The sequence below is a fragment of the Rousettus aegyptiacus genome, unplaced genomic scaffold, assembly GCF_014176215.1.
Source record: "Rousettus aegyptiacus isolate mRouAeg1 unplaced genomic scaffold, mRouAeg1.p scaffold_m13_p_4, whole genome shotgun sequence".
Classification (NCBI taxonomy): domain Eukaryota; kingdom Metazoa; phylum Chordata; class Mammalia; order Chiroptera; family Pteropodidae; genus Rousettus; species Rousettus aegyptiacus.
This window is the reverse complement of record NW_023416307.1, coordinates 28,129,569-28,201,657: the sequence shown is the minus strand read 5'-3', so window position 1 is coordinate 28,201,657 and position 72,089 is coordinate 28,129,569.

Here is a 72,089-nt window from a genome sequence, read left to right as displayed (position 1 = left end):
CCACCCACTACAACTGTTAGGGACCAAATTCGACTGAGCAGGCACAGGTGCTTCATAAATCACAAATGTCAGTCATCACTATTACCTGGTGTACAGATGAGAAGTATATTGACCTTTCAAACAGATGATACATACTTGGTGCTCTACTTACACAAAGATGATGTATGGTATGAAAATGTTGTACGGCCTTCATAAAATATAGAGAACAAGAAATTTCCAAGTTAAAGACCTTAAGCATTTTCCATACCATCAAACACTTCTCAAAAAATTCATATATCTATGTGCGGAGTTGCATATTTTGTCTGTTTTGAGATTTTAAATATCTCTCTTTAACATATGGCTTAATATAAGATAGCTGCTATCGTATATCTGCTACTGTATTCAATTTTTTCTTAAAATTAAATTTATTGGGATGACATTGGTTAATAAAATTATATGGATTTCAAGTGTACGATTCAATAATATGTCATGTGTATATTGCACTGTGTGTTTACGACCCAAAGTTAAATTTCCTTCTGTCACCATATATTTGACCCTCTTTTTACCTTTTTGTGCTACCTCCCCTCTTTCCCTCTGATAATCACTATGCTGTTGTCCGTGTCTATGAGTTTTTGTTGTTTGACTTGTTGGTTTGTTGCTTTCAGTTTTATATCCTACATGTGGAATCATATGATTCTTGACTTTTTCTATCTGACTTATTTTGCTTAACAAGATATTCTCAAGATCCATTTACGATTGAATAAAGAAGATGTATATATATACAATGAAATATTACTCAGCCAGAAGATGAAATACTGCCATTTGTGAAAACATGGAGGAATAGATGTTTTTCTTCTAAACATTACTTAGAATGCAGAAATACAATAAGCAACGATTTGCATTTTGACTCCCACTATTGTTTTTATTTATTTAAACTTATTTTTAGACTTTTTTTGGAGGCTTAAAAAAAAGTTAGCCAGCTCCTCTATTTTAGCACAATTTACCTCATGTGCTCCTGATTCATTTATATCAGTAACCTATAATAAATGACTAATTGGCATAGTTTTATTTATGTTTTAGAACTGAGAACATTCAGTCTTCTTCATTTTGTGTTATTAGTTAAAAACCATCAGTAAAGAGGCCTTCATAAATTATTTTGAAATGGGAATTATTCTTTTACTTTTTAATCATTTAATAAGAAATGAGTAACAGGTTTTTTTTAAGTATTTGTGAAAAGAAGGAAAGAAAGAACTTGTATTAATGAAAAAACTTCTTGGCTATAAAATTATTAGATCATTGAGGAGATCTAAAAATAACTGATGTTATGGAAACATGAAATAGGTTTCCCCTCTCAATCTACACTTGCCAAACCCAACACTAGCCTACCACATAGACCTTGGACTGTTATGTGAACCAAATATAGACTTAGGTTGTGTTTCAGCTATTATAATTTTGATCTATATTGTACTTTGAAATTTCTTTTTTAAATGAACCAACCTGGACCTACTGAATCAGCACCATTGGAGATGAACTACAAAAATTTGGAGTTCAGGGAATTCTGATACACAACAAAATTCAAGAACTGCTTAATTAGGTGACTCATTTATCCTTAAGCAGGTGAACAACTCCCTATCTTTGGTCAAGTTTTTCTCTCTACTTAGAATATTCTCTCTCACTCAACTTAGCATTTCCATTCTATCCATTTTCTAAGGTTGAATTCCAAAGCTACCTCTCCATGAAGTCTGATCTGGACCTTCCAGAATGAATGAGATGTTAGTTGAGGTCCTTTACACTTTGCTTATACTTTGGTGGCATACACTCTGTCTTGTAGTAATTATTTGGGAGATGTATTCCTCGTCACTAGAACTAATTTGTAGGTTCTCTGGGAACAGAGTGCCCATAATCATTATTCCTATCTATTCTCAAATATTGTGCTCAATAAGTATTTAAAAATGGAATACATTAAGACTTCAGAATCTAAGAGACAATGACACAAAAGAGAAAGAAGATTGATGTATATACTTCTGCAATTAATTATTTAGAGAAAACGGATTTGAATTTAAGCCCAGAACACTTTTAGAATCTTTTACACTCTTCCTTAATTTCAAACTCCAGTTTCAAAAACTGAGTCTCCTCAAAAGGCATATAGAAATGGGGTGATGCTGAAGAGTCTGAATATTTTCTATGAGTAAGTTTTCCAGATAAAAATATAGTACATTCGATTAAATTTTAATCTCAAGTAAACAACAAATGATTTTTCATATAAGTATACCATAGGCATTATTTTGGGGAAATGTTTACTGTTTATCTAAAATTAAAATTTAACTGGGTATACTAGATCGAATTATGTCTTTCCAAAATTCATGCCACCTGGGTCTTGTGAATGTGATCTTATTTGGAAATAGGTTTTTGCAGATGTGATTAAGTTAAGGTGAGGTCATATTGGATGGTGGGCCTTAAGTGCAACCACTGGGTTACTATGAAAAGAAATATAGACACAGAGGGCAAAGTCCATGTGAAGATAGAGGCAGAGACTGGAGTGATGCATCTACAAGATAAGGAATACCAAGCATTGTGGGCAAACCACTAGAAGCTAAAAGAAACAAGTAAGGATTCTTTTCTAGAGTCTGCAGAGAGAGCATGACCCTGTTGAAATCTTGATTTTAGACTGTGAGTCTCCAGAACAATGAGGGAATAGGTTTCTGTTTTAAGGCACCAGTTTGTGTCATTTTGTTATAGGTTCCTAGAAAACTAATACACTGAGTGCCCTATATTTTTCTAAATTAATTTTTATTATGGTGACATTGGTTACCATTAGCCAAATGTGGAAATCCTGTGGAGGATCTCCAGTTTTTATCTGATCACATTATCAAGTATTTCATGGTAGTAGGATATGTTGTGATTATAGCTATGTATTTGTAAAACAAATTATTTAATAGACCATAATTTCAATAGAATTTTGAATTGATTGTAGGAAGAGATAGATTTTTGATAAACTCTTTTAACATTAAACAAAAATTTAACATAACCAGGTGCATGTCACAAATCTTTTATAAATTCTACTGCTAGTATTTCTCTACTCACTGTGTGAGAGAAGACAAAAGATTACATTTCTTCATGTGATTTCCTGAGTCAAAAGGCAAAAAGCAGAGGGCATCAGTGCCCCATTCATGTCCTCTTTGCTTAGTCAGAGGTCACATGCATACAATTCTCATACAACCTGATGGTTTATTGAGTCATTCTACTTGAGAGTATTTTCTGGATGGTGTAGCTGGTTATCTTGGAATCATTGGGCCAGATAAACTGGAAAGTTCATGCTCTTGGAGTGATCCTCAATCAATAAAGGGTGGTGTTGGCAGATAAATCTGCTAACTTCAACTCTCAGTGGTACAAATCTCAGGTACATTTCACAGTCTCTCATGGTCCCCAACGGCAGTGAGCCCCCGTTGCCCATAGACATTAGTGTTTCATTAACCCATCTCTCATTGGCTTTCCTGCTTCCCCTCCCACTTCCCCACTCTTTTATGTGCTTCCTGAAATCACATACCAAACCATTTGTGTTTAAACCTTTATCTTAGTGGGGTTTTTTTTTCTTTTCTTTTTTCTGATTTTGGGAAAATCCAAACAAAACCAAAGTGAATGCAAATTTAAAATTTTTATATTTTAAAAAATGTATTTTTAAATAGCTTTCCAAAAAAGATGAACTCTGCAAGCACTTCTACTACATAACATTTACTTTCCTTTTTTAAAATCTGAATTTAAGGCTTGCCCAAACTTCTGAATCTTGTGTAACAAAGATAACCCCTGTCTTCCTGGCAGTTATAGAGCACTTTTGAAGGTACATTATGTCATTAACAATTTTAGCAACTGAAGTTTTAATGAATTGATCAAAATGCCTAACTCAAAAACCGGTTATGCTTTTGCCCAGTGTTTTTTAAAGCTTGTGATTCCATTCAGATATGTGTTTTTATCTCTGACTGGAAACCTGACACAATTTTAAATGGGATCATTTAGACAAGACCCTTTCAACTTTATCTTTCAGTTCCTAAAAACAACTGCTATTATTTTATGAGTTTCATTTTTTTAACATTCCTCTTTTGAAACAGTCACAGGATCTATGTTAACAAATTTTAATTGACTTTTAAAAGAAGTACACCACCTTCAAATTTAATAGATTAAGTACTCTTGATTTTCTTTTCCATTGCACAAAATATGTTTCAAGAATATTATAAATAACTTTTTACATTATCACATTAGGAGATCCCTGTATCAGTGACAATAAGACAAGAAAACAGAGGCCTCTTTGGGTTTAATAAAGCTTTTATACTAACTCTACCCACATTCACTGAAGCATGTAAAAAATCCATCCAACTGAAAGAAGAATACATAGGGACAATTCTGATAAATTATTTTGATAGACCAGATGTAGCACTATCAAGATATTCCTCTTGAAGTAACTAAGATGTCTGGAGAAGGGTTATTATGTTTTTGTTTTTTTTTTTTTAATTTGAATCTTGGTGAATTTTCAAATATTATAGGAAAATCAATGTCAATCTTCTAGGGGAAAAAAATCCTTTAAATGGCTCTGTTTTTATCAAACAATGGATCCTGTGAATAATTTCTTCATTGTCAATCATCGAGATTTTTCTAAATCGCCCTTAAGAACCCTGGTACTTATATGGTACTTAATAGATTAAACTGCAAGACTTGCATCATAGACACAGATATTAAACTTGATCCAGCTTCATCAGTCCTAGAGATACAGAAAAAATTAATTCTTATGGCAAAATTAATTACGACAAAGAGGTAAGGACAGAGAAACATCTAGATTGTCTATGTGTGTGTGAGTGTGTGTGTGAATGTGTGTGAGGATGTTTATATGTGTGTGTGTGTGTGGATGTTTATATGTGTGTGTGTGTGTGTGTGTGTGTGTGTGTGTGTATCTTCTAAAGCCACTTCAGTCTGGGTAAAGATGATTTAGGCAAATATTGAGGTGTCACTTGATTAGTAATTCAGTAGGACTGATCAGAGTAATTGGAAAAAGAATAACATGTCGAGAGATAGAGAAACGGTAATTCTTACTACTTATTTAATCCAGCAATGTGCTTTGCCTTTGCAGAGTGCCTTAGGTAAATGAGTCTTGATGATGTTAGCCCAGGATAGATCTCTTATATTAGAAATGTTCTTATTTTAATTGTGGTAAAAGCAGTGTTATTAGAAATAATGGCGTGTAAAAAATCATAAAATATGTACAAGACTAAGGAAATTACTCTTAAAGAGATCAAGTTCCTGATTACCAGAGGTAGGAGGTCAGGTGGGATAATTAGATGCAAGTGGTCAATGGTAGAAACTTCTAGGTACAAGATAAATATGTACTAGGGATGTAATGCAAAGACGATGCTAGCTAACACTGCTCTATGGCGTATTTGAAAGTGGCCAAGAGAATTATATTAAAATGTCTCATCACAAGGAAAAGAACCATTTTTTTCTCTTTTTTTTCTATCTATATGAGATGATGGGTGTTAACTAAATTTATTGTACTAAGTCAAGACATTATGCTATCATTAAATTTTTGCAGTGCTGTATGTTGGTTATATCTCAATAAAACTAAAGGGAAATAGTTTTTTAAAGAGTGAAAAATAAATTAAAGACAGAAAACAGACTTTAGTGAGCTGGAATGATGGTCCAAAACCAATAAAGCAAAAGTAATCATGATTAACTGTATTTGCCTACACACACTTAAAAAAAAAAAAAAGATTAACCATTTCATAGCTAAGGCTAAGAGAAACCTGAAAATAGTGATTCATATAAAAACATAAAAATTCCAGTGATATTATTTGACTCCCTTTTTCCACATATGGCTGTCAAGGAAAATAATGGCATAAAAAGTTTTTCTTTGATAATGTTTTCCAAAATCAATATGGCTACATAACTGAGGCTTTTTATTTATTTCTTATGTAGAGACAAGGACTATATAACTTTTTATATCAAATGTCTAGAAACATACTGTAGTTTTTATATGCCAGTATTTTTTCTATAATTTACGTGCAGAAATATTAGAATGGAATTTCTATAATATATCAAGATCCAGTGATCATTATCTGTAATAACAGTTTAATTAAAAAATTTTAGAATATGATTCATTTTGATAACTTGTCAATAGCACATTAAAAAAAGTTTTCCATATTATATATACTATCAAGGATACCTGTCAATCCAGGATTCCATTAAGTTAACTATGAATTTAATAGGCTGAAAGACACAGCATAATCTGGAAACAGCCAGATGATAAGAATAAGTATTCAACATTAGAGACTGTTCTTTCGAGTACAAGGAAGAGCAAGTGGTAGTAAATGTGGGCAGTAAATTCTTGCAGTGTATATATGGTGACATAATTAAGTAATTAGAAAATAAATCACCAAGAGGCTCTCATTCTATACTAATTTTAAGGGTTGAATTGTGGTATGAACTGTGGAAATTCTTAACTCCTTAACAAGGAGAGCTCCTATTCATTTCATTTTTGTTTAATTCCATTCCGTAGATACATTTTTCAATTAGTAATGCACAACTAGTGCTATCAGGCAATCTTTGGTTGAATACTCTTCCTGCACCAAAATAAAAGTATCACTGGTATAAAATAGTGCATTGCATACATTTTAATATCAGCAGTTTCTGCTCTTATACTGTATATCAATACCTGCTTGATGTTTTGGCATTCTCTTATAATGTCAGTAGTCAATGATACAGCTATGCTGTGATTGTCTTCAAAGGGAGAGAATAATGATAGAAATTGTGTAACCTTAGGCAGGCTTGAAATGGCTCTTCTCATTTTGGAGCTATTTCATCAGCGATTCTTTTCCTTGGGTGAATCCAATGGCATTGATGCGTTAACCTCAAAAAGTTATACTGAAAGGTATAATTTCCCTTCTTTTTTTTAAACCCCGGTACTCAATCACAACTTCTTTAAGTTTTTAAATAAGTTGTAAATGTTTCCTCTTTGTTAAGCCAGTGATTAAAATATTCTAGCATATACCTTAAATCCTGATTCCTTACTGGCTTTTATAGTTAACAAAGTTAGCAAATAGGTGATATTGAAATTGAATTATTACTGAATGAATGAGAGTCATTTTACTGTCCTTGGTATTTTCACCTTAGTAATTATCAAGTATTGATAAGCTTGGCCTATAGATAAGGAAGGGACTGCCTAAGTTATGTATTTACTTCAGAATCCCCTGCTTTAATCATAAACACAGGGGATATAAATCTCAAGTATCTATTTTATTAAAAGCTTTATAAATGATTCAGCCAAGGTAGAATCATATCTAAGCAGTGTCCCTAATGCTAGTAAACTCGTGTATGTTGAACTATTTATGTAATAAATTGACTTCTTTTTATAAGATGATTAGACTTGTTTTAAATTTTCTACTGGCTCTAAAAATTACATTTATGACTTTCACAATTAGTGCAATATCTGAAACTTAATGAAAGAGAATTGAGTCCCTGTGTTAGTTTCCAGATTTTTATCTAGAACCTCAGGTAACTGGTTCCCAGTTTGCTCTAATGAGCAGTTTCATTTGTCACACCATAGACAAAAAGGGACATTTGCAATAGTTAAAAAACTGCCTATGGGAAGCCTACATTTATCATGATAGGTTTTAGAGACATCACTATGTGACTAATGTCGTGGAGAAAAATTTATAGTGGTCATAGTAACTTCAACAACAATGAGGTAAGAAAATATTCGGGAATGGCTTAATGACATACCAAGAGTGTTGCACTGTGTATGTATCATTTTTTTTTTTTTTTTCTGATTGCATACACTGTGGTCCCCAAATGAGTTAATATAGAAAGGGTAAAACTCCTGAACTTCAACATTAAGAGAAGACTTGAGTTTATATGATGCCAGATGGTGTAAAATCCCATGACAGCTCTTAATTAATTTATATTGGAAACCACTACTCTAGACTCTAGCATGTAGAGATGGCTTGTGGCTTTCTTTAGGCCATTATAAAAATCAGATTTGGTACGTTTAAAGGCTACCATTGTTGTTTCAATTTTAATAGCTTATACAGTGATTTCGTAAATATGTTATCTAAGAAATCCCCAAAATGTTACCGTCAAAACAGATGGTATGACTCTGCCATATAAGAATTACTGTATCTACCAGGGAGAAAATTAATTTTATTAAGTTTCTGTCTAATTAAGACGTTGATTAAATGTATACTATTTGGAAAATGGTTAGTTTGGCATGTCCTTTGTTTTCATGTTACTAAGAGCATTCATGTTTCTTCTGAAGATTCTTTATATTCTTTTATGAGATAAGAAGGAAGTCTCTCAGCTCAGTTACTTAAAAGCACATTGACTAACATCGGTTTCTTATTGCTTGGGTCAAAGTAAATTTGAATGATTAACCTAAGAGTTAAAAATGAATTTACACTCAATGATATTGATTAACTTTATTGTTAACAGATTTCTTTTCTCATTATGAATATAATGCTGTGTTAAACAGGAGAAATGGATCCTAAGAGTTATCAAATTGTCCTTTAGCACAAACAAATATACTCTGATTTAATCCACTCCCAAGCTTACACAATTTCAGGCAGAATTCAAAGGCAAATGTACCAAAACAAACAAACAAACAAACAAACAAACCCAAACCATAACAAACAAACAACAACAACAACAACAAAAACATTAACTCAAGAGTCATTGACTTTATATAACAACTGCTCTCTGGAACTTTAATGGTAAATTTTTGGGATCTGACTGTGTATCCTTGCATGGTGAATTAAAAATAGCTACATTTTTTTTCCATTGAGAGGTTGACTTAATTTCTCCATAGAAATCAGTTCTAAACCTAAACTTTATGAAGACCGAGTTTCTGCTTTCTTAATCTTGTAATGACACTCTTGGGATACTCAGACTCTGGACACCACCCAGAACAAAACCCAGAACAGATGGACAGCCCATGTAAAGGCACTCTGGTTGATAGGCCAGATGGACTCTTAGTTGATGCTGGAGTCCATGTGATAAGCCATCTCACATGGTCCAGCCTTATCAAACCCTCAGATGACTACAGCCCAGCCTACATTTCCTGGCACAGAAGAACCACTCAGTTGAGCACAGTAAACCCACAGAAATGTAAAAGATAAGATGGTTATCATTTTAAGATGCTAATCATTGAGGTAGTTGGTTACACAGAATAGATAACCAAAACTCTCATGTCTAAGAAGGAAGTCCTGATATTTGTGTCTAAATAAGATACAGGCGATAGGACCTAAAGTTAGATTTATCTCTAAGCTGGCTACAAGCGACAAACTCAGCAAGAGATGAAAAAAAAACTTCAACTTGCCAGGGCATAGTGTCTGAAGCACATGCTATAGTGATATAAGAATGATTAAAATGAAGTAATAGTTGCCCCAAATAGTTTACATTTATATCTACATTTATATAACATGCTATCCAGAGACAATTATGCTCCATGGCTCATGAGTATTTAAAAGAAGTTTTCAGTTTTTCAATGAGGATATAGAGAAATAAAAAAGAAGAGCAGATTACCAAGCTACGGAAAATTTAACATTAAAAGCAACTTTATGCTTACTTCTGAGCAGATGTAGAGGCAGATATTGTGGGTGTCAAAAGTTTATATAAGTTTTGAAACCCTTCTTAAAAATGTAAATTCGTAAATATAGAATTCGGTTGGCAAATGAAAATTAATTAGAATCAGAAATCAAAACCAACCACAAAATTTTAAAAGCTGACAAATATCACAACAGCCACAAATTCAGTGAAATGACATTTATTAACTACTTGGTACATATGTATCCAAGATATACATATATATATACATATATATGTATGTATATATATTTACACTATTTGGCATACTCTATAATTGCCTAGTCATATGACGATGATTTTTAAAAATATTGTTTTACAATATAGAGAAGAAAAAGAAAATTTATAATAGCTTGGTTAATCGGAATGTGTTTATTATAGTTTTCACATCTCATTATTGGTAATCCCACATCTGTAACTTCTATAGTTGATTGTTTTCAGGTTTCTTGTCCAGAACAAGCCCTCGAGGATCTCTAGGCCTATACCCTTCCTTGAAATGACTTCTGATGATATGGCTGATCCAGCTCAGCCAGGTCCTTGTTGTCACTGACAAGTCTCTCAACACCATCACCACCCCATCTTTACCTGTTTTTTTAGGGAGAAGGTTGCCATGAAGCAAGCAGCATCTAATTCCCATTCTTCTCCTTGGAGTCAAATATAGCATTTTGTTGCTCAAAGAGATCTGCAGGGGCAGGTTGTTGCTGGAGATTGACCCTTCCTGCTATCCAGGGCCTTAAAGAGTAATCCCCAGGAAGGCAAGAGTATCTCATACTTTGATGCTTGATCAAAGTCATTGCTTCCTCCCAGTGTTCCAGAAAGAGAATGCACTGAGCCTTGGGAAGTACCTATGCAAGGGAAGGGCCTGCACCTTGAGCTTCAATAACTCCATGGGGAACTTGCCTCGAGTTAAACTCAGGTTCCCTTAAATCTTTTCTACCTTAAGGAAGGATACGTCCTAGTGGCTCCACGAAGCCCAAGCCAGCAGTTGAAATTGTAAAAAAAGTTCAGATGAAAGAAATAAGTGCCAAAGGCTAGAGTGGAAACCAGTGAAGTCATTGTCTTTATTTCTGCGACAGCCCTGTAGTTGATTATTGCCATATCCTTTGTATTTGTTCAGTTTCACACATCTCTCACTTCTAAATTCCGAGCCAGCTGTGAAATACACCCAGGAATCTAATATCAAAATACCACATTTACTCTGCCAAATATTTTAGGGAAGCAACCATGAACTTGAGATCAAAATGGATCCTTTTCCATGAATTGATTCCCTACACATCATAGGCAGAGACCCAGAGAACTCAGGACTCTATTCCACTCCTGCAAAGGCTACTCATAGTGTGGAGGAGTGAGCAATACATGTGGCCTACAAACAGACCAGATTCCAAGAGGAGGCTCTTGTAGACTGGGCTTTTGTGGGTCTGTACTCCAAGCGCCAGTTTTGCTAGTTAGAAAATCACTCCTCCACTCCCGGGGAGAGGTAAATGAAGTCCTTCACAACAAGATCACATGATCTTTTCCTAATACTCCTGAAATGAGGGGAAGATATAGGAGTGTGGTGATGGAAAGGTTTCCCCTAGAGGGCAAAGCCCACAGCGGGTCATAATTTATGAATTTTCTCCCTCATCTGCAACAAACCACACATACTTACTCATTGCCTGAACTCAGGTTCTCTTAAATCCTTCCTACCTTAAGTAAGGATAATTCATTGCCTGAATTAGTATGTGTGTGCTTCTGTCAGCAAAGACAGCCCGTTTCTCTTGTTTTTTTTTTTTTTTTTCCAGAGACTGGATGTGACAAAGCCTGTTTGAGGCTTACTTAATCCTTACTTTTTAGAAGGGACACACCTAGGTTTCCAGAATGGGTTTTCTACTTTAACAAGGTAGTTGAAATAGAAAAAAGTCAGTAGGTCTCTGTAAGGCTCCTGCTCCTTCAGGGGTTGTCATGATGGAACCACTATACTTAACTTTGGCAGCCACTGCTTTGAGGGCAATGCTGGGAGCTGTTTAATGCCTCCTGTTGCCTACTCTGCTTTCAGACTGAGCCATGCTTTCATGAAGGAAAGCACAGGCCTTACTTAATTCCCATAACTAATTTAGAAAGCCCCAGTAGACTTTTCCCAGCAGCATGTTCTGAATATCACTTCAAAGGCTATCCAGCTCACTGGCATCTTCCTTTCCATGTTCAGTTTCCTGACCCTAACTTTTTCTGGTGTGAATTTCAATGAATGCCCCTGATTCAGAGAAGTGATAACAGCTGACCAAGTCGATAATCTCATAACTAACCTTTTGCAGTAAAACCATATACATTATTTTTAGTTTTAAGAATAAATTTGATCTGTTTTATCTCATTCCATCTCCACAATCCTGTGAAGGGCTTATTATTACCACAAATTTATTGATGATGAAACTATGGTTCTACTTGGTCAAAACTGCTTGAATTTCAAATTATGTTAACTGTAATTGAAAGAACAAATTTTATGGCTTCAAAAACCATGATCTTTTCCCAATACTACCTAGACTTTTTTTGCATGATGTTCAGAAATTTGTATATGAAATGGCAATATACATGAGTAAGACTATTTATTGTACACTTCTCTATGATAAAAAGTAGGTTAAAAAACTAAATGTTTAGGAATAAGCTATTTCTAAATGAATTAAAGTACATATACATATGAGATTCTATAACATTACCAAAAAGTAAGTAGGTCTATGTGGACCTAAACAGATAGATATTTAATAAAAAAGGAAATTACAGATCAGTATGTAAAATAATAAAATATCTATTGAAACCGTGTCTGCTATAACAAAGGACACATGTCATTATACATTTGTCCAAACTTGTAGAATGAGCAATACCATCCAACACCATCAGTGAACCCTGATGTAAATTATGGACCTTGGAATACATGGAAGTCTCTATACAAACTGTTCAATTTTTCTGTGAACCTAAAACTGCTCAAAAATATAAAGTCTATTTTTTTAAAAAAAAGTGTATGATTGTGTAAAGTGGACAATATTCTAAAAAAATTTGTACATGTGTATTTGTCATTATTACCCTGGGATGTGTTATTCAGAAGGATGTGTCGTCGTCTTGTGTGTGATTGGCATTCACTTATCAGTACACTTCAAAATAGTTGTGAAGTAATTGGTGATTTCTATTTTTTAGAAAGTTTTATTTTTGAAACCTTTGAAGAGTATGACATTCTCCTCTCGATCTTATTGGCATCCTTCAGTGTGGAAGGCATCTATTTTCATATTAACTGGGATGAGCATAGGGAAGAGTCTCTAGATGCCAAAATGGAGAGAGAAGTTTTCTCAAGTGGCTGCATTATGTTCAGGGCACAGGAAACTGTTTCTCATCTAAAATCTGAGGTCCTTATATAACTTTCAGTACTCTAGAATACTGTAATATGAGAATATGAAGAATAGGGTCTTTGCTCTGACAAAATTTCGCGCAATTTAATTGGACTCATAACATGATATTTGTATATCAGATAATATACAAACTTAAGATAAAACTTAATTCTGAGAAAGAGATGTTCTCACATATAATCTCCCAAATTATAGTAGTTTTCCAAGTTGATTCCCATTTCTTCAATGAATCTCTCAACCCCCAAAAAGTAACCATCACCTTCAAAAGATTGAGAGAGTAGTGTAAAAATCACTTTGTCCAGAAGATTACTTTGTCCTTTAAAATTTCAAAGGGTTTTTTCACAACCTCCTTTGGGGCCTTTTGCCCAAAATCAACAGCTCTGACCTTATATACCTCATAGCAAAATGCACACACAAATTTACTTTTCCCACCAGGGACCTGTTTCCCATTCACAGGCTATAACATGGTCTAGGGGCAATAATGAGACTGGTTTATTCAAATATTCCAACTCCAACAGCTGGGCAATAAATGAGCAAAGGAAAGTCATCATGTAAATAAAAGGTCAAAGTCATCAAGTCTTTGGAGTCAGAAAAAGGAAGAGGAAATAAGTTTGTGTTCTTAACACCCCTTATTATAAATATTAGATGTGTGTCTAACTCTCAGTATTATAACAAAGAAACTTAAATTACGTAGTGAACTTTTTCTTATGCTGATAATAAATTGGTCACATTTATAACATTTATTCATCTTTTAAGATCTAGCTTAGGCATCACAGCCAATGAATTTAGTGCCCCTCATAAAGCCTTGTAAATGTTTCCCTTGTACATAATTTCAGTACAGGATTTTTACACTGTTTTACACCATCTTTCTGCCATGCCACTTTTCCCACTGACTTGTGAAATATTTTTAAAATGCATATGTTACTATATTTATGTTTTTATCTCAAGATCTTATCAGATGGCTCAGAGGCATTGGATACCAAGTAAATGCATTGTTAAGTGAATCTGTGAATGAATGAATAAACTAAATTTCCCAATACCCCTTACTTTCATATGTCAAAAAATTCCTTGGTCTCTTCCTCCAAAAAATTGTTATGATAGTTCCACTGATCTCGCAGCATTTAACTGCATTCTCTTTAATCTCAGTCTTTTTTTTTTTTTTCTATTATGATTTTTTCCCCCCTACAATCCCAATTTGCCTCCTTTGTCCTTAAGGTGCAGTTTGGAAATTGTGACATTCTGGAGATCCCTGGGATCTAGAGTGCTAGTGTTTTATATTGAACCATTCCCCTAGTTATTATAACAATGAAATACATTGTCAATATTAATTGGTTTCTCTGGTAAGCCTCTGTTGTGTGATTCAATTCAGGAAAGTGAAATCATAAATCAATTGTAAATTTTCATAAATATTAATGAATGAAATACTGGGCAGTTTTATGCTGAACTCCCACATTTATTTATATCCCTTGCCACCTTGGATAGTAATAGCCTTTAGTGTGTATTTTTCACTATTAGTCTGCTACAGACTTGGTATTTGTTGGGCTCATTGCAATTTATTATTCAAATGCAAATTGGAGCTGCCGAATTTTGCATGACTTATAGCTAATGTTCCAAATAATGTTTGCTTTCATTTTACTAAACTACTGCACAAGGGGATTTTGTATGACAGTGGAATGCAGAGCTCTGTCATTCATAGTATAAAGAGTGATGTTTGATTCTGGCCTTTCTGAAAACCTTTAGTGTCAGTCACCAATGATCATTTCCCAACTTGCCAAGATTATTTCAGCTTTGCTTTGATGTTTGCATCATCCCCTTGCATTAACAGTGTTGGGCCCCCAATATTCCAAGAGCTATTCTTTTGGTGGCGGGGGAGGAGCAAAGTAATTTTATCATGCAGGGCAATATACGTCCACCAATCTGTAATTTTTCTCCTTCTTTTCAAAGATAGATTTTTCACTATTCCCACTATTCCACCAGAAATGTATTTGTATATTTGCCATTTTACTTAACAAACAAAAAATAAAATTGGTGCCATATGCAGTCTAATGACAGGAGACAAGAAGTTAAAGCAAAGTAAAGCAAAGCAAAGCAAAGCAAAACAAAACAAAACTGAGCAGTTTGGGTCCAGTAGCAAACCTCCCCTACTTTAGCACTTTTTCCTCTCTGCAAAATAACAATCAAAACTCAAAAAGCCAACTACAGTGAGAGTTGTCACTTTTTGTTATATAGAAATATCGTATTCTAGCCACAGATACTTTATCCTTGTCCTAGAAATAAAAAGTATGTTTTAAAGTCGAATAGGTAAAAATTTTAAAGGGGGGAAAATGTGACAAGCATCGTAATTTCTATAGCAAAAAGAGAGACAGATCAAATCAGAAAAATATGACAAGCTGGAGGAAGTTTTGTGAATATGGCAACATATTCAATGTGACTTTACTATTCTGTCTGTATCAGCAATATATTTGAAGATGAATGCTTGCTTTTCATTCTGCAGCTCAAAATCATCTACTTCTTTTATATTGGTATATAAAATATACCAGTGTGTTGATATGTGTGTGTGTGTGTGTGTGTATAGCTTTATTTATATTTAAGTATTATATTTATATTTCATAGGTATTCTTGACTGAAGAAACCCTTTATGTATATATTTGCAAATTCACTCAGGTCAGTAATTTATACTGAATTTGTGCTTCTCTTTGTAATTTTCTTCAGAAGCAAAAGAAGACCATGATGTAGTTGTAGCTACGTAACAGAAGTATTATGAGATTCAAGACAAGGGGATTCAAGAGAGAATAAGGACAACGTGACTTATCAATGTTAGGCGTTATCTTAGAAAGACTTCTCTAAGACTGCCCTGTTAAGATGATTACTCTTTGTTTAACATTGGTTTTCCTTTTGGGACCGAGCTCCTCTTCCTTCCTCTGACTCCTTCCCTCCCTCCCTCCCTCCCTCCCTCCCTCCCTCCATCCCTCCTTCCCTCCTTCCCTCCATCTCTCCTTCCCTCCTTCCTTCCTTCCTTCCTTCCTTCCTTCCTTCCTTCCTTCCTTCCTTCCTTCCTTCCTTCCTTCCTTCCTCCTTTACTTTCAGCAAATGTTTTTTTGAGCAGCTAGTACTAGTATATGGTAGCCACTGTGCAGGTTACTGATAAACACATGATTCCTAGCTTCATTTTAGTAGAATTTCCCAATGTGATTTATTATAAATCTGGAAGGGAACATTTAAAGAAAGGCTAAGTAGTCTTTTCATGGCACTATCCATGGCACAGTTGCTGTGCTTATATGTTAAAAATGTATATGGATAAAGGACATAGACAGACATACCTCAAATGGATATGAAATTCAAATCAAAACTCTTGAAATAATGTAATAAATAATATACAAAGAAAATGAAAAGGCAAAATACCCCATTTCACACATATGAAGTTAGCAATACTATAAAATATTTATATATTCCAGTGAATATGAGAAATTATAAAATTATTTAAGTTTTCATGGTGGGTAGGAAAATAAGCAAATATCTTTTTACTAAAAATAGGTAATGTTTATGAAAAACAGTTTCATTGTTATAATTCCATGCATTGAAATTTACCTTAAGTGGAAAAAGATCAAAAGAATTGGTTAGATCTATCAATAAATTCAATGAAATTTCATTTATAATCCTAAAAAATTTTAATGTAGATCAAATGTCCATTATGGAGGAAAGATTAGTCAATTATACTTTAACTCGATGGAATAACGTAGAGATGGAAAATGATGATTAGAAATATGTTTCTATTTAAAATGCTTATTTCTAAGTAAGAGAAAAACAGAATAAGTTACATTCACTTATAGAATTATAATATACATGGATGGTATGTGGAAAAATGAAAGAGCGACAACTTAGGATGGAAGGATTGTAGATAATTTTAAAGAATGCTATAATTGCAGTTTTAATGTTCTTGTAGGGTATATAATGGGACAACATTTATGATCACAATCAGTCTTGAGGATTTAAGGGTCAAACAAATGTGACTTATTTTTTTCCATTTCCTTCAAAGTAAAGTTCATATTATAACAAAATTCACCTTTTTATTGTACAGTTCTAAAAGTTTTAAATAAAGTAGACAGTGTTGTAACCACAACCACAATTAAGACATGGAATAAAATATAGAAAAAATTTTATCTCCCGAAATTCCACCATGCCCCTAATAGTCAACTACTACGAACCTCAACCTTGGTTTTTATTCCCCTATTGTTTTGTTATATGTGAAATTATAGAATATGTAGCTTTCTGAATCTGGCTTATTTCACACAGTAAAATACATTTGAGATTTAAAAATACTGTTGGATGCATCAGTAATTCTTTCCCTCTTATTGCTAATTGGTTTCCCATTTATAAATGCACCATCATTATTTTACCCATTGCCCAGGAGAGGTACACTTGGGTTCATTCTAGTTTGGCACAATTACAAAGAAAGTCACTTTATAAAATTTATGTACAGCTTTTCTTCTTTATATTTTAATTGATACTTTAACTGAGATAATATAGAATTTACATGTCTGTGTAAGGAATAATGCAGAGAGATCTTGAGTTTCCCCTAATGGAAGCTTTTTGCCAAACTATGGTATAATAGCACAACGAATGTGTTGGCAATGATTCTGAATCTTATTTAAATCTTTTATTTTAACAAGCAGTTACCCAGTTAGGTTTAGCTGGCAAGTGCGTGCCTATGGTGGGCTGTCTTTCCAAAGAGAGTGTAATCTGTAGAGCCTTTGCTATGTTGGTTTGATCTGCTTGGTTTATCTGTTGCCACTAGTTCTTGCTGGCTGCTTCCAGAGGTGGAAGGGCTTTCCCCAGGCCAGATCACTAGATGTCTTTGGATAGGCAAGAGGGACCTCTTGGACCTGGCTGCTTGATGTGACTGTGCCCTCTTGACTATTCCTACTCACCCTTTATGTATAGGTTTTGTGTGAAAATAGATTTTCATTTCACTTGGGTAAATACTAAGAAGTAAGATTGCTGTGTCATATGGTAAGTGCACAGTTAATTTTATAAAAAACTACCAAAATATTTTCTAAAGTGTTATACCATTATTGCATTTCTACCAGAAATATATGAGAGTTCTAGAGATTCTGCATCCTTACCAGCACTCGATCCATTTTAGTTCAGCAATTAGAATATAAAGATAGTGGTCTCTCATTTTGGTTTTCATTTGCATTTCCCTAGTTACTAATGATATTGAGCCTCATTTAAAGTGCTTTTTCACATCCTTCAATCTCCTTTGGTGAAATTTCCATCCAGGTCTTTTACCCAATTTATTTTCTTATTATTGACTTTTAAGAGTTCTTAACATATTTTGAATACAAGCCCTTTATTGGTTTTTATCAGTGGTTTGTAATTCTTTTCTCTAATTTATGGCATATTTTTTTTATTGTTTAATCTTGTGTTTTGAAGAGCAGATGTTTTAAATTTTGATGAAGTCTAATTATCAATTTGTTCTTTACTGGATCATTTCTATGATCAATTTTTATTTAATTTATATATAAGGTAAGATGCATTAAAAAAGGGTTTTTTTTTTTAAATCATTTTGCCTATGAACATGCAATTTTCCAGCACCATTTGTTGAAGAATTTACTCCTTCTCAATTGAATTTCCTTGCATGTTTATTGATAATCAATTGAACATACATGTGTAAGTTTATTTCTATTTTTGAACTCTCCGTTCTGTTCCATTGGTCCACAGCTCTACTGTAATTCCAACACAGAACTATGTCGGCTGTTTCAATACATCTAGAAATTAGTTACTCTAAACCTCAAACATTTTTTTTTTCTTTCAAAGTTATTCTGGCTAGTTCAGTTCACTTTTTTACACATAAATTTTAAAATTATCTTGTCAACATCTACAGAAAGAAGCCTGCCGAGATATATAATGGTATGGTCTCAGGACACAGCCCCAGTAGTCGAGGATTATTTTTCTGTTTCCTTCCCTCAGCTGTAGTGGTTCTTCATAATACTCTAAAGACAACAGGCTTTTGCTCTCCTAACACCAGATGCTTGTGCTTTTTTTCATAGGAGGGATAGAAAAGAAGAGTCTGAGTAACACTTTGTGCCTTTTCTACAGCACTGCTGCTTTTTACTTTCTAATACCTGCATGATGAAGATTTTCTCAGGTTTCATGTCTCTACCCAGTCTTTCTTGCGAGCATCATGTGAGGTCTTTGAAGAATCTATGAGTAGGTGTGAATTCAGCTTCTGTCCATGGCTTCCACTCCTGGAGACTCTATAGTTTCATTTCTGTCCACATTTGGCCTTTAGAAATGGGATAAAAATTTTTCCTGAATTATTTTTACTATTTTTTCTTTCCGGAAGCAGCTTTTCTCCTTAAATTTTAGGATAGTTGTTTTCTCTGAGACCTCGGCTCTCTGATAGATTAAAGAAAGTTTTAAATTTGTTGATTGTTGGGCATTTTTGGTTGTTTTTGTTATAATATTTGAAACAATGCTCTTTCCAGTTTTTTACATCTTATGCAGAAGTCATGAATCTTTCTGGTTTCTTCTAGAATATGGCAAAATGTTTGAGCACAATTCCAACTTCATTTGCATGTGACTTTTTGGATTAATCTGTCTAAACAAACTAATTTTAATCATGGAAAAAATTATAGCCACAAACACTGTATCCATAGCCCTATAAAAGTAATAGTAGAAGTGAGTCATATCTAGTGTTTTCAATTGCTTTGGTCAATTGTACATCACTATATGATTGCAGTTAAATTTCCTATAGACAGTGTTAGAGAATACTACTACTGAGATTTATAGTGTTGAAAACTACTATATACTGAATCTCTTACATGTTACACATTTGCATACATTATTTTTAATTATTAACAACATCACTTTAAGGTAAGGGTTATGGGGCCCAACTCATACAAATGAGCAAACTCAATCTAAATAAGATTAAATTATATCCTTAGGTAACAAAAAGTAAGAGGCAGTTTCATAATTTGACTATGGTCATGTGCTGCATAATGACATTTTGGTCAACTATGGACCACATCTATACATATACCACAGTATATGGTATATGATTATAATGGAAAATTCCTATCACCTATGATATTATAGCTTTCATAATATTATAGTACAACAAATTGCTTGTAGTGATGCTTGTGTAAACAAACCTACTATGCTGCCAGTCATATAAAAGTATAACACATATAATTATGCATAGTATATAGTACTTGATAATAATAATAAACAACCGTTACTGGTTTATGCATTTACTATACTATACTTTTTATTGTTATTTTAAAATATACTTTTTTTTACTTATTAAAAAAACAGTTGCTGCAAAACAGCATGCTATGTTACGCCAGCAGCAACCTCATATATCTTATGTTTACTGCATCTCTTGATTGCATCATTTTCTCTTGTGCTTAATTGAATCTTGTGGTACAGTAACATGCTGTGCAGGCTTGTAGCTTAGGGGCAATAGGTGTGTAGTAGTCATACCATCTAGGTTTGTATAAGCAAACTCAATGATGTCCACACAAGAATGAAATCTCCGAAAGACACATTTTTCAGAACATATCCCCATTGTTAAGTGGCACGTGACCGTTTAAGTTGAACTCCAAAACAAGTCCATTTTTGTTCTTTCAACTTCAAAGTTTGTGTAATCTCAGATTTCACTATATGATCATAGATTTATTGACCCTTGAAAGGGCCAGTAGATTTTAATTTGTGGGGCTAGATTTAAAACAAAACAAAACAACAAGATGAAGAAGGGTAGCCATTCCCTAATGTTAGGATTTCAAAGAGGGGAGCTGACAATTACAGTTCTGTAATAATCAGGTCTTATCTTAATGCTCGACAGTTTTTTGTTCGTAATAAAGCTTTATTTTTCAGCATGATATTTATCTCTGGCAGCACTTGGTCTATTTTCCATATTGGAATTGGTTTTAATTCTTAATTTTCAATCTGTTGAAATGTGAGAGATGATTCAATGTAGATTTGGTGATTTTACCAGTTTAAAAATAACTATGACTATAACTATATAATTATATAACTATCTATAACTATATATATAGTTATAGTTATATAGTCAGAATACATTTACCATGAAGCTAATGAATATTTAACTGTAGAGTTCTTCACTGACTCTTTCATTGGCTTAATTTTATATTTGTAATATTGCATTTTTAAATTCCCCCCCCCCCGCCCCCAACTGTATATATTTTAGGTTTCACAGAACTGGTTCCTTTACCCTTTGGCACAATCTTTAATCTACAGAGTTTTAGGTATTTTGCTACCAGTTTGTCTGGGAAAGGTTTGAAATATAGTCTCATTTTACTTCTGCTTGTCATAAAATCTCACAGGAATCAGACTGCTCTTTAATTAAAAAGAAATAGTATTCCAACAGGCTATCATTTGCAACAACAAAGCATTTCTGTAAAATGACTTTTGGCAAATAAATGCAATGATACCTTTTAGATAATTACTTATCTTTGTCCATTACCGAAAGCTTTGTGTTACAAAAATTAAGTAAAACATAAAGAAATATTTAGGTATATTGTTTTGGTCAAGAAAAGAGGTCAAAAAAATCATGTGAATATAGAGAAATGAAAAGTATCAATAAGCTTTTTTTTAGATTTCTGAATAAATGTGGATGCAATAAAATATTTTTAGGTTTCATCTTTGCTGAAGGCTTTTCTTTATGACTGGTAATTGTGGGAAAATATGCTGCTCAATTGATCAAAAGCTAACATAAAGGTATTTGTTACACATTACCTTGGGTAATTCTTCAGAAGTGCATTTCTGACAATTAAAAAGATAGTTATGATGTATGTACTAGACCTTAATATATTGTTTGCAAGTGCAGTTCATTTCTGAATACAAATTAAAATTTATCTAACTGTGTTAGATAAGAATCACCAACTTAAATTTCATATGCTGAATAAAAAGTGTCTGTTTTGAAAGTCAAAATCACTTTAGCTATTATGCATTTTGAATGATGAGTTTCCTCTACATGGAAGATAATTGGTTCTATAATTTTAATGATGTTGACCATTTTAATATGATTTTTGTGATTTGTTAAGCAAACATATTATTCTAGGTGTTTGTGTTTACAAATCATCATAATATTTATTACACTCTTGGACTTGAGAATGAAAATGCAAAAGAGTGAAATAGAGAGTTCATGAAACATTCCGAATCAGAAAAACATACTGTTACTTTCATTATGTACTAGCAATAGGTCTGTTTATGGTAGATAATGAGAGTAATGGTGCCTCAAAGGAGAGGTCAGAGGATTAGAGCAACTTGGGTATTTATATGACTTTATTTAGAATTTACTTTAATCAAAAAATTCAGTAAACAAGGTTACATCTTGCATTTTTAGTGACATTGCAGGTGGTAATGACTGATGAGTTTTTGGTGATAAATATGTTACAGCTAAAGGAACCATATTAATGCATTTGCATTTGCATGACAGGTATATGAGTGTGTGTGTGTGTGTGTGTGTGTGTGTGTGTGGTGTGCCTCTCAGTCACTCAAACAGGAGTCTTTGTCTTACTGACTTGAAAACTAGGTTTCAGTTTCTAAGAAAAAAGCACGTAAATTTGTGAATTATTTCCTTAATTAAGCGACTATATTTCAACAGAAAAGTTAGTTTAACATAACTATACTCAATCCTTTTTATGGGTGGTCTAATATTAGAGTAATATAAATCTTCAAATTCTTCAGCTGATTTCAAGGGTATTTCAATGAAAAAGCAAATCAATTATTTGTTGGCTTTCTCTTCTCTATCCCTGAAGTTTTCAAGAGTAACATTCTTGCTACTTCACCTAGTTCAGCTATCAAGAGTATCATCTAGCTAAATAAGTTAATATCCAGATTTTTGGCTTTCTAGGTCATAGATTTATCAAAAGCTCTCTCTAAAATGTATGATTACTTTTGGGGAACAACACATTGCATACAAAATCATAGCTTCATGGTGATTCTGAAAAAACAGTGATAGGCATACTTTCATGAAGCTATGTATTTTCTATTTAGAGAACTATTTTTTTCCTAGTTATTTTGATGGTGTTTTTTGGGACTATTGTGTCAGGAGAAAGGGGCTATTCTGTTAGGATAGACAGCTTCAAATGTTTACATAAAGTAACAAAATATATAGTAAATGAAAACCGAAACTTAAAAAAAAGTAGAAGACCCTTTCATAATAGGATAAAAACATAGTTTTTTGACATAATAAGAAAACTCGTCATGGTTTACAAAAGCACAAGTCCTGAAAAAAGCTACATTTGACAGTAAAAGGAAACTCTTTATAGGTCTATATATGGTTGCTAATGTTGTGCCCTGATGGTTTTTCAACTAACAGGTGCATGTTTGACAGGAGCTTTAACATTTATTTTTTCCACTGAAGCATTGGCTATTGGAGCAGAGGTGATGTAAGAAAACTGATCAGCGTTAAACATCAAGTCTGTGCTAGTGCTCTCAGTGTATACTAACAGATTTCTCTATAGATCAAAGAAATCTTAAATTTCATATGAAATAGGCAATTATAAATAACAAAATATTTCCCTACCACTCTCTTCTGCCTGCCCTTTGCAATACAAAATTTGGAAGCCTTGGTTCCTGTTTCCTGGGAAGTAACTTATAAACACCTCGGAATAAGGAATTTTGCTAGACTTTGTACCCAGTTCCTGAGAGGTAGCTTTTAAATCCTTGAAATTTCCTAAGTGCTTTGTTATCTATGGTGGGCTCCTTGGGCTACATCTGTTCATGTTAATGAGGTAATTCATGATGAACCTTTACATAGTCTATGCTAACACAATGACTCAGGATGAGAGCTGTCCAGGCTGGAAAGGCCAACCACGTGATTAGATAGTCCAGGCTTTGAACCATGTGCTATCAGCCTGACTTATCTGGGGAGGAGTCAGGGCCTGTAGATTGAGTTTAGTCATGTGGCCAATGATTTAATTAGTTCTGTCTACATAATAAAACGTTAATAAAATCCCTGGACACAGAAGCTCAGGTGATTTTCCCTGGTTAACATTACTGTCTGCATGGTGTCATAAATCAGTGTGCCAGTGGGTGATGTGTCTCTGCGGGCAATGGAACCTTCTTTTTTGAAACTTCTCAGACCTCATGCTATGCATTTTTCCTTTTGCTGGTTCTGATTTCTGTCCTTTTGCAGTAATAAAATTCTAATTGCGAGTAAAAGGCTTTGCTGAGTTCCGTAAATCCTTCTAGTAAATTATGAAACCTGAGCGGGTAATGAGAACACTGAATTTGCAGCCAACTGGTCAAAAGTGAAGATGTCCTGGGGACCCCCCAATTTGTATCTGGTGTCTAAAATAAGGGCAGTTTAATGGACGATTGTGCCCTTAATCTGTGAAGTTCGATCGAATTGTGGATGGCTGGTGTCAGAATTCACTGCATGCTCCAAACTCAATCTTGATGTAAGAATGCAAACTCATAAGCAAAGATACATTCAACAATATAGAGTTTAATATAGTTTATAAAACTTAATTAAATCAGTTAATTTTAAAAAATATATAAATTATAATATAAATCATACTTTGTTGGTATGCCTTAAATTAGATGTCAAAGGAATGGTTCTTATTCCAATATATTCTCCTCCATACAGCATTCAGAAATTTCATTTAAGTCAAGACTTTGTTATTGGCTAGTTGTTGATGACTGTTAATGTCTGAGGAACAAATGTGTTCTTTTTTAGCAGAAAGCTGGTCAAACTTCATAAAGAGTCTATTAGAAATTGAATGACAATTTAAAGTTGATAGATAAAATGTATATTAATTGAAAAGATAAGATATAAACAGCATTTTCTATTTAAGAGGTAGTGATAGTGCTGCATAAATCTAATGTTTGGATTTGAAGTTAATAAACAAATAATGAAAAAAACTATTAAATAGCCTTGGAAGTTTGGTAAGTGAAGGAAAGTAAGTCAATGTAATGGCCAATACTTACGGTTTAGTAAATAAAGTCGATGTTGAATTTTTATAAATAAGTACTTCCATCTGCCTTCTTATGGTTACTAAGGCTGAAATCCTATGAAGCATTTCCACAGCTTTAGTAGTAGTGGATAATGTAAAACTCAGTGGGCTGGTCATTAAGAGATATAAAATAGACATATTCTAAAAAGACCTTTATAAATTGCTATGGTATAATCACCATCAAGCTCCTAAGTCCATCTTCTCAGTGAATGTGAAATAAAAATAATGATGGATTTCACATAGTAAGGAGTCTTAGTAGAAAATGATGATAGAAAAGAATTGGCCAAGCACATTAAGAAAAACCAGAATCTGGGAATATGGTACTGAATTTTAGAGAAGAGATTCTAAAATAATAATTAAAAGTGTTTGTATGAGGACGTGCTTTATATCTCAGGGTATAATAATTGTACATTTAGATTGATTTATCAAAAATTTTACATGGCAAGACTAATAATTTTCTGATTTGCGAATGATATTTGTAACTATGCAAGATGATTATTTTTTCTCTCCCTTGAATGTGACATCACTACTATTACAGGTGGCTTAGTAAATAGGCATGATATTTTGGTTCCGTGACTGCATATTACCTGCTGTTTTTGTGTGTGTGTGTGTGTGTGTGTGGTTTTTTTTTTTGATTTTTTGTTTTTTTCCCCTAGCTAGATTAGCTGATTTCAGGTTTTGGATGGGAGCTCCTTAAAATTAAGGTTGTACTCTATTTCTATAACAGTACTGAAAGTTTTCTTCTCTTGCGTGGATTAGTAAATTTGTGGAGGTAATTAGAAAGTCCAGAACCTTAGAGTTGGAATAGATCTTAGAGATTTTTAGTTCATATGGTGCAACCATGTGGCCACTTTCTCTGCACATGGCTGACATGTGAACTGGGAGAGGTTCTGCTTGATGACACTTAACCAGTGATGCAGGAGAATGGACTGCTCCCTTCTTCTTCCTGACTTTTAATATTTTCATGAAAGTATACGATTCTTGGGGTCATTTACAATTATGAGTGAAAAACGTATGATAATCATAAAAATGGCCGAAGTAACCATTCCTGAAATTGCTTATCATAAGCTATCTTGTTATACAAGAAGCTTGTTTATGTAAGTAATCTGCTGCTTTCTAGCAAATGTCTTAAATGATATAATCTTCTCTTGTCCAGAGTAAATATCCTCAGCGTTTAAAGTTTTGATGCCACATGAATTCTGGATCCTGATAATATTAGTTAGGGTTCTCAGAGAAACAGACCAGAAGTCCCATCATCTGCTGTTTGTAAACTGGAAGTCCATGAAAGCCGGTGTTGGAATTCTAGCCTAAATCTGAGAGCCTGAGAACCTAGGAGGCCAATTTGTCATCTTGCTACAAAGGCCTGAGAGCAAGAGTGCTGATTCTGAGGGTAGGAGAAGATGAACATCTTAGCTCAAGAAGAGAGTAAATTTGCCCTTTCTCTTCCTTTTTGTTTTATTAAGACCCTCAACAGAGTAGATTAAGCTCAGACGCACTGGGGAAAGGGGATTTTCTTTACTTAGTCTGCCAATTCAAACATTAATGTCTTCTGGAAATACCCTCACAAACACATTCAGGAATAATATGCTACCACCTATCTGGGCAATCCTTAGCCCAGTCAAGTTGACACATAAAATGAACTATCACACTGATTATTCTACTCCAGAGTCACACTGGTTACTCATTTCCCTTATGAAATCTGGTACCCAAAATTGGAGATTATACATTAGACAGGACTTGGCCAGAGTGGCTTGATAAGATTTTTCTATTTTTGCCAGTGCTCCATAAAATTACATTAGCAGTCTAACTTACTCTAATAAGTTGCTTGCTGTATATGTGGTTGTGAAGTAAAAAATAAGCAAACAAACAATAACACATCAGGTCTCCAGTATGCAAGCAACCCACTGTGAAGCTAGATATTTGTCATTCTACACTTTGTTTAAAATTAAAATAATACAAAGTAAAACTGAATAAAAAAGAGAGGGTCTCTTTATCACCATCATTCAAATATACACTCTTGAGAAGTAACAATTTATGATTAATTGTTTCAGACTTTGTTCACTGCATTTGTTTTTATTAAGTGTTATATCAGTGGCAGGTATTTTTTGAAACTTGGTATATTTCACTTCCAATATATATTGACATTTTCCAATGTTGATTATTGCTTCTAACAGATCTAGACATATTTTCAGCTGCTCTATATTATCCCATGACATAAGAATGTTTCCTAATACATTTAACTACTTCATTATTGAAGGATATTTTAATGTTTTCTAATTAAAATGCTGAGGATATTTACACTGGACAAGTGAAACACTGAGCAATACTATCCATTTTATTTGTGTATATGGATGCATTTTTAAAATAATAAATAAAAGAGGAATAATTGGGTCAAGGAATCTGTTTTTAAACTTTGGATATTTTATTAGTAATAGTTCAGTAAGAAAAACATAGCCACCGCAAATGTTGCGGAAATAAGATGTTCCTTAGAATAATTACGGCCTACATGAATGTGAGTTGAAATTTTATTTTATAGCTAGTCAAGATTTGTCCTTAAGGAAGATAAATTTTGTTAGCAATTTGGTGGAGAATGTATATAGGAAATAATTTAAGGTGTTTTAAAAACAGAACTAGGACTTGATATATTAAAATTACTAAAATTATGAGGTTACATCAGACATATCACAATGGCTAGCTGTGACTAAAATATTGATTTTGAACAATAGACCATATAAAAATATATTGAGTAAATTAAGTATGAACAAAAGAGAGACTGGAACGCAGTGGTCATAATGAGGAAATGAAAGATATTCCAGTTTGGATGAAGCATTAATCAGTTAGAGGAAAATAATACAATATAAAGCTGAAGATGAGCTCATATTTTGAAGGATGTGGTAGAAAGCTAATTCTGTTTTCAGGCATAAGTAGTAGGGCTGCAGAATGGGTCATAGCTAGGGAAACGAAAGGGCTGAAACTAATTTGTTATTGCAGGGGTAGAATCTACAGTTTATTATGTGAAAGGAATTAGAGTGTGAAGGAAGAGTCATATTTTACTGTGCATCTACTGATGCGAATTTGCCACAGCCAATAGTAGTTAGCCTATAAATGAACATTTTAAAAAATAAACCATTGCCTTCTGTTTATAAGTCCATAGACGCTATTAAAATAGTCAAATGGAAACCAAATGAGAAATAAGGGTTAAGAACTTTATCTGTCATCCAAACATCTGTACCCTCAGCAAGCTGTCAAAAGAAATGCTGCCTTGGAAGCCAAAGTCACCCAGAGGGCTAATCAGCTTAAACACATGACAAAAGTCATAGACAATTCCAAAGTACTAACAATGTTAACTAATTGGTGCTGCCTGCCAAGGAGACAAACATCACTGCCAAAATCAAAACATGATTCCCTCTCTTGAGCTTTTTTTTTTTTTTTTCAAATATACTTAGAGAAGATACTAGAAACTTAAAAACACTCCATTGAGGGAAAGAGTCAAGGTTCACAAACTTTGGTTGTTTTGGGTGCCAAGGAAAAGGTAGTTAAAAAGCAAGTCGTGTGTTTGGAAATACAATGCTGCCTCAAAAGGCTTTTCTCAGCCTCAGAGCACTTTCTTGGTTTGCCTTCTTTTCCATTTCTGTCAGTGTGAGGAATTCATGACTATTCAAAAATTATTTAAGCATCACTCTACTTTCTGACTCCTGATCTCTCTGATGTTCATATTAAAAGCTCATGAAGATTTTGTGTGGCTGTATTTCACTGATATCTTTCTCTATCAGGTTTTAATGTGAAACTGGTAAAGAGCAAGGATGAATTAAAGTGTACTGAGTCATTACTCTGGAGCTGTTATTCCTCTGTCTTCTTGTCACTCTGTTCACTAGTGTCACTGGTTAAATTTCACTTCATTTCTTACACTTTTCAATTGACAGAAACAATGAAGTCATGACACTGTAATCTTGATTTTTCTGAACATGACACTTTGTGTTGGTAACTTTATTAGTTGCTTTATTTGCAACACTTCATCTTTGAGGTATCTGGGTAGTTCATCTTTATTCTTTTGTAAATTTTAAATTTGTCCATTTAATAAATAAAAATGTGGTTTTGAGAGAACTTTCTGTCTTTTTTTTTTATTTAAAAGTATCTTGAAGTTATTCTTTGTTCACTTTTACATAAGTTTGTGTTCTTATGAACACCATTCATTCATTAAGTATTTTCTATTTATTCAATGAGTATTTATTTAGCTCCTACTATGTGCCATGCACTATTCTAGGCACTAAGGGTTCTAAAGTAAACAAGACAGACAAAAAATAACCCCTTCTCCCTTGGAACTTAGTTCTTGCAGAGTGAGATAGATAAGTAAATTATACTATGTCAGATAAGTTGTAAGTGTTGTGAAAGGGGTGCAGTGAGTGCCCAGAAAAGTCAGAAAAAGGGTCAAGAGAAAGTTTAATTGGAAAAGTTAAATTTGAAAAAAAAACCCTCAAAGTTGAAAGATCAAGCCATGAGATCACAAGGTAGGAGCATTTCAGCCAGAGAGAACAGCAAATTTGAAGGCCCCTTCTTTATTCAGAAGAAAGCAAGGAGGCCTGTAGAGCTCCATGGAGTGAAGGCAGGAAGAGGTTGAAGGTGTGAGAGAGAGATAGGTAGAGGGCAGGGAACAGATTGGGTAGCGCTCTGTAGGACACTGTAATAATGTTGACTTTTATTCTGAAAGAGAAGACATTGGGAGTTAAGTGATAGACTTTTGTCTGAATGAATCTTTCATCTGGCTTCTGAGTTGACAATTTTCAACGGAGAAAGTAGAGAGATTAATTAGACCGATCTCTCTAATATGTGATCTCTCTGAGTTCACAAAATTAGTCTGGCTCTAATATTTTTGGAAATGTCTTGAAATTTGAATGTATATTTTATTCAAAAGGAGGGATAGCAGAACAACTTAGTTCTTAGAACTTGGACTCTTAAAGCCAATAATTAAATCGTAATTCCATACAAAAGCTATGTTTTTGACCTTTGGAAAGTTACCTAACTTATCTTAGTCTGGATTCCTCTGGTTAACATTTCCCATTTTAAGAATATATTATGGAGGTTAAATGAGATAACACATGTAAAATCTTTTGCATGGTATCTGCAAATAATAAGCACTCACTAATGTTGGCTTTTATTGCTAGTTACTTTATGATTAAGTTTTCAAATCATCATTTATGAAAGAATGTTCTATAGGGATTGTGAGCATACCATTACATCTTGTTAATTATTAAAGAGGAAATCATGGGCTTAAATTTTAGACAGTTATAGAAATAGTGCATTTTTTTTTCTTTAAAGGGTATTAAAAGACACAAAGGAATCTCCTTGGTTGGAAGTTTCAAGAGCAGAATAGATTTTTATCTGTCAATTGGCAGCCATTTACCATCCTTAAAGCTCCGATTCTACTTGGAAACAGACAAACATACTAATTTAGCCCTACAAAGCTATTTTACCTTTTATGCTGAGAGATAAGATAATAACCTGTGTCAAGGTCCACAAAATGTCAATTTCACTCATTTATACAATGGGATGTGTTAGTAAAAACATATGCTTAGTGATCACCACACAAAATCTAGTATTTGGAATACATAAATAGTTATTACCATATTACTGACTACATTCCTTATGCTATACCTTGCATTCCCATAACTGTTTTGTAAGTTATATAAATATCTGATCATTGTGTTGCACACCCGAAACCAACATAATATTATATGTCAACTGTAATTGAAAAATAATTTTTTAAAAAAACTTTAAAATAAAGAAAACTGACCCAACTTAATTTTAAAAAGCTTGCTTAGACACAAATTATTTTTGCATACATTAACATGGCTTAAACATATGACAGGTGAGGATCCCTTCCAACCTGTTAACATTTGAGAGAAATAAGATTTATATTCAAATGCTAAGTTCCCTAAGAAAGAGAGAAATAAATCTATTCGAATAATGAAGGCACAATTTTAAAAGTCTGAAACTATAAAGAAAATTAGACAATATTATTCTGTCACTCCAATATGTGGATTTAGAGAAGGTATAGATAATATATCTCTTGTAAGAAAAGAAGGCAGAAGTTCAGGACGTTTAAGTCTAGTGCCTACTTCTAGCCAGACAGAAGTACTTGCATGCTAAAGTAAGCTATAGAGAAATTTAGGACTTTAATGTTTTGTTTTGTTTTGTTTTTTGAGAATTATATTTGTGGGATCTTTTGAGCTGTTTCGATTAAGAGTAGTAATTTATGGGGTGCCAACTGGAGATGTAGGACCACGTTCTCTTTTAGAGTTGGGTTTGGCACTAGACAGTTAAGAAGCTATAATAAGTCCCGGAAGAAAAGCTGGGAACCATTGGTCTCTTTATAGTGCTTGTTGAGGTTAGAGGTTTCATGGGAGAAAGGTTAGAGCACAAAAATTTACATCTTAGATTATTCTGAAGAGTCGTAACTACAGATATTCCATCAAATTAGAACAGGTAGTTTAAGTTTAGAAAATATAGTCATGTTACATAGAATTCAATGAAGGTGTCAGATTAGGAGGGAAGGGTGCACACAGGCTGAAGCGATGTTTGGGTCTATACATGGCCATGGTGATGGCACAGAATAGAATTAAGAACATCGATTTTCGTGTCAACCATACAGGGCTCGGGTTCTGCTCAGCCACTTTCTGGATGGCATTGTCTTCCTTTTCCTAAGTTGCAGACATAAAGTACTTACTATTTTTTGTAGAAATTAAATTGGATAACACATTTTATAGATTTAGAACAGAGTCTGTCATGTGATAGGTAATGAATAAATGTTAGGTGATGGTGGCGTCATCATCATCATCACCACCATCGTCAGGGAATAAGGATTCATAAATCCTGTAAGAGCAATAGAATTTTATTGGGAGATTAATCTGAGAAGATTAAAAATCTGTTCTTTAACAATATGAAACCCACAAAATATTTTGGCATTTCACTTAGGATCTTTCAGTGACAAAAGTCATTTAGAGCTTTATTAGTTGTTCAATTAACTTTTATTTTCTACATGGATCAACCTACCAATTTGTGTTGCTATATTTAAATTTCATAAAAGGTGTACTCTGTTGTTTGAACTTGAAATATGTTTGCAAAATATCTGACTTGTAGTATTCCTTATATTGTATTGATTAGATATAAAGTACATTCCAAATTCATCACATATATTGCTATGACAATATAAAGAATAAGTTCGGCTCTCTGCTCTTAAGGGGCTTACCATCTAGAAGAGAGACAGATCTGAACCATGAATCCATTCAGAGTATTAGTGCTAAAATAGAGTTTGGGATCATGCAGAGGATATAATGAGTAACTCTGTTTGGGTGAGTCAGAAACAGAATTACAAAATTACTAACTTGTGCCATTCTGTGAGTTTTCACTTTATTCTTAAGGCAGGTAGAGCCAAGAGAAGAGTTTTTTGAAAGGAAATAAAAATGCTATTTGCCTTTAAAAATATTTACAATAATCAGAGGGGCAGTATAGGGAGTAAGAGGAGTTCTAACTGACACATTATTAGAGCAAAATGTAAGAAAAAACCCACTAGTTTTGTGATTAAATGTCCTGAATGTGCATAAAGTTTTGATATAACTTACTTTGTTATGAGCAAGTTATATCAAATGAGTCTATTCTCTTAGCTGCATTTGGGGAATGTCTTGCCTCATTTAAAGACTCTTGCTGTAAGGATCAAATTAAATACATGTTATATTAGTCATAATACAAAATCCCCTGAAATCTCAGTGGTGCATATCCAGCACAGATGGGTGGAGGCTCCATTCCATAGAGCCATTGCAGAATCAAGTTGTCAGTGGCTACTTTATTTTATAGGTGTGGAAGACAGCTTCTAAGAGCTTCTGATATTAATGTAATTCTCTCTCCTTGATTAACTTGCCTCTAACCAGTAGACTATAACAATGTGGAAGACATGATGCATTTATTATTGGGTTACAAAAATGTTGCAGCTTCTGTCTTCCTAGTAGACTTTGTTTCTTGCTTTGTCAAGCAAGCTACCACATTGAGAGATCCACAAGGTAACAAACTGTCAGTAGACTCTATCCCATGGCCAACAAAGAAATGGCTTCATTTTGAAAGAACTGAATCTTGCCAATATCTATGTAAGTGAGATTATCAGTGGATATGTTACCAGATGAGCTTTCAGTTCGGATCTAGCCCCAGCTGACATCTTTATTGCAGCCTTCCTTGTAAAACACTGAAACAAAGACCCAGCTTCAGGGGGAGTCTTGAACCCCAGAGACTGAGGGATAAATAAATGTGCATTGTCTAATGCCATTAAATTTGGGGTGGTTTGTTATGTAGCAGTAGATAAGTAATACAGTAAGGGAAGAGATTATTGAAACATTGAGTTCTAGGGTTTACATGTTTTCACCTGGACATGAGAATGATTAATCAGGTCTACTGAAAACCCTTTTCCAGAACTAGTCACAAAACCTACCTAACTACAAAAAGGCTGGGAAATGTAAGCAAGCTCATAGAATATCTGATATGCAATGCTTAGTCATAGCCAACAAGAAAACTCCACATACTTTAAATTTTAATGAATATATACTGGGCCTAATCTTAACCCCATATATAACCATTAAAGTAGAAACTTAATATAATCACTTTTATCTCCTCTATTTTCAGCAACATCATAATTTATTGTAATGATAACCATTATCTGCATATGCTATTTAAAGCATTTTTTTGTCTACTAACAAAATACTATTTAAATTTTATTCTCTCATAACACTATTTTGAATTACATAACACTATTTTAACTAATTTCATTGACATTGAACAGACCAGAGGGGTTAAAGATCTTACTCAGATTTCAGTCAGAACAGGGTCTTAAACTTAGGCTTTCATCCTCAAAACTCTGTACTTTCTTCATGAAAGATACATTTGGTAAGCATACATCCTGTTTGGAAGACCTTACTCTCTAATCTACATTTTTAAGTGGTAGATTAGAGAGTAAGGTCTTCCAAACAGGACGTATGCTTACCAAAGAAAGCCATGCTGCTGAATATTAAAACTGCTAACTTGGACATGTGGTGTGACAGATGCTGTAAAATGATGGCTATTATGATTGTAGTCTTTAGTCAAATAGGCATTTTAATAGTGGCAGGTCTGCAGTAGTCCATGCTTTAAAAATAGAATTAATAAAACAATATCTATATGTAAAGAATGCTCATGGCATACTGCTCACAGGGAGAATTCTTGGACTTTATTGCTGGACCAGATTATCTTGATGTGAGACCTCTGGCTCCACACTTGATTGACTTGTACCCCACTCAATGCAGATGGAAAAATGGGGAAAAAGCCAGAACTCACTGAAAACCAGATGCCGCATCTGAGCTGTGATTTCCTAAGTAAATGAATTACAAAACATTGTTGAAGAGAGTATGCTTTTGAAATATCCTGGCAAGACTCATTTTGTCCCATGTTAAAAAAAAATTAACATTAAAATCTCTCTCTCTCATCTATCTCTCATCTATCTATCTATCTATCTATCTATCTATCTATCTATCTATCTATCTATCATCATCCATCTATCATCATCATCTATCTAGAGAGAAATAGAGAGAGGAGGAGAGAAAAAATTTGTGAATTCTACATGGCAATAATTTAAATATAATGGCAATTGTAACTCATAGAAATGTGAGACAAAGGTTAACACTTACTTTTTAGAGGGAATGAGGGTAAGCTTGTACTGCTAGAAACTGCCTTTGTGGAGGTATTTAGCATGTGTTAACATACATAGAAAAATAACTACTAAGGCACTCAAAATGAATTATGAGTTATTAATAATGAAGAAATATATTTCCTAACAAGGAAAAAAAGAGAGCAAATAAACTTCAGAGAAGGAAGGAAACATATTATTTTCAGCAACACAACTTTAAGAGAATCTAGCACCCACATATCACAAAGATGTAAGGACAAACATAATTCTAGTGTAGAAAAGCCATCAACACTTGACATTAAAATCTAGCTGCTCTTATATTTCTCATACTTACACTAGAAACTCTGGAATATCTAGAAAATGGAATTAAAGAAAAATTGTTGATGGCATTGGAAATTCAAATCACCTGAGTTCCACACTTAGAGTTAGCCTGACGGTGAAATCCAGATTGGACACAAAAATAGTATTGGCACCCACATTTTGAATGGCATGATTCAAACCAGAAATTCTCTGAGGCAAATAGAAGGAGAGAATTCTGTCTTCAGGGCAGCCATCTTATGGGCTGAAAGTTCCAATGTAAACTGATGTGTAATGGGAAGCTGGTGGTGGCTCAAGAATATTTCAAGAGTTCCTGAAAGATTGCAATATTTCAGTTTAAAGTTACATGATATAGAAATGTTTAAATCACCAAAGCACAGTTCTGTTCAGTTTCTATTCTTTTATCATGGGAAGAACTTTGCATCTACTCTGCTTTCATCCAATTTATCCTTTACATGCCAATAATTTCGAAAATGAAAATCTAACTATGTAATTCCCTTGCTTCTCACAGGGTAGATGGGAGTCCGTTATCATGACTTACAAAGCACTGTCTTGTTTCCTCCTTCCTTCTCCATTCTCATCTGAGACTAAACTGTCCCTGCTTCTTCCTCTTCCCTTTCCTTCCACTCTGACTTCTTGATCTTAGCCTTCTCTTCTCCACTGGAAATATTTTATTCCCTGCTCTTGCCAAAGATAAGATGAAGGCTTCTAGCCTCCTTAAGAAGGATGATCTCTTTTCTCAAAATCTTTCATTTTTAACACTTGTAAATACTTTATCATAGATGTAATTTGAATTTTTTTGCATGATTATGCTTTTGAAATATCCTGGCAAGACAGTCTTGTTTCACATAAAAAGAAATAAAATTAAAAACCTATTAATTAATAATTAAATATCAATCAATTAAATTAACATTTCTACTTTTTTAGACGCTAAGCTCTTATGAAAACTGTTTCTACTGCCTATTTAGTTACTCAAATTTGATTGACAAATAAATGTATGAATAAATAGAACCATATGTAATATGGCATGCTTGAATACAAATAGAATCCTGGAATTAAATTATGTAGGTGATTTAATAACATAATTTTAATCCTCTTTAAAAAATAATTCTATTCTTTAGCTTATGTATGGTTAATTAGCTAGTACAAAAAAGTAAGCTAGACTATTTGCTTATCAGTTAAAATCTAAAGGCAGTGTTAAGGTACGTTGCTTACTTTACAAAAAAAGAAAAAATTTACAAAAATCCCTTCAAAAGCTTCATAGAGGTGTAATGACATGATTATGGTTCATTTTTTTCTTCTCTCTAGATTGTGTCATACAGTGGAAACAGAATTTGTTTTATGTTTGGTGTTTTGTCTTGTGGGAATTGTATTGCTGATTACATCTAAAACACACATGACAATTCAGACACCAAGTATACAATACGTATAAAATACCTTCCTTCAATGGAAGATGTGGTTTGTTGCTTGAATAAATACACCCTTACCTTCTTAGATCAAATGCAATGTGATGTCCCTTTGTTACAGAGACCAAATGGCACTGATTTTCTTCCTATCTCCTGCCTTATATTACAAAGCAAAAATGTGACCAGTGGAAATCAGAGTGCTGATCTCCTTGGAAAGAGGCAAGGCATTTGGAAGAATCAATTACCTTGGCTTGTGTGCTCCTAAATCTTTGTGGCCAACCTTGCATAGATGCTTAAATTTACTAAATAATTATTCAGTCTTGAACAATACTTTTTAATGTATTTTTTTTTAAATTCTATTTCTTGGGAAGGATCCTGGGATCCTGACAGCCATGGTGAAATTCAATTTTCTTTTTTCTAGGGCATGCGTTTCCTTTCTCTAACCTAGAAATTCTCTCTTTATTGATCCCAACCTTAGACCACAATAGCCAGTTGCCTTGCCTCAAACAGTGTTCTTCACTATTAAGCCTATACTTGTGTCCCTCTGCTTTATACTTGACATTCACAAAAGTGGGCCCTAAACAAGCCATAGGTGTTATACCTGTTTCTGCTCTATTAAATACTAAGAGTGAATCTCATGATGGTTTATGGTGCAGAGAGGAGCATGATGTAGTAGTAAGACTACCAAATCAACCATTAGAAAACCTGGGTTCTAGTTCTGGCTGTGGGAAGTTTACCTAGTAAAGTCCTTATTATAGTTCTTCACATAAAGTAAGAAAAAATTATCATTAGCGAATAAAATTATCATTTTACTTGTCTGTGAATGTTTAATTTTACTTCAATGACTAAAATGTTGTAAGTTTTGCCAATAAATCGAGTAAGCTGTGGCAAATAATGAATGGTACTGGATATTGACAGGAAGAGAACTTGTAGCTTACTATATCAAGAGGTAACCAAGTGAAACTTTCTTCAGTCGGTTCAAGGTGATTTTGAAAATGAATAACAAAGTGAACAAGAGATAATTATTTTTCTCACAGACAAATAGAATTAGATGCCATCATTTAACCTGGTGTACAACTAATGTTAGAATAAGGGTATTATCTAAAGAACTCGGTAACTATACACAGTCACCGGTGCATCTTTGATCACTGTCATTTTTACAACCATAGTGGCTGAGAGTTTGCATCCCTCATGAGACATTCTCTTTAACTTTGGTGTCCCACACACCCTGGACTTTTTTAGTTTTTCAGAGGTATGTTCCTCCTTAAGAGCCTTTCCACATGAAACACCCTCTGCCAAGAAAACATCTCTCCTACACTCAGTCATTCTTCCTACCTAATTAAATCCTACTCATCTTTCAAATCTCATAAAAAATGTCACTTTCCCTAGAAAGCCCTTCCCTTTCAAACGATCTCAGACAAGATCTTATTCTAGACTTATGGCTCCTTATTATCTTCCTTCATAGTAGTTATCTTTATTTTAAAGTATACACCTGATGATCATTTTACCACAGTCTATTTTCCTTCTCTGTGTGAAAGGCAGAAAGCTTCATTAAGGCAGGGCTCCTGTCTGTCTTGATCACCTTTTTATCTAAAGATGCCCAATACACAGGGCCTGACAGATAATTGGCACTGTTTAGGTGTTTACTGGATATGAATTCCAGAATCCAAACTAATAACGATATCTGAGTACTTTAATATGCTAGTATTTTGTATAACTGCACATTGTCAGAAAGTACTTATGTATTTTAACCCTTAAACTGAGAAATAACCAAGTGAAGTTGGAGGCCATATATTTTGAATATCTATGAAATAATAAGAAAATGGATTTTTTTTGGATCAGGGTTGAAAGTCTGATATTCAGAGGGATTTGCTGACTGCCAACAGTGTCCGGTGCAGATGAGAAGACCGCTCAGATCTCGTAGTATTTGTTCACATTACTGACTTGCATGGCCGCCAGTAGAGCCCTGCACTGTAGCCTGAGCCAGGGATGGGGCAGAGCCCAGAAAGCAAGGACTCACTCCACAGAGATGCAAGAGAAGGCAGTTCAGAAAAGAGAGCCTCAAGGACCCCTTGAGGAAGAGAAAATTCAAGTGAAGCAAGGATGAAGGACCAGTTCATAAACTAGAAATGAAATAGGGAGTCAAGAGTCAGAATAACTGTTCAGCCAGGATGCCTGAAGAAGCAAAAATGAAGAAAGAAGGAAATGAGGAGTCTAAATATAGTCAATGAGGGCAAGGCAAGCACAGCAGGTTTTGGAAAGTTTTTACATTTAAAATGTTGACTTTGTTTCTTGGTGTCCTATCTGTTGGATTATCCTAGTCCAGGCTCCAAGGTTCCTGATCATGTCCTAGAGCCTGTTTTCAAGGTTATATGGGATGGTCATTGGAAAAGAGAGAAGTTCAGTCACATAGATAATTCCTAATTTCTGTATGCTTTACCAGCTTCTCTCTCACAGGTGTAAACCTGACATAGAATATCAGATTGGATTTATTATCTAGTGATCTTTGAAAAAGAAATGATACAAATTCATCGTAAACAGGTCTTAAATTTGTAGTGAACAGTGCAGATCAACTGTCATAGTGTTAGAACCTTAGTTACTTTTATAAAATTAATATTCCTTTAAAAATATTTTAATAGTAAAATGAACATTTTAAACAATGGACCCCTCAGTATCCATTTTCGACTTCAACTTTCATCAACATTTTATAATTCTTGCTTTATTTAACATTTTTATTAGCATTTTCTTTGGGATTGCATTGGAATCTTTGCTGTGGCCAATGCAAAATATGAGAGGAGAACCACTGTGAAAGGGGGACTTCTTTGTATACAGTGCGGAGTTCTCCAGAAAGATTTACTGGAATGAGCATATTGCCTCTTAGATGAAGGCAGGATTAAGGGATTGTCTTCAAAAGAGAGTGTCTGACATATTGAATCATGTCCTTTTGAAATTTGTGCTGCCGGGGGCAGAAAAACAAGGGTGTTGCTTTTGGTGAACCAATATTCTCCCGAATAAATATCAATTCTATACATTTAAAATAATAAAACAGTATGAATCACACTTGCTTCTGAGAATTGAATCTGTTCCTGCAAAGCTAACAGAAAATACAAAATACAGAAATAATGCTTGTGTGTGTGTGTGTGTGTGTGTGTGTGTGTGTGTGTGTGTGTGAATAAAATGTTCTAGCATCTATATCTATCTATCTTTAAGGCAACTCTGTACAAAGTGCTCCCGGACATCACTGAGAAATAATTTCCATGTTTTCAAATATCTCATTTCTACTTTCTTTTGTTTTCGCCAGTGAACACAGAATCTAGTACATACATAGCAGATGTTTCATAAGTGTCAATCAAATTAATTTAATTTGTTTTCTTGAACTAAAATTCTTTTCTATCTCAACTGATTTTCCCCACACTTGATGGCCTTCTCACTACCTCATTCTGTTTTTAAAGGCATAAATCACTACCATAACATGAAGTTACAGTCTCTCCCATACATAACAACATAATGATGATGATAATGATGATGGTGATGATGATGATGATGATGATGATGATGATGATAGGATGATGTCATCATTCTTTTTCTTCTTAATTTGTTTTGTAAAGGAAATACAGTCAATGAGAAAGTATTCATGATGTGGAATCTTTGAAAGCTGTGCTTCACTAATACAGTAAGTAGCCTTTGATGTACTGCTTTGCATAACTTTACTACCTCTTAAAAGTCACTGTGGGACATATTGAAGCCCTATAGGAAAGGGAGAGGTTTCAACAGATTCATCTCAAAGTGACATTTTTTTTTTTTCCCCTTGAACATCACTGTTGTGGTAGTGACCCTGACAATAAGGGGTATTATTTCTATTCTTATTCTTTTAAATAAAGTACAGGTGAAAAAAAACTTGTGGACACTAGAACAAAAGAATTGAGATCTTTTTCCTTACAAATTAATCCTTGTAGTCAGGGGAGATAGATATTTGGTGAATTAGAAATAAAAGAAGGTCTTATTTATAATTTATTTGATGCAAAGATCCAAACTCATATAGTCTCTTCTCCTCTCTTTAAGCACAAGGCTTATTTAGTCAAATTATTTTAAAGTGGATAGAATTTTTTTAAAAATTGTAGTAATTTGTAGTAATGGATCACAAAATGCATGATGAAGCATTTTAAAAAGGAGCTGAGGAGATAAATGGTTATTTATACTTGACTACAAATGCTGATCTTCTAAAAATTCAAGCATTCACTGATCCTCATGAAGGAAATTATTTCTTTTTGGAATTATCATGACTAACTTTGCTTGAAAAATTGCTATGAACTAGATTTTTAGGAAGCATAAATTTATAAACTTCTATAAATTAGGCCCCTTGAGATTTTTAGGGTACTTATAAAAGATTCTGTGTTGGAAACATTAAACTTATTTCTTAAAGCTGGGAATTTTAATGTTCTTTATATTAGAGTGTTTTTTAAAAAGCAAGCAAGAGAACAAGCAAGCAAGAAAGCCCTTTTCTTTTCATTTTTCTTCATTCTTTTCTGTAGATGTCACTGTAGCATAGCAAAAAGAAAGAAGGCTTCTTTTCTTCTGAAAATATATGACATCTACATGCAAATGAAAGAAAGTGATGATTTGACTTATTATGCCAGGGTTGTCATATCAACAATAAGGTTTCCAAGCAACTAGCAGAATAAATTATTTTATAGATTTACTTGCTTAGCCTCATAAAATGGACCAAATGTAAGGAAGACATTTTTTTTCACCCGTGATTATGTGGTAATTAAAAAAAGTCATTACACAGAAATTATGCATTAAATTCACATTACAAAGAAGAGTTCAAAATGAACCGTGTGAATGTAATCAATGCCAAAAGACTTAATGAAGGTTTGCTACTTACAAGGAAGTATTTTTGTTTTATGTTTATATATTTTTGATAATTGATTTCTAGTTCCATACCACGATTTGTGTAAAGTTGTTCCAAGTTTACTCTTTAAAAGGTAACATATGCAGCCCTCAATACTATGCCCTTTAAACACTTCGGAATGACCTTTTCACAGAACTTTGGTGCTCATTCTATCAGAAAGAGTGCCTTAGAATCTTCTACATATGCAAATGGCCTGTGACAGTTTTTTTTTTTTTTAAAAGGCTTCCAAAAAGTTACTGAGCATATTAGAAAATGAAGCATTTTTTTTTTTTATACAGTTGCCCTGGGGATGCTCATGACTTGTTAGACATTCACAGTCCATATTCTCAAAACATTCTTGTGTAGCTTAAAACTTTTCATTACTACCTTTGAGCTACGTATGTCTCTATTTGAGAGAGCCTGACCTGAATGTAGCAGAATTAGTTGCTCCACTCCCACATTTTCTTTTATTAGAACTTTCCCTAAGATTTGTGATTTGCTCAAATTGCTGATGAAATGAAAAAATATATATATGTCAACCTTCTCAGCTTAAGCAGAGAAAATAAAAACCTACCATGCAGTCCTGGAACAAGGTTTTTGCATTCATTTACCAAAGAAACATGTATTGATGAAAAAACACCCCCTTTTCTTTTGCTTTGCAAAGGAAGATTTTTTTTTTTCTCTCACTTTGCTTTCTTTTGAAAATATTTTCTTCAAAAACGCATAGGCCGTACATAGCCAAAGAATCAGGAAAAAGCACTATATTAAAAAATTACTAAGCAAACCACAGCATTCAAATGGATTTTCCTAAATGAAATATTTGATGAAAATATAGGTACATTTTTTTGAGTTATGTGTGGTGGGACATTTTCTCTTACCGATTCAGATGCATTTGCTCCATTATTACCAACATCTTTTATGCCCTTATAGACATTTCAGAAAGTCAGCAAGTGGAAGGAAACTATTTCTCTCTTCAAATGACATTGTCCTAATATTATTATGCTTGCAACACAATTGGCAAGTAGTGTTGTTTCTGCATCTTAGTCCAACTTTAAACTATGGATTTTTTTTTTTCCTTTTTATTTTTGTTTTAATCAAGTCGCATTGCCTTGGAAAAAGGAAAATCAATTTTGAGATTCATGACAGTGCTACATATTCCCAGACATTACAATAAACATCTTTCCCATACTGTGCTTGTTTTCTTGTTACCTGTCGATGCTCTCCTTCATTGCTTCTCTACCTTATTTTCGGTAGTGTGCTCTTAGGCAAATTTTCCCTATTATCTTTCTGGAGAAGTCAATCTATTTTCATTGTCTCCTGTCACAGAAAACGAATGGGCAAATTTTCAAGGAACCTTACTCAGTCTGGTTCTTTTTTTCCCTTTACTTTTTTATATAACATTTTTGTTTGCAAAACCATATATTTGATTTCTTAATCGAACTTACAAGTGGCTACATGTGCTTTCCCATAAACAAACAACCTGAGTCTATAATTACTTCTGTGAAATAGGTGGGGGAATTTGAAAATATATGTGAAGAATTTCCTTTTTTTTTTTTCCCTCCAGTGTGATTTTCCTTAGGTCTTGGTGAGATAATCTTGATCAATGTTTGTCAAAACTGAATGTATATATCAATTACATGGAGATCTTGTTACAAGGCATATTCTGATTTTGGAGGTACTTGGAGGATTTTGGGCCTAAAAGTCCTTGTTTCTAACCATCTCCCTGTTGATGCCCATTTTTTAAAATTAACTGATCTATTCATTTATTTTAGTTACAGTGACATTAAAAATTATTTTATATTACTTTCAGGTGTATGGTATAATGATTAGTCATTTATCCTCCCCAATAAGTCTAGTACCCGCCTCACACCATACATAGTTATTACAATATTATTGACTATATTCCTTATGCTGTGCTTTACATCCTCAAGACTATTTTGTAACTACCAGTTGTACTCATTCCTCCCCTCACCTTTTTCACCCAGCATCTCCTCCACCAATGCGGCAACCATCAAAATGTTCTCTAAATCTATGAGTCTGTTCCTGTTTTGTTTGTTTGTTTATATTATTCTTTAGATTTGCATTACTTAGATGTGCATTCTTTACAACAGCCAAGATATAAAAGCAACCTAATTGCCTATCAATAAAGGACTGGATAAAGAAGATGTGGTATATATATACAATGGAATAACTCAGCCACAAAAAGAATAAAATCTTAACATTTGTGACAGCACAGTTGGACCTAGAGAGTCATGCTAAGTGAAATAAGTCAGACAAAGACAAAGATATCCATGATTTTGATTTGCAGGCTGCATATTGTATAGCAAAGCCTTGTAGATGAAAAAGCTAAAGCTTAAAGTTTTGAATAAAATGCCGAGTTTTTTTTTTTTTTCTAGCTTATTACTAAATCAACCTAGAACAGCAGTACCCCAAAGCAAGAAAGGATATGCATTTTTCTGTGCAGGTTACATGACGAGATGGATGAATGCCAATTTTCCTATACTTAGCACCAGTTCTTTTTTCCCTTCTCTGTAAAAGTGGTTTAAAATTATTTCCATATCATAAATGTTTCCATGTTTGTTCATCAATAAAACTGACATGCAAACAAATTGAAATATAATATTTTTGAAACTCAGAGCCATTATTTTTCTTTAATCTGAAAGACAAAGGCTTTGGAAAAATAAGGGAGTTTATCTTCAAGTAACTACAAATTACTTGATGACAAAAGCAGGATTATTTTAACACCAAAAATTTGTTGTTTTTTAATATGAGTTTTTTTATATATATATATGAGCTTTTCAATAGTAAAATAAGTGCAATAAAACAGATGGGATAAAACATTGATTGCGAAGCAATTAATTTTCTTTGATGATTCATTTTGCTGACAGAGGAAAAAATAGTAATTTAAAGGCATGAATGTTGTTCTCTGCATCACTTAAAGGAAACCCTGCCATTTTGAAAATAAAAAAGTTCTGAACTGAAGAGAATCTGCTGTTGACACCTTTTCCCATCTATAATATTTTCTTCTGTGGTTAGGCAAATGTCCTCTTGTTTTGATGTTTTTCAGTGTTCATCTGCTTCAGAACGTGTGGTTGGTTAATGAAGACCATTTTCTCAGACAAAGTAGAAATTCCAATTCTAGCAGTGCTACCTGGGGTGTATCAGAACTTTGCATCCAGAAAACTTGGTAGTTGACATGTACCAGTCACTGACACACAATCTTCAAAATAAAAATTAATAAAAGTTTAAAATTTCCAAAGTGAATAATTTGTTTTCCATGGTAAATAAAAAAAGTCATTCGCCTGGGTCATGTTGGAATATGAGCAAAGATGGAAGAAAAAGAATTTTGTTGAGTGGGAAACAAGGATACAGACAAATACTATGAATGAGGTGCAGTTCAGAGTTGAGAGCCTTGCAGCAATGCAAAATCAGGCTGTCCAGGTAGGAACAGGGAGCCATGGCAAGGACTAAATTAAAAATAGAGCTCAGTTGTCCTTCAGCAAAACATGTTAAATCACCCTTATTTAGCAATTATGAGTGAATGGCTTTCCTAAAGCAGATGGGAGTCTTAACTTGAGTGTCAAAGATATCAGAAAGTGTCCTCAAATTGTATTTTAAAAAATTTTGTATAGGTGTGGTTTGTCATGGAGAAATCTGTCATTGTCAATGGATTCTTTCAGGTGCTCTTGACTACAAAAAATTAATGCTCAGTGTCTTACAATGAAATGCATTAACTCACAGGGTATGGTGAATAAATAAATTCTCATTGGCCTCGACTGTATTTTAACTCAGTATTCTAGATTATGCTTATATGCAAGGAAATGCAGACAGTAGCATGTGTCTTCTTTTACAGAGATGAGTTTACTTTGTCCCTGAGGCATTGGGCCTTTTCTCTTTAACATAAGCCATTTCAGCTTTTAAGAAATGTTATTTAAAAATATGTTCTATGGAAATTGTGCAAGTATGAATTTTAGAAATATGGGGAGGATTATTATTATTACCAGGTTCTATGAATATGAATCATTCTGTATGTTGTCTCTGTAAATTTGCTACAGTCAAAATCAGAGCTTTTATTTATGCGGTATTAACCTAGAAAAATTGAAATGGAAAGTAAAATATAGTTTTGAGTAAAGTTTTTTCTGTCTAATTATAATTAATTATTCTGACTTAATTGCATAAATTAGCAGCAAAGAAATAGAGCTCCTCATTTTTAAGAGCTCTTTTTTCTGGACAATCTGCCTGCAGTTTGTATTTCATATTGCCTTGCTCAACCCAGTGCAGTCCATTTATTAATTCATTTTTCTCAACAAATAGTTCCTGAAAGCCAAGTACAAACAACATTGTTTCAAACTTTAGTAGGTAAGGAAATTAACATTCCAATAAGCAAAATAGACTGCTTCTTCCTTGAAACAGCTTATAGGTTATTTATGGAGAACACCATATGTTAAATAACAATATGTGGCAGGACGTATATGATTGTTGTATTGGCTTGAGAAAGAAAATGTGATGGGATTTCACAGCAGTGCTGGAACTCTGCAGAGTAGTTCCATGAATTAGTGAGTAGTTATGCTAGTGTTTAGAGAATGAATAGCATTTGATCACCATGTGAAATGTGTGTTCTTTATTTCTCTGTTGTTTGCTGATTATGTTTCTCTCATAAATTACCATATTTTCAGATTTCTGTTTCTGAATCTGTGAAAGGGGCAGCAAGGTCATCTTTCTTCCTGAAGTTATGAGCAATGATTAGGGAGCTGATTACATAATAGATCCTCAATGGGATGGTGCCCAGAAGGCTGCTGTCTTCACAGTACGAACTGGAAATTAGCCACACAAGCTTCTGTATTTTCTTTCTCATGCACAAAGTGACTATGTCATTTATAATTGGATACACACACACACACACACATACACATCTAGTTTAACTCCATTATAAAATGCATATTATTAGAGTGAATTTTTAGTTATGCTCAATGGATCTTTTTGTTTGTTTGTTTACTTATGCATTGATTCAATAAATAACTCAATTTTGAGTACCTACACTACTAGGGACTGGGGATATTGGGGATATAGGTGACTAACCAAGGCATATATATGCTTTCATGGAGCTTAGCTTTTAGTTAAAAAAGAGTTGCTTAGAATAATTGTTGGTGAGGGGAGGGAAATAAGAATACTGGGTTAGAAAGTTGTGGATGGGAATAGAGTTGGGAGATTGATTTAGATCGTTTTTTAAAATAAATGTCACTGAGGTCGTACAGTCCTAAAATAAAGAATTCTTTCTATATTTTCATAGGGAGATCTCTGAAATAAGTGTGCACAGGGCTTTAAGCTTCATGATACTTATACATTGTCTGATGAGCTATCTGAACATCTCCCTGGGTAAACTTCAAATCTCTGAGGATGAGGCCTAAGATTCTGCTTTTTTAAAAAAGCACATTAATAACTCTAAATGTAAGTGATTCATGGACCATAGTTTGAAAAACACTTGCTTAAAATTTTCATACATTTTGTTATTGCTGGTGATTTTTTGTTCTCCCATTCTACAAATCAGTGACCCTCCAAGTAACTGAGGAAGGATACAGCATAGCTTATTACTGCCTTTGCACAATAATTTTTAAGTTTAATTTACATGATTCATGGAATACAAAATTTCTTTAAATATCACTTTCATTTGCTTTTTAGTTTGTGGTTACCCATCTTTGCCTGTTTTAAGTGCCAAAATCTCAGCTTTTTAGGTGATATTCATTCATTCAGTCCTGATATCTATCAATGATGGCAATATGTCAAAGATTTGGGGAATATACAAAACAAAAGAATTATTTGAGCATGACCGAACCCATAATCAAATGATATGCATTTCATCAAATGCAGGTTTATATATATTTTGAAAAATTTAAATAAAACAAATTAAAAATGACAATTAGTAGGATTCTATTCCATTAAAGAACTGTTACATATTCTAGTCTTGGCTAAGAAACTAGCGATGTCACTAATTTATGAATAATTTTCTTTTCATTTTATCCTCAAATTTTCCTGTAGCATTCCAGTGCAATTTCCTCCATAGAGTTTATAATTTTCTAAGAGAAGCTATTCCCACTCAGGATGAATTTATGTATCCTCATCTCAGTGGATGGAGGTCTTTTATTGGGAATGGTTATGAAATATTATTAATTCAAATGTAATTGAGACATGAAGGAAAAGATGTCTTCTTACTTGAAAGTTATCTTGCCTTTCTCCAAATGTCAGGAGGGTTTTTCTCTGTACAAACCAATGAGTCTAGGAGGGGATCCCCCTTCTTTTCTCTAAACCACCTCCTTTATTCTCACCCTTCATTTGGGACCTAAGCATTTACAGATTTCAAGGAAACTAAGATAGATTTATTCTCAGAGTAATATGGGAGCAGGAAAGAGATGAATGTATTTTTAAAAAACCTTGTAAGTATGAAACAGAAGAAAGTAGAAGGGAAATGTGATAAACCCAAGGAAACTTAGCTTGATAGGTAATTGTGTTTCTCAGGAATAAAAGCATATGCATTTTGCTTTATTTTTTTATTCATTTTTACTTATTTTTAAGTTAATTAATTTATTTTTTATGGTGACATTGGTTAACAAAATCCGATGTTTTAGCTGTACATTTTAACAGTAAGGAACATGTTTATTTACACTGTGTGTTCATCTCTCATAGTTAGATTTCTTTCTGTCATGACATATTTGACACCTTTTAGCCTATCTACCTTTTCCCTCTCCCCTCTTCCCTCTTTTCTCTCCCCTACCCTCTCTGGTAACCACTAAGCTATTGTCCATGTCCATGAGTCTATGTTTGTTCTTTTCATTTGTTGCTTTTAGGCTTATATCCACATATAAGTGATATCATGTGATTTTCAACTTTTTCCATCTGACTTATTTCATTTAGGATAATTAGCTCAAGTTCCATCCATGTTGTCACAAATGACAGTATTTCATTTCTTCTTATGGCTGAGTTATATTCCATTGTATATATGTACCACAGGTTCTTTATCCAATCATTTATCATAGGAATATATGTATTTTAACACCTATGAATTTTTGCATCCATTTTTGTACTGAGAGGATTAAAACAATTACATCAGAGGAATCTGATTATTTTGATGTAGTTTGCAAATACTGAAAAATAAACTAAGGAAAGAAAGATATTGTAAATTTGATATTAATTCAGACTGTGATAGAATATAATCAGAAAGAAATATTAGACCAAGAAAAACTGTTTATCTGGCCTAGAAATTTTATTTTAATACACTAGTAAATCTATGTCAATATAAAATATATTTACTCTTTCTGAAAATGTCAGCATACATTATTATGTTAACTATCTTTAAGTTTGATTTGATTTTAAAATCTAAACTTTCTATAGGTTCAGAGTATGGTTATCTTGTGGCAGTCTGCCTACTAATAGAACACAGTTGCTGGTGCACATTGTTTCATGACAACAGACTTTATAGTGAATCATTGTTAAATCGGATTACGTAAGGCCTGACAGAGCAGACAATCTTCAAGACACTCAGGAGAAGACTATTTCCTCTTCTCATAATATGAGAAATTTTCCTTTTGTTGATCTTGGGCAGAACAATAAAGACAAGGCTCTGGAAAGTCACATATTATGATCTTTGTTATACTTATATTTATACAGATCAATGATAAGACAATGTCTGCTGAATTACCCAACATTTGAGGACAGCAATATTTCTAAGGGATTAGGAAATAAGTAATATATATATATAAAATATATATATATAAAATATATATAAAAAATATATATATAATATATATATAAAATATATATATATTTTTAAAAAACTGACTTTGTGTTATATAGTGAAATTGTGTTAGACTTTTTTGGCTGAAGAAGATTTATGAGACATAGTGATACAAGGAACTTAATTTTTTTATTTTGTGAAAGCAGCAGGGCAATTAATGGTTCTACATGATTATTTTACCTCTATTTATCCTTCTAAGACATTAATACTGGTCAGGTTGTAGTCGTTAATTAAAAATATAAGTATATTCTTGAAAAAATCGAACTAGCTATCAATCTTAGTATTTTGCTGCACATGAACACATTTAATGTTTGTATTAAATGCTTTTCCAAATGTGACAAAATAAAATACTGTAATTATTAACAGCTTTCAGGAAACAGATGAAATGGTATTGGTTACAAAAGTAGAGTGTTAGTGTAAAAGATTATCTGCCTACGTAAGATTGATGTGGGTGATATCTCTGTTCTCATAGATAATAATGGATGAGATTTATACCATTCACAGCGACAAAAGTGAAAAGATGACTTTAGAACATACCTGGTATGTTTGGTCAGATATAATACTAAATCATATATTTTAAATGAGAATCTCTATTGAATAGACAGATATGGTCACAAGAATAAGTCTATTTTAATAATTTCCACAAGACGATTTTTTTTTTTGAGGTAGTAAGAATTGAATATCTTTTTTTGAACATTTCTTTGGGACAAATAAGGATTTTTATTGTCCAATGAATTCTCTGTAGATTAGAACATCACAGGAAATTCTACGTTATAGCAGAGTATCTTTGATTTGTCATTTAACCCTTCTGGGATTCAGTTTTCTCACTACTTTAAAATAAGGTTAAAGAGTATGATCTCGAAAATAACTTACTGCCTAAAAATGCCATAAAATCTATGAATGTCAATAGAAAGTGTTTGCTAAACATGTGTGTGTGTTTTCTTGTTAGAATGATAATGTTTTGAAATATTACCAAGGAAAGACTGTACTTTCAGAGATCATTTCTATAGTTTGAGATATTACCAAGGAGAATTTCTAAATTAATATTTTTAAAATGCATGTATTCCCCAGGTAACTTCATTGAAAGATCCATAAAAATTAACATTAAGAGAAACTGTAATCTTTCAAAAAAAGAGATTTCCCAAATAGAAAATACTTTCTATGGTTCCTTATAAAATTATGTTTACTCTAAGTTACTTTAAAAATCATTGCTTATATGATCTTGACTTATTAAAAAGTCTGATTTTAAATTTTGATAATATACATAATGTTGTGAATGTTGTGGCTGTTAGAATTAGAAGAATTCCTAACAAATCATCTGCTCTAGCAGTAGCTCTGACAGGAATTAATGCCCTGATATTTCTAATACATGACCAAGAGAGGTCATTGGTCTGTCCATACTTACTTAATACATAAAAGTGAGGAAGTGAGAAATCTTGGCTGCCTGACATGATGTTCTGTTATTGTTTCTCAGAGTGAATAATTTGTTCTCATTGAGCCATAAGAGTAGATAGTTTATATAAATGTTGAGAATAGAGACTGAGGAGCCCAATAATATCATTCTCAGTCCAAATATTTAAATTATATATATAATGGATAGGAGCACAGTTGATTGGGCACTAGTTCTAATTGGACAGGGAAGGTCCTCATTACTGATTGAAGAAGAGGACAAGTACAAGAACATTATCTCCTGCAATTGAATGTGTAGTCTCAGAAGATATTACACAGATACAACTTAGTAAGCTACAAAGCTTTTTTTAAATGGAGATAGACTTTCATAACCAAATTGTACATGTTTAAATCCAACAATTTCATATGTTTTGACTTATGTATACACCTCTAAAATTATTACCACAATAAAGATTATAGACATATTGGTCACCACCCAAAGTCTCTACATGCTTATGTGTAGTCCATTCCTTCTCCCTCTTCTTGAACTTGTAAATTGTGGCTGAAGTCGGGGAGGGGAGACAGTATTATATGACTGAGCTCTTAACTTGAGGTACCTATGCTGTCTCTGGGTAGATAGTGTCAAAATTAAGTTGAATTGTAGGTCATCCAGCTAGTGATGGAGAATTGCTGGGTAGTATGGGGAAAACCCCTACACACTGGAATCAGTGACTGCAGTCTTACCTTCTTAAGAATTATTAGGCATAGATGAGACAATTCATATGAATATATTTTTATAAAGTAAGTAATTCACCAATATAAGATATTAATATTATTCAAATTATTTTAGATTATTCTCCTATCAGTCTTTTTGTGTTTTGAGACCCAATTTCCAATGCAGAGTGAAGGGCAGTTCCCTTCACCAACAAACAATTCTTGGGTACCAGCAAGATGTCTAAGAATTCATCTAAATTCTGACCTATCTACCCAGAGATAGTATCAAATTCCACAAGTTCAGTCCTACAAAATGTTCCCCCCAACTTCTGACATCATTTGCAAGACCAGGTTTCTGTGCTTCTGACCAACTGGCTACAAACTGGAAGTTCCAACAGCCCTCTCCTCATCCTGTCACGAGTCTAGGCTGTTACCTGTACTTCAGACTGACTGTCTGTATAAATCACAGGTTCCCATGATCCCCTTCTTGGTTTTAATTAATTTACTGCGCTGACTCACAGAACTCAGAGAAACATTTTAATTACCAGATCACCAGTTTATTATAAAAGGATATAACTCAGGAATAGCTAGATAGAAGAGATGTGGGAAAAAGCAAGGACCTTCCATGCCCTTTGTGAGTATGTCACTCTTTCAGCATCTTCACATATTCACTAACCTGGAAGCTCTCTAAACTCTCTCTTTTTGGATTTTAAGATGTGTTAGAGAGAAACAAGTAGACAGATTGTAAGTAACCATCCAACAAATATTTATTTAGAACAGTAACCTTCTGAAAGGCATTGTAAATCATCATACTTGAAGCCAAAAAAACATTGGGGAGAACTCAGAGAAGCAACAATATTTAATATAAACTCTACATAGACAAAAGAAGAATTTTATATTCATTTATTAAATACACTTTCAACCTTATGCCAAGTCATACCGTCTTTAAATAGCCTTATGTGATCTTCACCTTGAAGAACTTCAAAAAAAACAAGTTAAACTTTCTACTGCTCATCCTGTCTTCTTAACTTCAGATGGGGCTAATTTGCTATTTGGTGTGCTGACGTTAAAAAAAAAAAATTTCGGGGAAAAGAAAGCTTCATTTACATTTAAAAATGAAACTAATTCAGAGAAGTTCTGCAGATTGTTAAATGATGCTCTTGGTAGACATTGTGAAAAATGTCTTTAATACCATAGGAGAATAAAATAGACTATTCTACCAGAAAATTTAATTCAGTTGTCAATTCAATTTGTTAGCTATGTTTAACTTAAAAATAAGAAAATTAATTAAATTGAAATTAAATTTTAGCAAGTTTTATAGTTAAATATGATTAAACTGTAGTTGCTGGTAATGAGATAGAGAGAGTCAGAGACTTTTGGTGGGCCACTATGGGTCCAGAAACTGACTTCAAAATTTGCAAGATCAGAAAATTATGTATTATTGAGTTGTATAGTTAAAACCTATATAATTTTATTAACCAATATTACCCAAGAAATTTTATTTAAAAAATCTACTTTAAGTATTCTAGATAGTATCAGTTTCTGAATGACTTGCACAACAAAAACATCCTACAGAATCTTATTTATAGAGTGTCAAGTAGTTAGATTTTAATGAGAGATATATCTTATGAGGTTAAAAATATTTGAGATTTGCTGAGGAAATATCCCTTCTGTTGGGACAGTATTCTCAGGAGCCCCTGAGCCTATGAGTTTAGAATGGACAAAAGAGCAAATTAAGATTTTTTAAAAAGGGATGTTTCTATCAAACTGCAGTAGTTGAAAAAAAAAATTCTTCATGCTAGAGATACCTATAATTAATTAGTGAAGTTTGGTTCCTTTGCTCATGGTAAAGGTAACAACATATAGGAACTTCTTAAATGTTTACTGATCACTCTGAAGTTAGAGAGAAAAATAAAAAACTCTAAATCTTTTTTATTTTTATTTTTATTTTTTTATTTTTTGGTTTCTAACCTCTTTGACTGTGATCACCCAAATGTTTCAGAATGTTATGATATGCTTGAGCAGAATGAAATTTTATTTCCTTCAGTTACATTCTAGTTACTGTTTTTGCTGTTGTTGTTTTGTTTTGTTTTGCTTTCTTTGAGACCATAGAGATGGTCTGATCTCAGACGCAGCATGTTGAGTCTGGAGTCGGAGTGCTGGAATTTCAAACCCCTGCTGTGTTTCTTGCTAGTTGCCTGTGCCTCATTTTTCTTTTCTTTTTCTTTTTCTTTTATCTTTTTGTGTGTGTGTGTGTGTGTATGTGAAATATAGATAAGATAAAGGGGTTTGTGGTGAAATGAGATAACATATGTAAAAACAACTAGCATTATTTCTGATACATAACATGCATTCGGTAAAATGTTGATGAGAAACATCCTATTTTAACTTTAATGAATTTATGAAAATTTGTTCCCTGGATAGATTCACATCTCAAATGTAGCACTCTTTTATATCTTCTTAATTCCTTATACAATGTAACATATGTAGATATTTAAGCTCAACAGTCTATATTGAATATTATTTACTTAATTTATAGGGCAATGTTTTCTGCTACTCTCCATAATTTATGTCTTCTTTTGGAACTTATAGTGGTATGCTGGACGTGGTAAATACTATTTGAGAGCCAATTCTGCTCATGTCTTCTCAGGTGCCATTCAGTAGCTTCATGTTAACAGCTTGAAATCAGTCATACTGGGAATATTCACACCATGGAAATTAGCAAATGCTACAAGTTAAGATTCTAGTCTTACGGTATTTCTACCATCTTATATCAGCCATGGAAGAGAAAGAGCAGCTGGGAGGTTATATATTACTCTTCTATGCATTGACTTCCATTCATAACCATTGTCTAGAATTAATTAAATGTCTTAGCTTAAATGAAAGAGAACAATGGAATAATGAGGAGCAGAAGGCATGTTTTGTGAGCACCATAGTTTATGTCATGGACAGTGGTTAAATATTAAATTAAATAACCCTAATTCTCAGTTACGAAGTCTATTGCTTTTGAAAAAAACATGTTGTTAATAATCAGTAATGATTATCTTGTTGGAGTGAAATTACCAGAGACCTAACTCATAGTAACTTTTTGGACGAAGATGGCTGGTCATATATTATAATCTGATGAGATAGGTCTATTGGGATAATGATTTCCAAAGGACCTTGGAGCCTTATGATAAAGAACATTTCCTAAGAGAAAAGAGGATAAGTCTACAAACTTGGCAAATAAAGAAAACTTTGATTTCAAAGGAGGACCTTCTATGGGAAGAACAGGAGTTTTGTTCCTGGGATATGACTGTCATCTCAGTCTTGTCTGTGCTCATATTTATGTTTTTTAGTAAGAAAAGAGAAATATAAACAGAAACCAATAAAAACTTTTTTTTGTATCAATACCCTGTGAAACATTGGGGAACAAATTTCGATGCTTTGGATTCTTGCAAAGTTTGAATAACGTAGGACAGGAGAAGAAAATTCTACCCATTTTGCAGCAAAGCTCTAATAATTCTTGACCTTTGGTAAAAATAATAAACCGTATGTCCAGAATAAAAAATGAGATGTAATTAAACACACATTCAACATATAAGTCCCAGCAGTTCATGTGGTCCCGTGTAATGTACGCCTGCCAATGAATGGTCTAGTGGAGCCAGCAGTGTTACCATAGAGCCACAGGTGCCTGGCAGAGGTGATAGCTTTAGTGAAAGGAACTCTATTCAGAGAAGTATTACTTGTCTGGGGAGAGGTGCATTATAAGTGAGAGTACCCGTTAGAATTGGCCATTAGCTAGTAGGAAAGTGTACCATTGTAGCCACAGGTAGAATGATACCTTATTACAACTGAAGAGACATTTGAAGTCTCTATTGTAGGCACTGCTTTAAGTGGAAGAAATAATAGATTCTATATTGTTATGAGCTCTCAATTGTTTCACAAAGAATTACATTTGAACAGCAAATTCTATAAAGATTTCTAGTACCAACTTTATAGAAATAAAAGAATTAATATGTATAAAAGTCTTATATAAATGCCTGGCACAAACAAAATACTATATAAGTGTTAGTTGCTATATCATTATTATTACCATTGTTATTATTATTGCTAGTACCATCATCATCTCATTTCTATATACTTTAGAAGTACTTTAGAAGTAAGTTTAGCATTCTGTTTCTGAATGATTAGGCTTTGGGGTATAGGGTACTGTGGATGGGCTTGAATGACCATTAGTAATAAGAAAATTAGCATAGAGAAATGATACTAAAGTCATTTTCTTCATAGAAGTATAAAGTAAAAAATAAGAATATAATTTTTACAGCTCACTTTTTTAAATCTAACTTTATACATTATCTATATGAGAGCTGACTTTCTATAAAAATTCTGAGTTATAATTAAGTTATTTGTTTGAGGTGAATTTAGAAATGTAGACATTATGCTTTCTCCTTGGACAAGGTAAGAGATAGTACAAGATACACATCATTAGGAACAGAGTATGGAATGACACAGGGGAGTTTATTTCAATCATCCTGAATAAGTGATGCTATTAAATACAACACATACATTTTTTTCCACAAATGTTACTAGTACATGTTTAACATCAAGGAAATTTAAAAAGCAGTTGCACTTAAATAAGGTATTTCTGTTTCCTTGGAATACATTTCTAATATTAAGTCATTAATGATATAGCATAATGCCATTACATTTTAAAGCACTTTGCATTGTCAAAGGTAGCATGACCATAAAAACAAAGGGAAATATGATCCTAGGCCTTTTGTTTTCTTGGCAATAATCATGTTACATCATGTCTGAAAGATAAAACTGTATTCTGACCATACATTCTTATCCTCCACAGAATGCCATGCTTTATAAATTTAAAAAAAAAAAAGTCTGGCAAAGGAATAAAATGAAAATCAGAAATTTAAACAGATAAAAATTAGGAAAAATTTGAAAATGTTAATAGAAATAGAAAAGTAAACAGCAAAGTAACATAAATAAGGTAATTTTGTTACTAACATTAAACGTTAATTTACAGGATTTATTCACACTGTATCTTTATAAATTTAGAATAAGATTAAATGAGTAATAGAGAGGGGTGATTCCTTGTCTTTTCTTACTCACATCATTCCTGAGGATAATATGAACATTCTCACAATTATTAAGTGAGAAACTAAAATGCAAAAATAATGCAAAATGATGTTTTTTCATATTTCAATTTAATTATAAACAAAATCACTAATGCATTGACTTTTATTGAGTAAATTAATAGCATTTTATTTGAGGTATTACTTGTATATCTGAATTCTTAATTCTAGAACAGCTTGTCTAGTTGGAATTATTTTACTTGAAGAGGAGGAGTGAAGAGAGAGATCTCTCATGTGTGAACTAAGTCGTTGGGTTTACATTTTATTCAATTTTATTTTATTTTGAAAATGATTTAGTCTTTTTTATATGCATAGATAACTGGATTACAGCTGACTGCTTGGAAAAGAATCCAAGAGACTCTTCTAGTGTCTACTGAGTTCAGCTATTCTGGAGGGAATTGTGGCTCTCTCATTCTGGCCCTTTAGAATCAGTGAAACAATACAAATGACAATATGTTGCTTCCAGTGGGAAAGGAAGGAATGACCCTGAGATATTTCCTTATACATGCAGGAATCAGAAAGGCACATTGACTGCTGTGATCACTGATCTTGCTGACTTCTGGTTGATTTTTCTCTTATAGGGCTAGAAGGAGAACACTCAGGTTTCTCTCCTGAGAAATGTTGGCACAATTCAGACTGGCATCAACCCTTTTAGGGAAGCCCTGGCGATTTATGGTGGGAAAAAGATGTAAGGTAAATTGAGAAGTAGGCAAGTTGTCTTTGGTGGCATATCTAGTTCAAATATCTCACTTGCTAATTTGCAGACCTTCTCCTTAGGACTCCAGAACTCTTGTTTCTTCTCTTTCTTTTTCTTCATCCCTCTAACCACCCAACCAATGTGGTTGGTTCTGTAGTAGAGATGTGCAAACCAGTTACATGAATGTAGAAGAGGAAGGGGGTGACTCAATCCAGAAGTTCAGCCTTCCAAGAAGATAGTGGGATAGGAATTAGAAATTTGCTGATTGAATTTCTTGAGGAAAGTTGTGTAGATAGGAAGTTATGGTCAGGAGACTAGCCTATACAAAGACATAGAGACACATAGTTTGTTGTGGTTGGATCATGCATAACATGCATAAAAATGCTAAAATATGAGGCTCTATTTGCCTTCCTTCCCCCTACTACAAGGGGTAGGATAGACCTAACAGTGGAGCATTTAGATGTACGGTGATCCCAAGGATAAATACTAAATTGTTTCTAAAAGAAAGTGCCACAGATTAAATAATAATGAAATCCTGAGTGAGATCCAGATGTACATGGGCCCAGGACCTCGATGGGATGCAGGTGATGAGAGAAAAGAAGACAAAGAATAAAGGGAGAACATCATCCAGCTCCCATCCTCTGTCTCATTTCAAAACTGTCCATTGCCACAGCTACTGCTGAAATGTTCTTTCCCCTACTTTTCTCTGCTCACTCTTACTCATGACTCTGTTTACTTTCGAGGAGACTCTTTCCCTAATATTCTTGTCACAACCAATTTCCCAGGTTAGGAAACCGAAGACCTGAACCAAGAAAATGAGACATAGAACTGGTAAGTTTTCAGGTTAGTTTAGGAGGTAGAATGGACAGGATGGGTGGCTAATTTCATGTGAGAAATGAAAGTCAGGGCTAGCTAAATAATTTGTGAGGCTCAGTGAGAAATTAAAACACAGAACATATTGTTTATAACTTAAGAATTTTAATGGTGACATCAAAGCATTTGACCAAGTGTGGGCCTTTCTATGAATGAGACCCTGTGCAACTGCACAGGGCACATACACATGATGTTGACCTTGATAAAGGGAAAAAGAGGAAATATGTATTATTTCCAACATAAGTGCTTAGATGATGGTAAGTACCCATAGTGGAGAAAGTTAATCTTGAAACTCCCTTACTTACAGCACATTAACCAGGCATTATCCAGTGAACAGTTGAATATCTGCTTATGAAAAAATCTGCTTTTATTTTCTTCATTGTCCACCTGCTCCCTCCTAGACACCAATCCCACAATCTCTAGCAACTTTTATATTTTAGGATGGAACAAAATTTTAAATCAAAAGAATAATTGAGTCTGCCTGAAAGTAATAGAGAGGCGGCTTTTGTCTCCATCAAGATTACAGGATATATTGTCCTAAATACCAGAAAGAGAAGAATTGAGTTGATTATTTCAGTGCAGTGAAGACAGTAACTGATTTCCCAAGCTGTATCCTGGAGACTTGAAAGAGATAATAATCTTCCAAAGGTATTTTATTTATTGACTACTTCCCCTTAGGGATTTCTATTTATTTTCACTTTGTACTCCTTATTGTGGACTCCCTTTTACTAAGACATTTATTTCCATAATAATAATACTATTTATTTTTAAATTAAACTTATTGGGGAGATATTGGTTAATATAATTATATAGGTTTCAAGTGTTCAGTTTAATAATACGTCATATGTATATTGCATTGTGTGTTCACTACCCAAAGTTAAATTTCTTTCCGTCACCTTTATTTCTGAAATGACATGAAAGCCAATTATCTGTCCTATAATCTAAAACCATCCTACACACAGTAGCTTCCTGATTTCTGACATGGGTCTTTGTGGAAAAAATGTGACTGGCATTTAGCTATTGTGTTAAGTCTATTGGAAGATGACACGGATGATGGTGCTGCTGAGTGCTCTCCCATGACTCATAGACAGAGTTGCCTAGAAACTAACCCAAAATAACATTGCTGAGGTACATCAAACCAGGGAGCATGGGCTGCTGTGAATCAGGACAAAGGTGCCCCAGTCGGCAGCTAAGTTTTCTTCTTATTCATGCTTTCAATTTGGAAATTTTGTGGCTTTTGGTCAGTGATCCATAGAATGAATAAGAACTTTGGGATATATAATATCAAATCTAGCGGCCCTTTCTTTTTCCATTACTGACTGTGGTATAGGCTTCTTTGAAGATTTGATCCAATCATGAAAAATATGGGGGTCAGCTCAAACTAAATAAAGTAATAAACTAGCTCAGCTCTTAGAGGAGACCATGAGTTTATTATGTTTTTCCAGGATTTAAAATCTGGTTGGCTTTTTAATTACAGATGTAAAACATGTACATGCTACACAATTAAATTAAATTTAGGAGTCCCATTGTTATGTACTCTTTCAAAAATATATGGTCATATTGTTATACAATTGATTACAATTATGTTAGCTTCAGTCGTTTTTGAATGTATGATTAAATAAGGACTCCAATTTCAAATAAAAAAACAAAAACCCCACAAACCAAAAATATACATAGGTATGTGCACAAGTATGAGTGTGTGTGTTTTTACATACACATTCACAGTGTTAATATTAGTAGAGCAGTAAAATAAGGTGAGGAAAAAGAAAAAAAGTTCATTGCATTTGCAAGTTAGGTCATTATTGATGATCTTTGCACAGCTTTAATGAGCCTTGTCTGAAGAGGCTAGAGAGGGACCAAGAGTTAGAAGCTATACATTGCTAAGAAAATAGAGGTTTTATTGAGATTGTTATTCTTTGAAGAGGTTAAAAAATAAAGTATCTTTTTACCATTACTTATATGTTTATGAATATCATGTTAGCTCTGATCTCAATATTTAAAAAATTCTGCATACTCATTTTGCTTTCTGATATTCCCTTGCTGCAGTTTTATTACACTAATTCTCATTAGTAGCTATCTTTACATTTCGACTTGAGGGAATCTCTCTCTTACAGTACTTACAGCACAAGACAACTGACTCTTAATTTCCTCTTTGTGGAGGAACACGTGTGTGTTGGGGGAGGGACTTTCTTCATTCGCGTTATCTTTCACATGATCATTTAGAGATCATTTACATTCTCTGTAGGTATGCTTGGCTTAAACTAGGTAGTAATTATAACTAAATCCTAACTGCATTTTAATCAATGAAACATAATCATCACCATCACCATCATCGTCATCAATGTATCATATTTTACTTGTACATTGCAGACTATATTTTAACACAGAAAATAAATTCAAAATAAACTTTAAAGTTTTGGTTGATTTCTATAATCTAAACTTAACATCAACTATGGTAGAAAATCTCTTGTAGAGAGAAATAATGGGAGTATCTGACATTAATGGGATTGGCCAAAGAACAAGGATATTTCATTTTTTCGAGTGCTCTTTAAAAGCCAAAGTTCTCATTCTACATTTATGGAAGTCTTAGGGGAAAAAAAAGAAATCTGGAAATAAACCTTATCTCCTTCTTGAAGTTAATAGCTGGCTATGATTAAATTGCTTCTTTAATTTTCAGTTCTATTTTCTTAATGTTTGTGTTGGAGATGACGATCAAGCTATATAGAGCTTCAGGATGTTCATCTTTAGTATTTATCCTTATTTTAAATTTAGACTTTAAATTTAGCTCTTATTAATGTCATGTTAGGAATAATTTAAATCCCAGATACTGCTGAAATAAAGGAGTTCTGGTAAGAGGTAGTGGCCATTGGTATGCTCTACTCAGATGCTCCCTTGGAACCTAAGTACTCATTCTTCCAGCTGCTGTTAGTAATGACAGCTGATGATTCAAAACTAAGTGGTTTTCCAGAAACTGCCTACATTGGAAAAAAGCTGGTTCACCCAAGTCATACCCTTCCCCAGGGACAGCCAATGTTTAATGACTAGTACATGTTGGGGCACAAAAACTTGACCCCTCACTTCCATTATGGACAATTTTGAAGACAATCCACAATTCAAAACTTGCTTTGGGATTGGCCAAAGCTGTATTGCAACAGTTTATAATTCAATCTCTTCATTTTCCCAGTTCATCCTTCACAGGTATTGTTTCCCCAGCCCTGGTACTTCTTCCATAAAAATCTTAGACACAAAATATGTTTCATATAACCTATGATGGATAATATTCACATATACTGAGTCAACTTTTTTTACATTGTTTATTTGCTAGAAAGATAAGCCAATTAAGAGTGCTATTTCCCCACAAGCAATGAAGCCTGTGGGTATAAGCAGAGCCCAGAAAATAATGTGCAATGTATAATACACCTGTACTTTAGGCAGATTGCCCCAATACTTCTAAATAATTTTAAGCAGAGGGTAACAGAATATAATTTTAGAAAAGTCATTCTGACCCCTAAGGCCTAGAGGAATTAGGGAGATGCAGAGTTACCTGTTCAGAGGCTACTTTTGGCCAGGTGAGAAATCAATGGGGGTTGAAAGATTATTGATGTAGCAGGGCTTAAAATGAGAAATAAAAAAGAGCCACATAGGAGCTAGAATCAATGGACTTAGCTGGTGACTGGATCTTACACGTGAAGAAGAGAGAGAAGTCACACAGAAAGTGGAGATTTCCAGATCTGTTGGACGTCTGGGTCAATGGTTATATCCTTCATTGGACTGAGATAACTGGAAAGGAAGGAGGCTATAGAGAAAAGATTAATCAGTCTTAGAGCAGCTGAATTTCAACAAAGAGTACTTAGAAAAAATGGAATGATGTTGGATGAGAGAGGAGAGACTACTTCAACTTGTGTATTCTACACATGAAGATTTCTTGCTTGTTTTCTTTTGTAAAAAATGAGTAGTATTACTCAGACTTGATATAATAAAATGTCCCTTCTTTGAGTCACTCTCTATTGTCTCTGAACTTGTCCTCTTCTAACCAGACAACTCAGATGGAAACTTTATTTGAACACATGTACCAATTTGCCACGGCAAAATGGTTCTGGTCTAAGGTGGGTCTTCAAAAAAAGCACTAGGAAGAACTGATTATCTTGTTTCTGATATCAAATCAATAGCATAAGTAATTTTTAGTTCCAAATAAGAATGGAAGCAACAATAAAGGGAATAAGGAAAAAGGCATTCAACAACCTAGCTAATGTATCATTCCTCCATCATTTTATAACTTGACAAATAAACAGTATAAATTATGAGAAAAATGTCTCAGGGGCAAATATCACACTTCAAGGGTCTATTAAAGGATAAAGGCCATAGAAAATGAAATACTATAAGCAGAGATGTGTGTATCTGCCCTAATAGTGCTCTTCCTAACCTCTGAACCTTAAAAGGACTTTCTTCAATTTAGAAAAGCAAGTCATACATGCCATGATAATGAATTTACCCTGATATTATTAAAAGAGTTGTCAGTATGTAAATGCATCCCTTCATTGGGGAAGAAGGCTGTAGAACCACGAACTTCTTCTCTTCCCACTTTTCACAGTAGAAGAATTGTACCGATAATCAAATGATATAACTAATACATCACTAGTAATTTAAGCAAAAACAATAGCAGCAAAAAGAATTAATTTTGCCATATTAGAAACATTTATTCTTAAAGAGCCCAGACCAGATCATACAGAAGTTGCATATTTTGATTACTTCTGCTTTAGATTCTCTGTCATTTGTGATAGATTGACTGTGCGATTTTTCTTTTTTCTTTTTTTTAAACACAAATTGTCACTGTGAATGTTAGAAAAATTGTAAACATCATGAAGAAACAAGATAATTATTTCTCTATCTTCTGAGTTATATATTTTAAGTGTAATTATAAAATTGTCGCCCGATGACCTTCCTTATGGATTAATACCATCTGCTCACCTTTAGATTTCTGTTTCATGGCGTAATGCACACTTGCAGATGAATCCCGGAGTTGTAAAACATAACATACTCCTACCTGCGTCTATTCTTCAACTGCCCTTCTGTTCCCAGAAATATTTATTTATTCAGAATAAGAAGTAACTGGGAATAACATCAAAAGAAGAGAACTCCGTTACTTGTAATTATTCATCATTTTAACCTCTCTAGAATTCATTTTTTTTTTCCTACAGAAACATTATAAATCCCCCAGGATCATATGTCAAAAAACAAGAAAAACTTCTATCTATGCAGCACAGAAGTTTCACTTTATTTTTAGATGAAGAAACATGAAGTAATTTTATTCAAACTCTTTCAAAATCTCTAGAGATGACTTCTTTCAGTTTTGACCTATTACCAGGGCAAAACCCATATCCATTTCAGTATAAGTCATAAGGTTTATTTATTTATTTTTTGGTGTAAAATAAAATAAATGACAAAGTACAAATAAAAGTGACTTTTTCAAGAGTGGGTGGTGAATGACATCAAAGGAACTGTTATTAGATGAAGAATCATTTCATTTTCCTGAGTTCTAGACGTTAGTGCTGGACATCTAACCAAAGGCAACAAAGTTACTTGTCAGGCATATGGAACTTAGAAGGGGATGATAAGTACAGGGCTGCAATACCTAGAAAATATTTCTTCCTAATACATTTGAGATTTCACATCGGATTTTGAAGTAGAGAACTGGTTCTTGAATTCGACCCATGGAACGGGAGATCAGAGACTTAACTTCTTCCCAAGAGGAATCACTGTGTAGTAGAGAGTTGGATCTAGACTGTATTACCAGATCCCTGACTGAGTAGCTGAGTAAGCTGCATATTAAAAAAAAATTCTTTATATCTTATTAATTTTATATAAAGATAGGAATGTTTCTACTTACCTCACATGGCAGGTAGTGTAAGAAAATAACTTAAGGAAAGCACCAGGCATAAGTTTTACATAAATATTCATTTACTCTTACATTTTTAAATCACACTTGCTATTTGGAGAAACATATTGCTAAGTATTTTTGTTCTTTTTTAAATCTCTTTTTGAGCTAAGACAAAGAATTATATTTTCAAATATGACTCACATGAATCAAAAATCTAGTCTGTTATTAATTTTAAAGGCAATTGGGAAGGACAGACAAAGTTGAGAGAAGCTCGAGACATCAAACAGAGCTCCTTAAGTACTGAACAAGTGGATTTTAGTTGTCTCCATCTTATATGATGGCTTATGGGTGGAACACTGTCTAGTTCTTCATAAATCTATAGACTCTAGGTTTATTAACAACAAACAAATCTAAGCCATGGGCATCCTGTAAAGAATATTCCATGGCTAGAGATCCACATCTTAGTAAATATTATTATTCTATTACCTGGAGGCCCTGACAATTGATGACAAGGACATTAGCCTTCTTTTTTTTTTTTTTTTTTTTCCCAAAGAGGTATCTCACTGGGAAAGGAATGAATGGATCACAAGTGCTTTAACTCCTTCCTCTCCATATCTTTCTCTATTTAACAAAAGCTTACAATAACTAACAGCACACAGACATGCCAGTTTCCTCCTATTTAACTCACTGCACCTTTATGTAAACTCCTACCAAAACTTATTTTTATGAAATAATGGAAAAAATATTGAGCAAGAATTCAGGAACAGAAATTCTTATGTTCATCTTGATCTTGTGCATGTTACTAAATAGCTGTGAGATCTTTTGAGGATTACATGAAATAAAGATAATGGATTCTACATATTTCTGAGTCACTTTGTTTTACCTGTTAAACTAAAATTATGCTTTTTTCTGTGTCTTTGGAATGATTTGGGAAAGTTATTTGTGAGTGATATATGAAGTAATAGAAAGTTTAGAAGTACTATATATTATGCAAAAATCAGCTCACCTATTGTTTGATTTTCAGAGAGGTGTGCTAAATAAAATTTACTTTTTCTATAATGAAAAAGCAAAATTTTTTAACCTAAAACCATGCTTATTGTAAAGTCCTTAAACAGTTATAAGAGTATATAAAGGGAAGCACATATGTTTCTTAATTCCATCTCCAGAGATAGTTATAGTTAAAACCTACAGTATATCTTTCTAGACTACTTTCTGTATACATATACAGACAGCACAATCTCTCTCTGTGTACTTCTCTATATGTATATAAATATGATATATTATCATTGCAAATTTACAACTTGCTGTTTTCCTTCTAAACAATACTTTGTAGTCATCTTTATATGTCAACAAGTTGATTTACATCATAATTTATAATTCTCATGTAACCTAAATTTATATTCAAATGTAAACTTTAAGCAAAATGCTTTTACTAAATCTTCGGAGTTTATATTCATATTAATTTCATAATATGATGATGATTTATAATACAATCTTCATTTTCACTACAGCAGAAGTAGATTTTGTCACAACTTATCATGTCAAAATTGTTATGATACTATACCTATAATACATTTTATTTATATAATAGTAATAGATAATAATAATTGAAAACAGACTATATTATGTGCCTGACAATATGCTAAAAGCTTAATATACATTATAATATATAACCTTTATAATAATCCTATAAAATAGTAAGAGGTACTATTAATCTTTTCAATTTAAGTGAGGAAAACTAGAGACAGAAGGATTTTAACATCTTAGACAGAGTCAAACAACTAGATAGAGGTCTGGTTAAATCCAAAGCCCAAGTTTAAATATTATGTTAAATATCAAGTTTCAATTCTTTTTTTTCAATAAAATTCCCAAACACACTTAAACTAATGCTTGGAGCTGGTTCCTCTTCAGATAAGAAGACTTCAATCTCATCCCTTAATCATCTCTTTTTCTTGAATTAACTGAGCTTGAGATAGAGAAGAGAGAGAAAGGGGTGCTTGCCAGAAAACAAGGCACATTTACATCTGATTTCCAGCAGTGCTGTGGCTGCTCACAACTCAACCAAATAAACTACCAATATTTTCAGTTCACTCACAGCTCTATATGGAGAAGCAAGGTCATTATTATTTTGGGGATCCTTTGACTAAGTTTTGGGGACACTGACTCAGCAGCCAAAGCCACTGATTTCTGGCTAGGGTCTGGGATTTTGTACCTTTGGCTGTCTTGGGTTTGATTGCACAGTGGTTAACTTTTAAAGCAGTCCACCTTAGTAGCTGAGGGATTTTCTTTTCTATTGTCATGAGAGTATCTCTTAAATTATTGCTTGGTTTTAACATAGTGTGAGGAAAATTTTCCAGGGTGGTGGAACTGACAGCAAAAATTTATCTAGATTTCTTTGAGTTATTTTCTTATTCTCCAGTGGTTATCTTCATCTGTAGTTAAACCCAATACAGAGAAATAAGAGCTTGAATACTGTTTAATGTCTCATCTATGGGATACTGTGGAGGATTTGTCTCAGGAAAATCTGAAAGCCAAAGCTCCCTTAGTATAGCCAGTATTAACTGAAAGAGTCTTGGGGAACTTTACTGACAGGTTAGCATGATAGACTGTAGGAAAGGTTGAATCCTAAAATAGTTTAGTTCCCTGTTCTTTCCTTTCCTTTCCTTTCCTTTCCTTTCAGGTCAGTGAAGGGAAGGGAAGGGTCAAGGAAGGGAAGGGAGGGAAGGTGAAGGAAGGGAAGGGATAGGGAATTCCTTTCCTTTTCACTTTCTTTCCTTTCCTGTCCTTTCCTTTCCTTTCCTTTCCTTTCCTTTCCTTTCCTTTCCTTTCCTTTCCTTTCCTTTCCTTTCCTTTCCTTTTTTCTTTTCTTTTCTTTCTTTCTTTCTTTCTTTCTTTCTTTCTTTCTTTCTTTCTTTCTTTCTTTCTTTCTTTCTTTCTTTCTTTCTTTCTTCTCTTTCTTATCTGATAATTTAATGAGATGATTTTTTTTAATTTCCTATTAAAATTTTGTTATTTTTCTTTTTTTTAAACTTTATTTTTTTCAATTTTAGTTAACATACAATATTATATTAGTTTCAGGTATACAAGATAGTGATTAGATATTTTGTAACTTATGAAGTCATCACCCTGATAAATTTAGTGCTCATCTGATACCATACATAGTTATTACAATATTATTGACTGTATTTCTTATGCTATGCTTTACATCTCCAAGACTATTTTGTAATTATCAATTTGTACTTCTTAATCCCTTCCTTTTATCATCAATTCCCTCATCTTTCTTCTCATCTGGCAACCATCAAAATGTTCTCTGTATCTATGAATTTGTTTAGTTTTGTTTATTTAGTCTGTTATTTAGATTCTACATATAAGTGAAATTATATGGTATTTGTCTTTATTTGTCTGACTTATTTTACTTAGCATAATTTCATTTAGGTCCATCCATGTTGTTGCACATGGTAAAATTTTATTCTTATTTGGCTGGGTGATATTCCATTGTACATATATACCACCTCTACTTTATCCATCCTTATTGATGGACATCCAGGCTGCCTCCATATCTTGGCTATTGTAAATAATGCTGCAATACCTCTTGTATATTTTCTAGGACTTCAACAGGTACATTATGCCACCGTATTTTGATCGACATTTGGCTATTGCAATTGCAACTCAGTGCCACAGGTATTTGATTTCTTCTTGCCTTTACTCTGTACTTCATTCTAAGTGTTGTGAACAGAATGTTTGTGTCCTCCAAAATCATTTTCTCAAAGCTTTAGTCTCCAGTGTGTCTGTATTTGAGATAGTGCCTGTGAGAAGATAATAAATGTTAAATGTGGTCATAAACCATAATCTTATAGGGCTGGTGCTCTTATAAGAAGAAGAAAAGACACCAGAGGTCATAGTAAGAAAGTGGTTATTTACAATCCAGGAAGAGTGTTCTCACCAGAAACTAACCATGCTGGTTTCATGGTCATGAACTTTAAGTTTCCTGAACTTTGAGAAGATAAATTTCTATTTTTTAAACCATCAAGCCTGTGATATTTTGTTATGGCAGCCAAGCAGACTAAGATACCAAGCCACCAGCAGTGGTAATTTGAATTATTGTAATACTACCACCTGCCATGGATTACCCATTACTCATTTCCTTCTGCCAAGGGGATTATCCTTGCATTTCTTAAATAAGCAACTCAATTCCAGAATTTTATTTTGATAATCTCTTTCCTGAGGTGACTTTTGGTTCCAATTATTATACCAGTTGGTGACTTCTGGTTCCAATAATTCTATCAGTCAATACTAGAAACGATATCAGATGTTAAACCAAATCGTGTAATCTGAGGAGAGTTTAATAGAAGATCTATTTTCTGTCACCTGAGCAGGGTGTTTGGAAACCACATGATATAGTGCACAAGGGTTGAAGAGATAAGAACAGGAATGATTTCTGGAACCTGAACATTGAGTGAGTGGATAAGGTTGTCCAAGGGAAACAGTTCTTAGGTCAAGGGACTGAGCTAATTCATAGCAGTCCTGTTGAGATAGTCAAGTTATCTTACTTCTTTCCTTCCCTCAGATTCCCTGTCACTTTTTTTTTTTTAAGAACAACTGGTGGCACATTAATTATACTGGAATCTCCATTATTTTAGGGATAGACATGTATTTCATATATAAAATTGCCTTCCTATTCCTAGGGTTTCTTCCAGTATAAGCATTTATGAACTTTCAGAGTACCTTACCTTTCACTTTGGATCTCAAAGTTTCACAAGGATAAAGTAGTGGATGAAGCTTTGAATTATGTCTGTGCTGGAGACACACATTTTCACTGCTTGAAGGACAGAAGTGATGGCAATAGCACAAAAAAGATGAACTGTGAGAAATAACTTCCATGATTCCCCCAGTTACCCTTCTACTTTTTTCCATCCTGCTTTCTACTTTGGGAGGCAGAGCTATATGGTGGAAAGAAAAAGAGTACCGTTGGGTATTATAGCCCAGATTTCTTCTGCTGGGTTACTGCAGCTAGGCTGCTATCCTCCATGGAAAGTCAATGCTACTGTGAACCAACGCTTAGCACACAGATCTCTTTGCTTCTGGGAATTGGAAAATGCCCCCTCATATCAAGAAGACATAATTGTACCCTGATTTTGATTAGTCTTGCCTTATTCTTTTTGTTTTCTTATACCCTTGCCAAACTTTGGTAAATAGTTTATTTATCAAACTATCTCTACCCATTTGAGAGTGCATTCTATTTCCTATTAAGATGTTGAAGATACATTCACTGTATTTATGTTGCCTCTTTTGATTTTTTCAACAGCCTTATAAAATAGGTTATTATAACACTTTAGAGTTACTAATACTGTGGTTATAAGGAGTTGGTACATTCCTTTCTAGCTTTTTGTTCTTCAAAGAAGTTAAAATCACACAATATGTGCAAATTGCAGCCTGTTTTTTTTCCTCGTATTTTCTCTTTGCTCGTGTTGTATAGTGTGTGTATGTATATGTATATGTATATATATATAATTTTAAAGATTACGTAACAATAATTTTGTGGGCGTAAGAAAATGTACTGAATGAATTTTCTTATGTCAAACATTTGAATCATTTTGTTTTTCACTGCTCTAAATAAAATTGTTATAAATATTTTTTGAGGGTAATACAGATCTGATTTGCTCATCCAGATATGTGCATAAATACATACATAGATGTACAATATAAATACACATGTATACATGTATTTAACTTGAAAAACTCAAAAAACTATTTATAATAACTGTATGTATATCTAGACATATATGTAAAATTTTTATTGTACAGAAAGTTTATTATTTCAGATTTTTTTGGTCCAGTGTTGTTTTTTTTTCTATAAACCTCATGTAGTACTGTTTCCGGGCAATAAGTTTACTCCTCGAAAAAATTATTTTTGAAACCAACATTTATTTATTCATTTATTCATTCATTCATTCATTCATTATTTATTTATTTACAGAAAATTAGAAACAATGGTAATGATAATGCCTTATATTTGAACAGTACTGTAGCGATTACAAAGCAAACTTTATAGGGCCAAACAAACTTCCCTGTATATTAGACTGGACATGTAGAGGAGAAATGAAAACACAAAGCCTAAGATATGCCACAATGTCAATTTGGTCACCTAGATGTTGCCACTAAATCTGAAAATTCTGATAACTCCAGAGAGGCTCTGATGAATGCTAGCATCCTGGATTGTATTTTCCATGATTGAGAAAGAATCAGATAGTCTGAGCTTGAAAACTGCACACACAGCCCCTGTTGTGCTATTTACCAGCTGTGCAAAAGATCTGATTTCTCTCAACTTCACATTTTTCATCTATAAATGGGGCTAAAAATACCTTCCTGACAGGGCTGTTGTCAAAATTAAATGAGCATTCACATTTGAAAGTTATTTGTAAAAATGTTCGTGAGTCCTAACGGGCTAAAAATCTACTTGCTGGATATAGCAAGGGTCTTTATCCTTGGACTACCTTACTGGGTTGTTTGTTCTTTTTCACTGGTCATTATGTAATCTAGAAGAAATGAACAATCATGTTCCAGCAGCACTACATGATTAGTCCTAAAACAATTGTCATATAGAATATCTCCCGTTCTTATTCTTTATGGTCATAGTTGCTACTGCTCAACCTCACCTTTGCTCTTAGGCTGTTGCCTCTTGCTGAGTCTTGGAATTCCACAGTTATAGTCAGTTCTTTGTACTAAAATTGCTCTACTTGCAAGACAGATACAGCATGGTATCTTATAATACAGAATATTGGACCCGAGAAAGATCTTAGAAAATATTTAGTACTCAGATATAAATTGAAATTCCTAGGGTGGCATGAGTGAATGATAAATACGGTCTTGTGACCTCCTTGTCTCTAATTTTCTCATATGTGATAAAGAAATGAATATAGATCAAATTTTCCTTACTATAAATAACACAATACTGAGTGTCGATAAATAGAAATGAAACTTTAGCTTCTGTAACTAGGAAAAATTAGTGAATATTGGCAACTTGGGCAAATCAGGGGCATGTACCTTACATTGGGTCCTTGGAAACAGACTCTGAGGACAAGAATGATATTGGCTTTCTGGGCTGTGCTTTCAGGAGATGCATTTGTAAGAATGTGAAGAAGGCAGGATTGCGTAAAGAGTTCCTCTGATCCCTTGGAAAGCTCCAGAGCTGGGATGGCCTTCAGAATTGTCCTCCATTGATGGGAAAGAGCCAGGCCTTATTCAATAGCTAAAGGTCCTTACTAGGAGTGGATACAGTCGAGATAGATAGTTTCTTACACCTGGTCGAAGGCAATTCTAAATATGAGACACAGCTCTGAATGGTCAGCTGTTGATATTGCCAGTGGATATTGGGTATAGGGTGAATATGTGTGGTGTTCATGTTGGCTTATAAGAGGAGATCTGATTAGTACATCATCATATCCCTTCTGTGATTCTAATCAATTTCAGTAGATTATTATCATGTGGAAAAATGAAGCCAATAATACCATATTTTTCATTGTTTCAAGAAATCCTACAATTCAGATTAACGAGTTAAATTTACCTATTTTTAAATTTTTGTTCAAATATAAAATACTACAAATTAAAACACCCATGAGAGACACATCCGATATGAGGGCTCCCAGCTTACTAATTCATATTTAGTTCAATCTCGGTGTTTCACAAGTGAAAATACTGAATCTTTAAACATAAAATTAAAAAGGCCAGAATTATAGGATTAAGCTGATAATTTGGATTTCCTTGATCTTAATGAAGAGATTCTTGCTCCTTTCTCTACATCAATCCAATGGCTGTCAATGAAAATGTGCTTTTCCTTAAACTCTCCTAGTGCTTATCAGGTCTCCATAGGAACATTGTGAATACCACCTTGTTTATTACAATTTATTTACAGGTCATTCTAAAGGAAAGACTTAGTCCTAAACACTTCATCGGGGAAGGTGCCGCAAAAAACCTAGTGACACAGTGCTGGCTTCCTAATTAGCAGTTTAGGACAGGCCTGCGAGTCTCTCTGGGGATCTATAAAAGATTATAATTAACTGGGAAAGTCAGATTGCAAAATACATTCTCTAAGAAGATTTCAAATGAAATCACTTTCTTTTTTATTCTCCTCTGCTTAATGCTAACTAGATGCCATCAAAGTTAGAAAACATTTTTAATTGAAATTTTAATTGCTTATACAGATATTTGTTCATTGTCCCCATTTTCAGGAGAGTGAAAGAGAAGTCAAAGTATCAATAAATTTACAGAAGACCTTGACTTGTATAACCTAAGCCAAGAGATTTGGTGAATTCCCCTAAGAATCTCCACTTCCACTTACTATTCTTGG